The 71,617-nt window shown below is 48.0% G+C and overlaps 1 protein-coding gene across 1 annotated transcript; it reads left to right on the top strand.

Moving 5' to 3' along the window:
• Positions 1–36,700: 36,700 nt before the first annotated feature.
• Clrn1 (clarin 1) lies at positions 36,701–71,199 on the top strand. The gene is made up of 4 exons (XM_015487291.2): positions 36,701–37,382; positions 57,407–57,586; positions 67,437–67,730; positions 68,062–71,199. The coding sequence occupies exons 1-3, from the start codon at positions 37,130–37,132 to the stop codon at positions 67,700–67,702; spliced, it is 699 nt and encodes a 232-aa protein (XP_015342777.1). The 5' UTR covers positions 36,701–37,129; the 3' UTR covers positions 67,703–67,730; positions 68,062–71,199.
• Positions 71,200–71,617: the final 418 nt, after the last annotated feature.

Genomic DNA, 71,617 nt, shown 5'->3' with positions numbered 1-71,617 from the left:
TGCCCAGGTGAGCCTCTGACTATGATCCTTCTGCTTCAGCCTCCCCAGAAGCTGGACTCACTTCCCAAATGTCAATAGCCCGACACTTGTCATCAACTCATTAGCTATCATCCAAAAAATAATTTTTATTTATTTTATTTTATTTTATGCTTAAGCTAACTCAAAACTATTTCAATTGCTTGCAATCAAAAAGCCTTAGTGTAGGGACTGGGGTTGTGGCTCAGTGGTAGAGCTCTTGCCTAGCATGGGTGAGATCCTGGGTTCGATCCTCAGCACCACATAAAAATAAATAAGTAAATAAAGGCTGGGATAGTTACTCAGTGGTGGAGTGCTCGCCTAACATGCACGAGGCACTGAGTTCCATCCTCAGCACCACATAAATGTAAAATAAAGATACTGTGTGTCCACCTAAAACTAAAAAATAAATATTTAAAATAAATAAATAAAATAAAGGTATTGTGTCCAACTACACCTAAAAAATAATAAAAAAATATTTTTAAAAAAGCCTTAGTGTAGCCCTACATGCATGGCATATTCCTAAACTGGACCTGGAAATCACTCTGTTCTGACGTTTCTTTTTTGTGTTTTACCCCATGCCATGGACATCCCTCTACACCAAGATGTAAAAGACTCAACCTATCCTTTTTAGTGACTGTATAGCATTTTATATTTGGATATATTATAAGACACTTATCCCTCCTCATTTTTGTAGGTTTTCCTGTTTTCTTTCTTTTTTAAAAATTTATTTTGCCATGAAAGACAGTGCTGATTGCGCAGGGGCTCATGGGCAGCTGGGGAGGATGTGACTCCTTTCTTCTTCTCTTCTAGCTCCAATCTTTCTGGCTCTCCTGAGATAAAGTACTTCATGAGCCTCTAGACTCCAAAGAAGCTCCAGCAAGAGAATTTCATACCGTGTAGACAGAAGAAGACCGCAGAAGAATCCTCTAGCCATAGTACCCACCCCTGGGCTGTGCATGAAGCTAGGAATCCTGTGAAGACTTCACTCTCTAAGAGCTGTGGTCCTTGGGGGCCATGACCTCAGTCCACAGGAGTGTGCTACAGCTCCTGGCTCCCAGGAGAACTATGGGAAGCTGACATTATGGGCAGAGTCCTCTCTTCCCAAGGCAGGGAGAGTGCAGGCCCCTGGGGAGCAAGGACCCTTCCTGCATGTGACCAGAAGGGGCCTGGCAGGCTGACAGCTTCCTCCGTGCAGCCTCACGGAAGGAAAGATGGCTCCATCTTCCATTGCCTGTGGGTGCTCCCTGCAAGACCACTGCAGCAATCAGACACGCACCCTCAGGGTGGACAAGGGCAACAAGCTCATCGCAAGGTCACCTAGCGACCAGAAAGAGGAAGACCCCTTCGAAGAGTCAAGCTGGGGAGGTGGATGAAGAATCGATCAAAGAAAGCCCTGTTTCAGGAGGTACAAGGAACTCCCCTCTATCTCTCTTTCTCTTTTTCACACACATAATACTTTCTGAAGCTAAAACTGTGATTTTTCCACTTACACAATTTGGAAGAGAAATTGAAGGAGATTTACTAATGGTCCGGTAAATCACACTAAAGAATCCTCTCGGAAGAAAGATAAAAAAATTAGAGAGAGAGATCCTCAGGGAAAGGGTAAGAGACTTGGAGGGCACATCGAGGGTACCTAACTGGCAAATAACAGGAGTTACGGAGGAGCTAAAGGAACAGATGGAGGAGCGGCAGTAATTAAACAAATTAGGGGAACATTTCCCTGCGATGAGAAAAAGATCTGAGCCTGCAAATTGAAAGGGCTCACCAAGTTCCAGGAGTGATTGATGAGAACGCATATACATTAAGACATATCTTGCTAAAATTGCTGAATTCTGAGAAAAAAGAGAAAGTCTGACATGCTCCTTGAGTAGAGAAATAAAAAGATACTTGTAAGAGAAGGGCAAGAACAAGATTCTCATTGGCCACGTAGAAGACTGAGAAGGAACAGTGTCCCCAGAGCCTGTCCCTGCTAAGCTCTCTTCTCCCTGACTGAGCAGGAAAGGTGCCCAGATTCAGCTCCAGGGTGGAGGTCACAGACTGCATTTCAACAAGTCCCCAGGTGGTGCCTACACAGCTGGTGTTTGGATCACAAGCGTGGACTCCAGGGGGATCTAGGGGCTTGAATCCTGGTTCTGCTCCTTCCTGGCTTCACAAACTCCTTCTTTCACTACTCTGTGCTTCAGATTCTGCGTCTGTAAAGTGGGGACAACAGTAACTTCAGCTGTGCCTGGCACGTGGTAGGTACTCAGTCCATAGGAGTAAGTACTACTGTTGGGTAAATGCAAATATGTAAGGATGGCCTCGCTGGGAACATGCAGCGGGAGTGTTGGACAGAGGCTTTGAGACCAGAGCCAGCCTGCTGCAAAGGCCCGTTTATGACTGTAACTCAAGCTTTTAGCAAGTCCTGAAGATGGGGAGGCCTGGGGCCCAGTGTGGCTAGGGAGATGGCTAAAAAATGGCAGAGTGGAGCGGGAGGAAGCGACGGTGCTCAGAACTGCTTGAGAACCCATCTCGTGGGCAGGATTGCTAGTTTATTTTCAAATAGTGAAGAAATGATGTCTGAGGAGTGTGAGAGTAGAAAAGGTTATCTGTTGAGAGGAGGTTAAAGAAGCTTAGAATTTCCAAATTAACATCAGAAAATAAAATGGACTGACACAGAGAATTTGTCAAACTAGCAAGAAAAAAAGTAGAGAAGAAAAATCAAGTATTATTTGGATGAATCTTGCAAGAGAATCTAGGAAATTGAAGATAAAACCTTTTAAGGTCAGGGACACCTTGTTGACCAATCCTGCTAAACCAGCCCCTGCCCTCTCCTGTGGCCTCTCTGAAAAGATAAACTGGCAAATTTGGAAAAATATTAGTAAGTACATATGACGATGAGAGAGACTGGCTGGCTGTTCACAAACAAATATTCCTTTTCCTCTGGGATGTCCTTCTTTTCTTCCATCATATTTTTACAGCTCTATTGAGGTGTAATTGATACACAATAAACCACACATATTTAAGTCAATAATTCGGTGAGTCTTGACATGTGTATAGCACCAGTGAAGCCATCCCCACCACCTAGAAAAGGCGTAGCCACCATCCCCAAGATTTCTGGTGCTCCTTCATAACCCAGGCCTCTCCCACTCCACTCTGGTGGGTTCATACACAGACAATGCTCAACCTTCTGTAGGGGTGGCCTAGCACCGAGGTGCTGCCCACAGGGATCTGAGTGAAAGCAAGAGCTTTTTCCAGGCATGGCCCAAGAAACCGTGTCTAAGCCTTTCTTTCTTCCCCTATGTGCCAGCTGCCTAGTGACAGCCAAGGTGACCTAAGAAGCCATCGTGGAGAATGTTAGGGCCTTCCTCAGCCCGAGTCTCTGCATGACAGTAGGGCAGACTATCCCTACTACATTGCTCACAAACCACATTGCTCCTCTTTCTACACTGAGATCTGGATGCTTGTTGTGGCAACTTGGTGTTACCTTAGCAAATACAGTAATGTCCACCCAGCCCTTGAGCTGGCAAGAGGTGATCTAACAGCCCAGCAGAAAACAGCTAAGGAGAGTCCGTTAACAAATCCAAATTACATACAAAACACATGAAAAGATGTTCCCATCCCAATAAGTATGGAGAGTCACTAAAGGAACATAGGTTGGCTGCCACTGAAGAGATCCACCCTCGTTGGCCAAGGTAAAGGCGGGAGAACACTCAAGCGACTGATTCAAGTGTGAGTTGCTACAGGCTTTTTGGAAAATTAATCTGGTAACACCTACTAGAAAGAAAAACACAAATTCTCTTTGATTTAGGGTGAACCTAATCTAATTTAGGAAGGTGAGGGTATTTGTGTTGCTGGATGTGGAGGCCAGGAGGCCACGGGGTGGGATTCGGGGCAGGAATTCAAGCTGGGCAGCCGCAGTTCTCTTTGGGGCCTGTTTTGGAGGTTTTGGTGGAGATTTCACTGCTCAGTGATGACATCAGAGAAAGCTGGACGTAAGACAGTGCTCAGACTGTCCAGGAGGTGGCTCCTCTTTCTACAGCTGCTGCTCCCAAGTCCCTGGGTCTCCCACAGCCCTCAGGCCGAAGCCCACACTCGGCACAGCATCTGGGGGCTCTTACCTTTGACCCAGCCTGTCTGTGCAGAGTTCTAGCTCTTTCCATTGAAATCACAAAACCACACTCTGCCCTTAAAAGAGCTGTGAGTGTATAGATAGTGTACCAGTGGGCAGAGTGTCAACAGACGATGCACCAGTGGGCAGAGTCTTCTTTTGAAGAGGTCAAGGAACATGCACATTAAAATTCGATTAAATCTTTATATTTTAAAACATGGACTCCATAAAACCCTGTATCAATCTACAGTCTCCTTCACCCAGGGCATGAGAGAGCCTGTCTCCTCACATCTGACGTAATATCATACGTATTTATAACGCTGTTTATTATAAGCAGTAAAATAGAATACTTTTTGTTATACATAGATATAAAATGCTGTTCGATGTAAACATTTTACACTGTGGTCTATAAACCCATCAAGACGCGGGTTGAGCTCAGTTTTCAGTGTCCATCAGCCGTTTGTGTAATTTTTATGAGTTGCCTGTTCAGAGCCCTGAAGTCTGAAATGGTTACTGCCATATTCCAAGCAAACTGTCTTCAGCAGGACATTGCAATAGAAAAACTGTCCCCTTTCAGCTATACCACTGTGGCACAGTGAAGGACTGGGCATTGGTGCCATATCAACTCCGCTGCTACTCCGTCAAGTTGCTTTTGGGGAATGAAATAGTTAAGAGCATTCCTGTCCATGATGGTATGACATAACTCAACGTATCCTGAAAATCATTGTAAGAACAACTCCCGTCTAAGTGTATAAAAGTCAACAGGGGAATTTTTTTCAGGGGTCAGTACCATAATCTACACTAACTTAATGCCCTCTCTCTTATGAGGTTCTAAAAGCTTTGCCAAACTTATCTTAGTCACCTGCCTCGCTCCCCTAACTTGAAGAGGAACTGGAGCCACACTGTTGAAACAGTGTGGTACTATTTAGTTTTCTTTTTCTTTTTTCAGTACTGGGAATTGGACTCAGGGCCTCACACATGCTAGGCAAGTGCTCTACCACTGAGCTAGATTTCTGGCCACCCCTGCCCCTTTTATGAGACAGGGTCTCACTAAGTTGTTCAGGCTGGCCTTGAACTTGTGATCTTCCTGCCTCAACCTCTTGAGGAGCTGGGATTGCAGGTATGTACCATTGTGTCCGGTTACATTTATCTTTTTCTTAAATATTCCTGACTAGGCCAACAGGGATATCTCACTTCATTCATTCATTTTCTATTTAAAAAAAAAAAAAACAAAAAAAACTAAGCACTGATTGTACACTAGGCATCCTGCAGGACTGAGGCTACTATGATGACCGTAACCAACAAGCCTCCTGCCTTGATGCATTTACAGTTTAGAGAGGGAAGTCGGGTAAGTCAACAGACCATTATTACACAGAGCCATGCTGGAGGAAGTCTGTTAAAAGCAGCAGTACCACTAGGTATGGGCCTTGACTGGGTAGACGGTGATTATGCCACAGTGTTCAAACTGTCGTCTCCCCCAAGAATGGCCAATTTTTTGTGCTACACAGGAAGGGTCATGGAAACCAAATATCTACACAATGGGTCTTATTTTCAGAGCCCCCTCAAAAAAGGAAGTAATCTTTCCCACTGAAAGAAGTTTTATCCCTCTTTCCTCCCTCTGCCCCAATTACAGCTCCATATAATGCAGATCCCCTGGGGACACTGTATGTTCCAGGAGGTCCTGAGACAGCTCTGAGGCTGATGTTCAGAAACCAAGAACCACGTGCACAAGGAATAAAAACCAGAGGTCAAAAGTGAGGATCCCTGCTCTGTCTCCTTGGCATCTAATGATGAAAAGCACACAGAATAATGCTGGTCATTTCATAGATTCCTGATTCCAGAGCATGGCTGCAGTCACCATGCTTTCTGTGCTCATAACTTCCCCAGCCATAGAACTTCTCTGGGTATTGTTCTGCGTGTGGATGTCTGTGCTGAGAAAATAGGAGCCTCGTGTCCACACTGGGCAAAACCGGGCGACAAGGTTCCCAACCAGGTGCTGTCTCAGTGTTTACCCCCCTCCCCCTCCCAGTTAGCTTCTTGTTCTTTATCCTGCAGGCTACAAGTTCCTGACTCAGTACAGTGAACACCCTGCCCAGACACTGCCCTGCTCATATCCAGCAGGGCTACCCACATAGGACTTGGGGCAGTTACAGGTTGGGGGTGTTTGCTTTCAGCCACAAGCAACTGCTTCCATTTAGCCAATGCCTGAAAATATCACTATTTCCTCTGTGTGGGCAGGTAAAGAGACCGGGGGCACTCCTCCAGTGGGGGGTTGTAGTGGACCCTGGCCACTATTCCTCTATCACTCTGAAACATGGGCACCCCAACTCAAAGCTTTGGATGCCCCTCTGATGTGTCAAGGGAACACACTTGTGGGAGAGCAAACCTGGGCCCTCATGCTAGGATGTGAAGGAGGATTGGCAGGGAGGGCTGAGGAGGGAGAGGGGACGTCATCATTGAATTGCCCTTTCAGATGCAATTACAAGAAGAGAGTGAATAGCTGCCATCCATCTCCTCTTGGAAATGAAATACAACTGGGTTTAAACTGCAGCCTGAGCAACAATGTTAGATGAAGGGTGCCCCAGAGCCACTTGCATGCTCCCAAGGCACGAAGCTTCCAGGGGAAGAGGTCACTTCATATGTCTCAGCTTTGATCCTTGGAGTTAGTTACTGTGCATTCCTCGGCCACATTGATTCATGTTGGTGTCCTCAGTACCCAGGACAGCGCCTCACACTGAGAGGGCTCTTACCTGTTGGTTACATCGCATTAACTGTCAAGTGATGGTGATCAGCATGGACAGGCTGGTGTCCTTTGACAGTTATTAAATACAGGTCATCTCATTCAGAATATCTTAGGAACCACAGACCACGGTGCCACGATGTCCCCACAGACCACAGCACCACAATGTTCTTCCATTCTCCGGTTCATTTCTCATGCCCATGTCTTTCAAGTTCTAAACTGAAGATTTCCTGTTTCCTTCCATGGAAGTAGCCAACTTGATGGATTTTCAAACGTGAAATTTTATTGGTTATGTTCCTTGGGAGCTTATATCTATGCGATATCCTTTAATATAACTACATTCTATGGTTACGGATTTGCCATTCTGCCCGCTACTTGTTATGAATTCGTGATGTGGTTCCCGATCAGCCAGTTGGCAAGTTGTCCTCCATCTCCTGCTGTCCTGCCCCTCTGTCACCACACACCCTGCCTGAGTTCGACAAAGGATCAATTACTATGTAATTTTTCCTGCTCTATAAACCTTATTTTAAAAATCTTGAAGTAAGAAGGGAAAGAAAGGGAAAACATTATCTTTGCTACTTGCTTGAATTTAAACCTGAATCATTGGAGATGAATAAAACTCCAATCTGTACATTATGCCACAAGTCTTCAAACCCACTCTATCAGTCAGGTCCTGGCAAGGTACATATGATCCTCTCTAGTGATAATTGAGTTTAATGAGAGGATTATTTCCCCCAAATGGGGCAGAGTCAAGGGAACCAGCAAGAAGTAGCTAAGCACCAGGGGATGAGCCACACATGGGCTGTTACGAGCTGAGTCCTGAGAAGGGCACTGCGTGGCAGGAGCTGTGGTCTTAGGTAGAGGAACATCAGTCAAACCAAAGCCTGGCAGGGTGTGAGCCGCCCATTCCTCCCTCCTCCGCCCTCTGGTCTCCTGAGGGTGGCTCCCGCTGGCCAAACCCAACTGGCGGTGCATGTTCTGGGAGGCAGAGGAAGGGGGAACAGGGCAAAGGTATTTCCAGGGGGTCGAAGAACACACAGCTATGCACCTTATCAGTCAGGAATACGCCAATAGCCCATAGAATAGTTCACCAAGAGATCACGTACTCCGTGTCCATCTTACACCATCTCTGGCAGGGATCAGAGAAGTCTCAGGTAGTGCAGCAACTTGGAGTTGGCCCCAGTGGGCCCGTTACCATCCCAGCCCCAGAACCCAGAGGCTTGGCAGCAGAGGCTGCCTTAGGGGGGCCCAGAGCTATGGTCGGTCCGGAGCCCTTTAGGCCCAAACAAACCGGGGCCAGGAGGAAAGGGAGCCGTGTGGGTGTTCACAGAGCAGCGTCTCGAAGAGAGCAGGCAGAGAGTGAGCTGGCACGCCTGGGGTCACCAGCCTGTCACCAGCTCCTCCCCCTGCTCGGTGTTCCTCCCTCCTCTTTCTGCCTGCCTCCTTCTTCCTTCCCTCCCTGTCTCCCTGCCTCCTCCTCTCCTTTCTCCCTCCTTCCCACATAACTTTGTTCACGTCACACCAAGCCCCATGCTAGGTGCTTCCTTTTCCCTCAGGCTACGAACACGTGGTTTCCTCCACCTTCCAGGGTGCAGACCTCTCAGCAGTTTTCAACAAGACCTCTCTGGAACCCTGACAGGTGACCCTGACAAAGCAGCATTTATCGGAGAACATTTTAGCTGTGGAGTTCCGACAGTTTGCCATGTTGTGGGGTAACTGAGGAGAGCCACTCCAGCTGAATGGTGACGTTTGGACTCTGTTTTGTTGCCCTGCACTGGTGGTGGCAGTGGCACCACAGTGACAGCCGCCAATGTGAGCACCTGGGAGACATGCAGCTTGGATTTTCCCACCCCCCCCACCCACCCCCCACCCCGCCTCTCATGGTGCCTTCTTTTGTCATCAAGGTCTGACTGCTGCAGCATGTGACCTGCAACTGACAGCTTCTCTTCTCCAGTCACCTGTTCAGGAAATACCTCATCCCTCTGAAAAGTTGGCCTTTACGCCTCAGTTATCCAGTCCTTTGGAGAGGCTTAGCCCAGGAAGTGAAGGCTCTTGTTAAAAACACAGAGGTTTAGGAAGCTCGGACATGATTAACCACGGGGCATTCGGCCAAATGAGCAGTTAATAGCCAGGGCCAGGAAAACAAGTGCTGATTAGTAATCCCTGCTTACAAAAGGGGCTTAGGCCCAATCCTAAAAATCCACTGTGACAGACCAGAAAATTCCTAACCTATTGTAGCTGGAACCATGCTGCCTTTAAAAAAAAAAAAAAGTATTAGTCTAATCAAAATGTATTCATCGGTGCCTCTGTGTGTAAAGAAAAACACCCTTTTATATAAAATTATTTATATTTAAATTTAGCAGACTGGAAGTCTCCCAGGCATTCTCTATAAAACATAAAAATTAAACTTTAAACCTACTCGTGAGCTTTCTAATGGTTGATGTTTGCTTTAAAAATTGCTTTGATGTCAAATTTAGTCTCTCGTTCATTGATTCATTTAATAGATCTTGGAGAGCAGGTCCTGGGCGAGCCTCGGTGAGAAGTGGTAACAGTTTGGGAGGCATTTAGGAAGTACCAGAATATCAAACCCAGGCTGGCTCCAACCGTCCCTTACTTCTGTGCAGTTAATAGAGTCTAACGCGGGAGGCAGCATCTGCCTGGAGCTCAGGGCCTGACCACAAGGGCCATGTCTCTGCAGGGCACCTGGCCTTCCCTCCCACTCATCATTCGGGGTGACCAGATGGCTGGGAGGGCAGGAGGGACGTGAAGAGCGGGTTGGCGTGTTGGCAGGAGGAGTGACGGGTATGTAGAGCCGCACTTGGGACACATTGAGTCAGGGGTCTCAGTGTGCCACTGCATCCTGCAGACAACTAGAGATGCAGGACTGGACTTGAGGCCTGCAGTCAGGACCAAGGAGGGGGTCTATATCAAGAGCCCAGGGGACAAGGGTCTTCTCCTAATTGGGAGAAAAGCTCCCTGTGAGCAGGGTGGTCTGCAGGCTAAGTGACTGCAGGTGGAACAGGAGAGAGTGGTGCCTCACTCAGGAGCCACGCTGAGACCACAGTGTGGGCCTGAGGAAGCCTGGCTCTCCTGGCAGCCCCTCGCACCCAGAGCCACTCAGGCCTGCAAAGTGTGACGTCCCCACTGCGGCCGCTCAGGGACCAGGAGTGGAAACAGGATGGAGGTCTCGAGGGACACAGGCTACTGACGGCACGGGGCTCAGGGTCAGCAGTGCCTGCCATGACGAGGCAGAAGGGGCTGACCAGAATCCAGGCAAGCAAGGAGCATCAGGTGGTCAGCTCTCCAGGACCCCTAGGGCCACGTCTCAGGTTCTTTCCTCCTGGACCCCATTCCTTGAGGTCGCTCACCTCACAAGAAGTGCAAACCAACTCTGCTTGGCCCCAGGGGGAAGAGTGATGTGAGAGAAAGCAGGGACAATGGGAATCACAGCCACAAGGAAGTCACCCTGCTCCAGGTTGCAGCAGATTCCTTCACTCCCAGGTCAAGGATCACTTCTGAGGGGTTGTCTTTAAATTTGGCTGGACTGACACATTTGTTCTTATGGGCTCCCCAAACCTCTCTCCCCGATAGGACAGTATTAACTTAAAAGAGGGGGGGCTGGGCTGGAAGTGGAGCTCAGTGGGGGCCTTGCCCAGCACAAGGCCCTGATCTTGATCCCCAGCATCACAAACAACAACAAGAACCAGAAGGACGTGCGGAACGTACTTCAAGAATCCCACCTCTTACGTAGGTCCAGCCAGCAGAGGCACTACCGCGGGTGGTCCAGGACGGTCAGCACTTCTGTGACCTTCCAGAGTTCACCCCTGCCCCCACACCTACAGCACCTAGGGAAGCCACGGGGTGGGGGGACCCTGTGATCAGGCCTGGAGGACAGACGTTCTGGGGCAGATGGACATTGGAGTCCTGAGAAAGCTGGAGGGTATGAGTGCAGGACAGAGGGGACAGGATAGACCCAGGGTGGGTGCAGAGCTGCTGAGCCCCAGTCACCCTCCCTAGACCACCATGGCCGTGGGCTGCCAGCCTCTCCCAACACCCCAGGAATGGGCACTCCTCACCTGGTAAACCTGCTCCGCTTGTGGCTTTCTGGGTATTAGACAATTGTCCTTGATGTGAGATTGTCCTTTGTTCCCTGGAGCTTTGTTAATTGGTCCCTGGTGATCCTTTGAGGTCTCGTGCACAGACACTCTCACTTCCTGAAATAAGTGTCCTTCCCACATCTCCAAGCTCTGCTCAGGTGTCCACCGGGACTTCCTGTCTCTGGAGGTCGGACATCCCCAGCCCTCCACCTCTGCAGCGACATGGCTTTGGAACCCCTCGCTATGACGGTCTCCCTCTCTCAGTTGGTCATGAGACACCTTAGCTTGACGTGGTGTTCTGGCTATGGCTGAGTGGCCTGCAGAATAGGGGGACTCCCCTCCCCACTGCCCTTGCCCAAGACCACACCCCTCTCTAGCCTGGTGAGGCTGTGACCCTGTCTTCCGGGATTTTCATGTCCTACCACTTAGCTCTTTTTTATTCTTTTGTGGTTTTGCAACTGTAGATGCACATATTTGTCCTGGGTGCTCCTTCTCTGATGTCTTGGGGTAAATTCCGTATGTTCGTTTTAGTTTGGCAATACTTCCTGAGTCGTTACTACGTGCCAGGAACTGAGTTGTGTGGGGTGAGGAGGTTCAGATGAATGAGGGCGTGGTTCCTACTGCAGGGCGGCCTGCTTGCAGGAGGGAGAGGGCACCCAAAGAAACACAGTGAGGTTCAAGAAGACCCCTACCATAGAAGCATGGGGAGCACTAGGGCCCAGAGAAGGGACTCTTGGCCCAAACTAGAAGTGCAGGGAAGAGTGTTCAGAAAGACAAGTGTCTTGAACAGTAAGGAAGCATTAACTGGGAAGAGTGTGGGGAGACGGAGAATGAAAGAGCAAGGTCAAAGAAGCTAGAAGCTCGTGGTGTAGGTGGGAAACTGCAGGCTATTTGGGATTCAATACGATGCGCTGCGAGAAGGGCTGAAGTCACTGAGAACCTAACTCTCGAGCCAGGCTTCACTCAGTAGGCAAGGGGAGCTGTGGAATGTTTTGGGGTGTGTGTGGTGGGGGAGTAATCAAATATGCACCTATTACTCAGCCTCAGTAGAAAGAACAAATTCCAATGTGCTTGTCTGGAGGTGGGCAGACGAATTGGGAATACTCAGGAGTCTGATGTGTTAAGCTGAAGCAAGGGATGCTGAGGACCTTGGTTTACATGGGAGAGGATGGGCAGATCAAGCCCTGTACAGATGCAATCAGCTGACCTTGGTGGTAGACAGCCGTAGAGACAGAGAACACCACTGAAACAATCCAGAGATCTGGAGTGACTGGCCAAGAGCACGGGAGACAGCTAGCAGGGAAGGAAAAAGAGAGGTTTGGGGAAGCGTGAGGTCAAGTTTGGCCATGTGAGGTCAAGTTCAAACTGCATACTGAACCTCTAGGCATAACATTCAACAAGTAATTGGACTCATGAATCTGATTGTCACAGGAAAAACTAGAGGTGGGGTCTTCAGTTCCTCACTTGGAACTAAAATCTTAAGAAGAATATATGGAGAATATGTAAGAAAATAGCCATGGGGCCAGTTTATGGCCGGCCACGAGGTGCACCAGATTTAAGGCAGGTTTATAAACAAGCTCAGCATGTTTTTTTTGGTTGACAAAGACAGTATGATTTTGTGCCTGACATTTTTGGGAAATTTCACCTGAAAATTAGGATTTTCAGATTACCTTAGAATGAAGAGATCTGAACGCGTTGGCCTTGCCTTTTAACAAAGCAACATCCCACCAAACCTGAGTGTCATCTTTCCCTTATGATGGAACACATGCTCTCCAATCCTTTACTGCCTCCATTGTCTTTCAGACATCAAGGTCAATGTCAAAATGTCAACTCCTACTAGTCATTACTCTGGAGCTGCTATTTCTTATACCTGTGTCTGTCTGTCTATCTATCTATCTATCTATCTTACCTGGACTGGTAGAGAGAGTTTTTAACTTGATATCAAAAGTGAGTAAAGAAACAAGATTATTTTAGGAAGACCAAGAAACATGGACTGAGAAACGGGAAGGAATCAGGAGAGAGGCAATTTGATAGTTTCAATAAATTTTCTAGTAGTCAAAATGCTTATTGGATTTATCAATGTAAAGAACATAGAGGTCTTTAGCAGAGTCAATTCAATGGAGGAATTGAAGGTTGGAAGTGAGATCTCAGAGATGGGAGGTGAGCCAACAGAGACAAGTCCATTTCCCTCCTTCCAGAAGGCTGGCTGGGAAGGGAAGCAGGGTTCTGAGCAGGCACTGGAAAGTTGACAGGGCGGAAGACCTTGTTCCATTTCAGAAGGCAGCTTGGGTACAGACTGTACGTAAACAGCCAATAAATAAATAAATAAATAAGGGGGGACTGATTATGAACGCGATAAAGATGACAATTTAGAAATAGGTGCCAGAGATGGGAGGGAAGGAGATCAAGAGAGTAAGCGAACAGGCTGGGATTGAAAGGGAGGGGAATCCTTACCCCATGGATGGTGAGAGGAGAAAGCTAAGGGAAGCAGGAAGCTCCTGGGTCAAGGAGTCGCTTTCTGTAATGAAGTAGTGAGAAACTAATATGACTCCATTTTTAAAAATAAATAAATAACAGCAGCTTCTACCTCAAGGTCTGTCCTAAGGAAGGGGGCATGACCCTTGTCCTTGGAAAAACCCACAGAGCACTCCTAAGTACATACCCACCCTGCTGAGTTGTTTGTCTGTAAATAACAGGAGAGGTCTGCGGCACCAGGTGTCCCTGACTCAGTTAGGCTAGGTGAGGACCCATAGCAACCCCTAGCAACCTCCAATCAGCATGAGACAGGGAAATACCTGGGATGCCAGATGACCCTCCCAGTAGTTTATGGTGGTTGATAACATGTTGGGAAACCATGTAGTTTAGCACGTACACCCCTCGTGGCCTAAACCAATCAGTTCAAAGGAATCCCTCTCTTGTATTTACCAATCACCCCTACCCAAATTGTTCCAGCCACTGAATGTGCGAATCAATGTTAAGAGTTGTTGTTTGATTTCCCTGTGGTATGGAATGATTTGCTGTGTGATGTTGTGACGCACAGACTATCCCCCCAAAACCTATAAAATCTCACTGAACAAAGGACTGGGACTCACTCCCTGGGATCGCTGGGTCGGGAATGGTTGTGAGTCCAGGCTTGAGCTTGCAATAAAGACTCTTGTGTGATTGCATCGGATTCGGCTCCTGGAGGTCTATTGGGGTCCCACGAATCTGGCATAATAGTAGGAGGAGGGGCGGGCTTCCTGGGAGAACTGTGCGTTATAGCCCAAGATCCCCAGGAGAATGGTCGAGGGCTGTTAGGGTTCCTGGGCAAGAGGAGAAAATTGCTCACTGAGGACCATGGCAGGGTTGCTGAGTGACCCCAAGGGCCCCACCAAGGGTGGGGTGTGGGATCCTCAGTGATGCCAGTCCGTTGCAGTGCTGGGCCACGGAGGGCACCGTCAGTGATTTCCCGTAGCCCCAGGTGCCTAGGAGTGAGCTCAGGTAGGTGTATGCGAATACACCACAAGGGCATGAGGCCAAGGTGGAGTCCAGAATCTGGCGGAGTCTGGAAGTGACAAAGACCCAGCAAGAAGGAGGGAAGAATAAGGGACAAAGAAGCGGGTGGGTGGGAGTCAGGGATACAAGGAACAGAAGGGAGGAGCCCAGCTGGGAAAAGACCAGGAGAGAGGAAGAAAGGAGAGGAAGGGAGGAGCTTGAAGGGACAGAGACGTAAGGGCAGAGACTCATTCAGAGAGAAACATGAGACACAAGCTCAGGGGGATGGCAGGGTGCAGCCTGGGGTGGAGGCTCGCCCAGCCTCCTAAGGCCTGGGCTTCAGAGCAACAAGCACTGAAGGACGATCCCAACTCTGCGACCCACAGGCCAGCCTCTGGCTCCAGCCAGCGGGAAAAGAGCCCAGGTCAGCCCCTGCTCTCCACCCTGCCAACAGTCCAGAGCTTGGGTTTCAAAGGTTTGTGACAACTAAATGGAGAAGGGTGTCAAAAGAAGCCTCAGAACACAGTCTTGCTGGATTGCCTTCCTTCTATTGTTCAACCACTGTGTAAATGTCACCAGGCTCCACAGGCCTCCACATCGGGCCCATCCTGCTCTTAAAACCAGCAGAAAGACTTAGAGCTTCCTTCAACATTGACTGGTCATGTGACCAAGAGTCCACTCTAGAAGGAAGGTCAGTGGAGCAGAGTGGCAGAAGAGGTAGGGAGAGGCCGTGAGGGGCAGGGAAGGGAGGGGAGGGGAGGGAGGGGCGGGAGTGAAGTTGACCAGATGATGGTCCTAGCTCCACATGATGCTCCTAGCTCCGTGGGTGCAGACACCACAGTGCATTCCACGTGTATATATGATCATAAATGAACAGACCAGTAGAGTAGAGGAAGGGGGTCAGGGAGAGGGAGGGGTGTCCTGGGCACTGAAGTGGAGGAGACTGTGATATATGCATTTAGGAGTGTGTCAAACAAACCCACACTTACGTGTAACTCCAGTGCACTAATAAAATCTTTCAGAAAGCCCACCACCCCAGGCTCTGGGCACTGCAGCTTTGAAATCTGTAAGGAAGGATTTAGTTGATCCTTCTACAGAGTGACCTTCTCTTGGTATGAAGGTCCAAAGACCTCACAGCCCACTCCCTGTCCCTGAAGAGTTTACCAACTAGTAAAGAAGTTTGAGAGACCGTGATTTCCTTAGGTTTTCCTAATGCCAGCCTGGCCCTTATCTGGGGGGGGGTTGCTGGCTTCCTCTAAGTCTCCCCCACCAGAGGTATTGCCCCAGGGTGTTCTGGCCTTCTGTGTTTGTATAATAACAGCCTTGTTGAGACACACCCCTTTTCCTGTGGAACTCTAAGCTACCCCACCACCATCCTCCAGTTGGATGGCCACCTTAATCCCATGTTTCTAGAAATTCTGGAGTCTGCGACATGGGTCCCCGATGCCACCCCTAGGTTCCCTGATCACTAGAAGATATTGCTGGACCTAGCAAATGGGCATGTTCCTGTGACATGTTACCAGGAAAGACACCAAGCAAAGGTGGCAAAGGAGAAGGCCTGAGGGGTGAGCGGGGAGGCCAGGCCAGGCTTCCCAGGGTCCCCCAACAGGCTGGCACGCGGTGTGTGTCAGTCCTCCGGCCACGTGTGAAAGGCTGCCTATCAGGGCAGCTCCTGAGGGCCAGCGACCAAGGTCCTTACTGGGAGGGGTCACAGAGGCATCCCCACCTCACACACACCCCCATTCCAGACTCCCAGGAGGAACACAGGTGAGCACAGAACTAAAGGTTCTGCTCCTGCAAACTGTTCTCGTTGCCAATGGAGACCCTACATCAGCCCATTGCACCACTCGGCTTCCCAGACACTAGCCAGGGGTCAACCCTGAGACAGCCTCTGTGGTGCAGCATGCTGAGGCCCCCTCTCTGCATACCAACGTCTCTACCTGTCGGTCATGATGCACTTACCTGGCACTTACCATGCACTTACTGCCTCAGAGCATGATCCCTAACTATAGTTGTAGAACACACTGTGCGTCCACTTCCTGCCTCTCCCACTAGAATGCAGGCTAATGTACTCATAAGTACTCAACAAACACTGGTGGAAGGAATCGAAAAGTGACAGACGGCTCGGCCTGGTACAGATTGGGAAGGAGCATCCTTGGAATGTTCCGGAGTACAAGTCCCTCGAGGGTGGCCATGACTATTGGGATGGACAGGACCCTGAGCTGTGCTTTTCAAAGGCAACGTTGTCACCAAGGTTCCTGGCCTGGTGCACTTCCAGAGCCAGTCTCTGGAGGTATCACCTGCAGCGACCTATGAAGAACAAAACCATCGCTCTGTATCTGCCGTTTCCTTCCCTTTCTTTTATTAAAAATCAACATTGTGCTGTGAGATTTCCCTGGGTTCCTCCTGCTTTCAGAAACATTCCTAACGTCCAGATTAAGTATATCCTAAGGGGAGAAAAGGCGATATTCCTTTTGAAGAATAGCCATCTGTGCAGCCATGGAGAAACCCTAAAGGACTCGTGAATGGAAAGGGGTTTCCGGACCAAAAATCAGTTCTTGCTTAATGTCTTCTCTGGTGGTTGAATGGAGTAAGGTCTTCATCTTATGTAATATGAAGGGACAATTCCGTGTCCAATGAGTGTAGTGAGTTTCCCTGGAGCTACGCAGGACAGAGCCAAGTGGTTACATAAACACATATGGAAACATAAAAATTTTAAAGCGAGGCTAAACACTCTGAGGGACGTGTTACCCACAGGGAAATTCGCAGCTGGGTCAACAAGCAGAGCTCCCCTTGAAGTTACACATGGACCGGGCACCGTTCTATGACTATACTCCTGGGGAGGAAATGACTTCATGGACACATTTTTTGTGACGCATTCTGAGAAGGAAAAAGTAAGAAATATACTTTTATCTCAGAAAATCAGGAGATAGAAGAATAAATGTAGCCGAAACTGAGCGTGGGTGGACTGCATGGGGTGGGACTGACGATCCATCAGTCAGGAACCTGCAGGGAGCCCTGGGCTCAAAAGGATTTGCTGGAAGGGATTTAAATTAGCAACTAATTACAGAGGTGAGGACAGGAGAATGAAGGGTGGCCGGGGACCCAGAAATTAACAGTGGTGTGACGGGCCTTTCCTCCTTCATGTCCTGACGGAGCCAGCGTGGAAGTGGTGGGGCTAGGACCCACAGAATCTCTCCTCCCAGAAGAGCTTCGGTGGCTGTGGGCAGACAGGCCAGGGCGCTAGGAAAACGGAGGGGAAAGGTATGGGGAGCAGCTAGGATGAGTCTCCCAAGTCTCCTCCCTCATAGCTTCAGGGCACCTTCACCTGCAGACACAGCTCCAGGTCCTTTGAGAAGGGAACAATGACTTCACCTCATTGTGTGTTTGTGGATATTTCATACAGCCCAGGAGCACTTGCTTTAACAAATTAAGATCATTGTCTCTTTCCCTCCAGACTCCCTGCCTCCACGTTTTCCTTCCTGTCGGCTGACATCGAGGGCCTGGACAATATTTTGGTTATGGGTAGTCGGCTGTTGAGTTGGGATTACACTGAATTGAGTTTGGTGCCTTACGAATGGCCTCAAGGGCCTCCTTCTGTCCCCTGAGCAGATTCTTGTGACCACAGAGCTTCCCAGGGGCCAGGGTGGGATGAGAGTGGGCTGTAGAGCACTCCGCTAGGCAGGTGGCTGAGGGGACACAAGGTCGGTCAGCAATGGAGCCAGAAGCCAGTCTCTGGAAAGACCTTCGGATCACCCTGTGTGCCTAGAGGGCAGTGAGAGTTCTCTCTTGGCAAGGCACACACACACCCTATGAGAGTGGGCAAACAATGCAGCAGTGCACATTGCTCTCTCCTTCTTTGATGAGAATTATATAAGAAATTCCAGTGCAATAGTAGAATCTCTGTGCCTGTGGCCTATGACCCAGCACCAGCACTGCCTATGTGCAAACCATAACAAATTCTTTATTTTATTATGTACCTTGTAGGCCTTGACAGAAAAACAAAAAACTGACCTACGTAGAACATTCTAAAATATGTAGTAATCACGGATATTGAAGAGCATGTACTATACATATGGCCTTGCCCTGAGCTCTTTAGATATTGGCTTGTTTCATCTTCGTGAGAGATCTCCTCTTGGCTTTTATTCTCAAAAGCTTAAACAGATTGTAGAGACCAGAGGGGAAAGAGGAGTACTTTTTTGGGAAGTGTCGTCAAAGAGGATTTTGTTCAGAATACAGTCCCAGGGACTAGAGCCCCCCAGTGGCTGGACCCTGGTGCCATGGAGCGCCACCAAGCTCAAGCACCACCAAGGCTCAACTGGCGTGGAAGTAGCTGCATGCAGACTAGAAGAGAACACTTGGGCTGGGGCGGTGGGCAGTTGGCAGGTGTTATTAGAGTGTCCAGTCCTGGTCCCCCTCCTGGGGGCCTCACATTATAATGGAGTTGACTGATTTTTTTTTGCTCCTCTAAGATTCAGATATATATTTGCTATCTAAGTTTAACTCTGTAAAAACTGAATCAAAGGGATTAAACATCTTGGCTTCACCTCCTTCAAATTCTGGGATAATGGACAGAAAAAGCATTGGCTTTTGTAGTCAAAAATAACTGATTTTAGATCTTGGCTATTTATTCGCTATATGAACTTGAGAACATTTGTGAAAGCTCTCCTTGCCTCAGTTTCCTCAACTGTAAAATGCACTTGATATTGACTTCCCGGTGTCATTGTGGAAATTAACTTAGTGCATGTGAAACTCCTAGTCCCCTACTACATAGCAGGCCCTTAAATATCAGTTCTTTTTAAAAATGAAAATAAAATCTAAGCACATTTTCTGGAGGAAAGTGTTAAAGAAGCACAAACTACACTGTCCTATTTCAACACCACCTAGCTAATACATTTTATGAAAAATCCCAGCTGTAATTTAAAAAAATGTTTCGAACTCACCCAACATCCTCCCCCCACTTCTAAAACTGGAAACCAAGGAGGTAAAGTGCCCATCTGTGCACCCACACCCTTTCGAATATGAAATTTAAATAAAAGCCTTCCCAGTCTGTTTATACAGTGCTCCTTGGCTTAGAGGCAGATAGATCTGCTTCAATTAGAACCTAATCCTGCTCACCTCACACTTTCAATGTTCTTACTGAAACCAGCGAGAAAGAAAAACAATGGTCCATTTAATTAAATTATGCTAAAGACTGAATTCAACCCATGTGTGCATTAAGAAGTATGATTATGAATATTGATCACTGTTCTCTGCATAAAAATTCTACTCCCTGCTCCCCGTTCTCTCCTAAATCAGGAATGATGCTCCCTATCCCTAGTCCCAGTTTTGATTTTATCTTAAAAGAAATTATGCACTCTAGTTCAAAACAGACTATAATCGAATTGTTTGCCCTTCTGCCTTCCTTCAACCTCCTTCCTGGATTCTGGAACTTTCTTTGTCCTTACCCCACCCATCCCATCTCAGGTGGCCACAGTGGCTTTCCATATTGGGGCAGGACCTTGGACTACTCGTGCCTCTCTGTCTTTCCTCTCTGCCTACCATCTTCTTTCTGCAGTGCTACCCATCTCTTTCTGGAAGTCACACAGAAGGTGTATACCACAGTCAGTGCTAACCAGGGCCCTGCTCCAATCCATCTGGGCGCCTTTGGATGACCCATGCAGAATCTGAACTGCAATCCAGGTCTCCACGATGGAGCTCACCACCCTAACTCCCAACCACACTGTGCATAAGGGTCCAGACTGTCCCTTGGTACAGTTGCTATGGAGAAAGAACTAGACAGATAAATTAGATGCAGGATTGGGGATCGGGACAGCCACTCACATCCCTGATTGTGCCATAAAGTAATCCAGTTTTTAATAATAATGAAGCCTGGTCCCACCCCACTTAAGTTAGTTAATCTGGTGTTGGGCTCAGGCTGAGGGTCTTTTTTTTAAATTGTGGTAAAAAAACACATAACATAAAATTTATCATTTTAACCATTTTTAAGTGCTTGGTTCAGTAGTGTATATTTACATTTTGTGAAACTTTTCAGCTTGCAAATCTGAACTGTAGCAGGTAAGCCAGTCTTCCCTGTTTCTTCCTCCCTGCAGGTGCTAGCAATCACCATTTTACTTAATGTTTTTATGAAGCTGGCTAGTTTATATACCCACCTGAGTGGGATTTGGCAGCATTTATGTTTTGGACTGGCCTACTTCCCTTAGCACAATGTCCTCAAGATTCGCCCATGTTGTGGAGTATGACAGGAAGTCCTTCCTTTCTACAACCAAGTAACGCTCCTTCACCTACAAAGAGATTCCACACTTTGTTTAGTCCTCTCTTAATGGATATTTGAATTGTTGGCAACTCTTGGCCGTGGGAATATTGCTGCTATGAACATGGGTGTGGACCTTGCTAGACCACTAGGCCTTATTCCTAGGTTTTCTATTTTATTGGTCTACTCTGTTTTGATTACCTTCATAATATTTTTTTGAAATATAAAAGTATGAGCTCTTCCACTTTTTCAAAATTATTTTAGTTATTCAAGATTTCTTAAGATCTCATGTGAATTTCAGAACAATTTTTATATTTCTGAAAAAAATGCCATTAGAATTTTGAAGAGGGATGGCGTTGGCTCTGTGGACTGCGTTGGGTCATTTGGACATTTCAGTAGCAGTAAGTCTTGCAGTCCATGAACATGGTATATGTTTCAGCTTATTAGTGTCTTTTTTTTAATATTTATTTTTTAGGTGTAGATGGACACAACCCAATGTCTTTATTTTTTTATGTGGTGCTGAGGATCGAACCTGGGTCCTGCCCATGCTAGGCGAGCGCTCTACCGCTGAGCCACAATCCCAGCCCATTATTAGTGTCTTTTAAAAATTGTTTTTAATTATGTTTTATTGTTTTCATGTACAAGTTTTTCACATCCTTGGTGAGTATTTTATTCTTTTAGATGCTACTACAAGTGGAATTTTTCCTTAATTATTAATTTTCTTTTCAGATTGTACATTGCTAGTGTATAGAAATGTAACTTGCTTTTGTGTGTTGATTTTACACCCTGCAACTCTGCTGAACTCATTTATTAGTTCCAACAGATTTCTCTCCCTTTCTCCCTCTCTGTAATCTTTAGGATTGTCCATTTATAAAACCAAGTCTTCTGTGAACAGAAGTGATTTTTCTTCTTCCTTAACAACTCGGATGCCTCATTTTTTTTTCTTGTCTAATTTTTCTGCGTAGGACTTAAGTACTATGTTCAATGAAAAGGCAAAAGTGGTCATTCTTGCTTTATTCCTGATCTTAGAAAATTGGGTAAATTGAGAAAAGTTTCTTAAGTGATCCTATGTTGTAGCCAGGCTTGAGAACCATCGGGCTGGGGACTTATTTCCTTCAACTCAGAAATCTGGAGCCAGAGAAAATTCAGAAAGGCATCTTGGACCCCAGAGCAGAAGCTAAGAAGGTAGGCTTCCCCAGGGTGCTCTTACTAGATCTGATCGTCTTCCCACACCAGGGGGCCTGGGGTAGAGGAAGGTGTTTCTGATAACAGAATCTGAGCATTCTCTGAATTCAGAGGGCACTGGACAGGATGAGTCTGAGCCTTAGGAGTTAACTCTGATGGGTAGCTGGAGCTGGTGAGGGTGTGGAAAAGTCGAGACCAGTTTCTGAGAAACAAAGAGATACAAACCTTAGAAGAGGCAGTAGTGTTCTCCTCAGTATTCATTTACTTGGTTCTGATGATCAGTACTCATTCCTGTTTGGAATTCCCCATATTCTGTCCAGGTAGCTCCAGTGGAACTGGGTCCATAGCCAGCACCAGGCTTAGGAGTGGCTCATGGACTCTTATGTTCCCCTTGGTCACCATGGCTTCCTCAGGGATGGGGGCACGGCCTCTCCAGAACCAGTGAGACACAGGAAACTTCTTGAGTCTTCCGGAACAAAGGCAGGCTCTTTCTTTGCACCTTGAACCTTGAGACTGAAATTGTCACTCAAGCCATGCAATCTGAGATGGCTATCAGCACAGTAAGGGGCTGAGCCAGAGATGGTAAAAGACTGAACCTGCATGTCTTCCTTTGGGTCCTGAAGCTAGCACCACCCCTGATCTTTTCAGTCATATAAGCCAAAAAGCTTCCCTTTATGCCTGAGCCAGTTTGGGCTGGCATATCTGTCACTTGCAACCAGGAATCCTAGCTGCTCTAGAAAACAAGACAGGCAAAGGAGTGGACAGTTAGGCAGCCAGGACCCAGCTGCAGTCCTGACGGGAGTGTTCAGCACCCAGGGCATGGCCTCTTGATACTGCACAACGCTGCCCTTGAGCAGAACCGAACACCTGCTTGAAGTCAGTGTGAGTTCAAGAAGCTGGCTCACCTGCTGACTTTGCAGGAACTGACATCGTCCCCAATCCCAGCCCATCTGAGGGATCCTCTCAGGATGCCACTCCTTTCCTCCTCTTCCCCACCTCAGGTTTCCAGTGCCAATTCTCTTCCTTCCACCTAAACTGCTCTCAGGGAAAGATTTAGATAATTCATTCACTCCAGGGATTGCATGACTCATATGTTCCTACTCGCTAAAATATCTACAGAAAAGGGTACAAAGAATCCCAATAATAAATAAATTTATAGAGATGAAAAATTTTAGACACATGAAATTAGTTACATAAAATTTCAAATTGCCCTGATTCGTTGCATTTGTTCCCCCTCTCCTCTTTTTGAACTGGGGTTTGAGCACAGAAATGCTTTACCAGCTATATCCCCAAATGTTTTTATTTTTTATTTTGAAAAAAGGGCTTGCTAAGTTCTTAGGGCCTTGCTAAATTGCTGAGGCTGGCCTTGAACTTGTGAAGCCCCTGCCTCAGCCTCCCGAGTCCCTGCGATTACCACTGTGTGCCACTGTACTAGGCACATTGTAGTTTTTGAAACCTAATTCCTGACAGACAAATGAACTGGTCTGTGCCTATATCATAAAATGATACGATGTTTTACTAATCATTATAGTATGGAGCTATTCACAGTAGGTCCTATAGTTTATCCTCTTCCTATGCAGAAAAGTACCATCCAAAACATTAAGGAAGAGTTGTCACCATCATCAACACTTATTGAACTCTTACTGTCTGGTGTGGTAGGCATTGTTCTAAGCACTCTATAGACATCACCTAACGTCATCCTCAGTGACACTCTGCAACGTAGCCACATCATGAAATTTATATTGCAGCTGATGGGATTAAAGTGCAGAGAAGTTAAAAACCATGTTTAAGGTGGCAGGAACTAGGCTGAAGAAAACAAGGAACTAGAATCTGTGAGAAGCACTAGTGGGGAGCCAGCTCTTGGGGCTCCTCCTAGGAGTCAAGATCAGGAACTGACCAAATCACAAGTTGATATTTTCTTATTATAAAACCTTTGTCTGGTTTTGGAATCAGGGTGATATTAGCCTCATAGTATGAGTTTGGAAGGGTTCTCTCCTTTTCTATTTCATGGAATACTTTGAGGAGTATTGGTGTTAATTCTTCTTTGAAAGTCTTATAGATCTCGGCAGAAAATTCATCTGGTCCTGGGCTTTTTGATGATGTTTTTCTATTTCATTAAATTGAAAGCATTCCCGCTAAAAACTGGAATGAAACAAGGATGTCCTCTTTTACCACTTCTATTCAACATCATCCTTGAAACTCTAGCCAGAGCAATTAGACAGATGAAATAAATTAAAGGTATACAAATAAGTAAAGAAGAACTCAAACTATCACTATTTGCTGATGACATGATTTATATCTAGAAGATGCAAAAAATTCCACCAGAAAACTTCTAGAACTAATAAATTCAGCAAATTAGCAGGATATAAAATCAACACCCATAAATCAAATACATTCCTACACATCAGTGATTAATCCACTGAAATAGAAATTAGGAAAACTACTCCATTCACAATAGCCTCAAAAAAAAAATATAAGAATCAACCTAACAAAAGAGGTGAAAGATCTCTACAATGAAAACTATAGAACACTAAAGAAAGAAATTGGAGAAAACCTCAGAAGATGGAAAGATCTCCCATGCTCCTGGATAGGCAGAATTAAAATTGTCAAAATGGCCATACTACCAAAAGTATTATACAGATTTAATGCAATTCCTATTAAAATCCCAATGACATTCTTCATAGAGTTAGAAAAAGCAATCATGAAATTTATTTGGAAAAATAAGAGACCCAGAATAGCTAAAACAATCCTTAGCAAGAAAAGTGAAGCAGGGAACATCATAATACCAGAACTAAACTATACTACAGAGCTATAGTAACAAAAGCAGCATGGTATTGGCACCAAAACAGACTAGTAGACCTATGGTATAGAATAGAAGAAACAGAGACAAACCCACATAAATATGATTATCGCATACTAGACAAGGGTGCCAAAAACATTCACTGGAGAAAAGATAGCCTCTTCAACAAATGGTGCTGGCAAAACATGAAATCCATATGTAGCAAAATGAAATTAAACCTCTATCTCTCACCCTGCACAAAACCCAAATCAAAGTGAATCAAAGACTCAGGCATTGGAACAGAGAACCTATACCTAATAAAAGAAAAAAATAGGCCCAAATTTTCACCATGTTGGCCTAGGATCTGACTTCCTTAACAAGACTCCAAAAGCACAAGAATCAATGAATGGGATGGATTCAAATTAAAAAGTTTTTTTCTCAGCAAATGCAACAATAATGTGAGGAAAGAGCCTACAGATTGGGAGAAAATCTTTACCACAAGCACCTCTGATAAAGCATTAATCTCTAGGATATATAAAGAACTCAAAAAACTTAACACCAAAATAACAAATAACCTAGTCAATAAATGGGCTAAGGAACTGAATAGACTTCACAGAAGAAGAAATACAATTGATCAACAAATATATGAAAAAGTGTTCAGTATCTCTAGCAATCAGAAAAATGCAAATCAAAACTACTCTAAGACTTCATCTCACTCCTGTCAGAATGTCAATCATCAAGAATACAGGCAACGATAAATGTTGGCAAGGAAGTGGTGAAAACTGTATACTCATACATTGCTGGTGGGACTGCAAATTGGTGCAACCACTATGGAAAGCAGTATGGAGACTCCTCAGAAAACTGGGAATAGAACCACCATTTGACCCAGCTATCCCACTCCTCGGTTTATACCCAAAGGACTTAAAATCAGCTTACTACAATAAGGCAGCCAGGTCAATGTTTATAGCAAATCAATTCACAATAGCTAGACTATGGAACCAACCTAGGTGTCCCTCAATAGATGAATGGATAAAGAAAATATGGTATATTTACTCAATGGAATATTATTCAGCTTTAAAGAAGAGGGAAATTATGGCATTTGCCAGTAAATGGATGGAGTTGGAGAATATCATGCTAAGTGAAATAAGCCAATAAGCCTACAGAAACTTACTACATATTAAGTAGTTTCTATTTAATAGTTTCTATTAGGTTAAGGCTGTCATATCCCAGTCCACCCATCTTCTTTCATTGTCTCACACATGGGCTGTCTGGGGACCCTCACATCTAAACCATGCAGGCCTTCTGGGAGGAAGTCCAGCCACTGGGGGATGTCTTCGAAGACGATACTTTGGCCCCTTCCTGTCTGTCTTTCACTTCTTGGCTGCCTTCAGGTGAGCAGCCTCCTCTGCGAAGCGCTCGGGTGTGATGTTCTGGCTCACCATCAGCCCCAAGCAACCGGACCAACTGCCCCTAGATGATGACCTACAAAACTAAATCACGCAGTTCAACCTTTGCTCCTTGTAAGGTGCTTGTCTTGGGTATCTTGGCGCAGTGAGGGAAAGCTGGCTAATGTAGACAGGTGGGCAGGGTCAGGAGGATTTATTATGCCAGGCTGAGGAGTAATTCTTCCTTTGGATGAATGTTCTCCATCAGATTTTCAATTAGAAACAATCAAGTTTTAAACTCTGTGGTCTTAGAGCTGGATAGGAGTGTTGGGTGGGGACTTTTAAAAAGTAAACTGTTATTTTAGAGCACTTTTAGGTTCACAGAAAAATTGAGGGAGTGGTAGGGAGGTTTCCCATGTGCTCCCTCTCCCACCTTTGCATATACCCCCAGGTGGCTCTAGTCGGGGTAGGGTCAGGGTGGGGTCCCTCTGAGGAGGTGGGAGGGAGTGAATGCAGCTACAGGGACTCGGGTTCAGAGGCCTGTTGCATCATGAGGCGGGCTTGTCACCTGACAGGGCGCAGCTGTGGAGAGGGGGTGGGGTGCGTTTCAGAAGGACACATGTAGGGCTGGGCTACAGACCAGGTACGGGCATGGTGAGAAGGAAAGGTGAGTTCAGGCCGAGTGATGGCAAGCCCCTGCCTCTTCCTCAGGGCCACCTACAGGTCACCAACCAACACTTCAAGGACAGACATGCCCATGAGACGGTCAGTGGCCTGTCCGCTCTCCCTCCTACTTCTTCCCACTTCCCGTTGCATAGCCCCTACTCACATTTTGTAACAGTGTCCCCAATTTTGATATATTTCTCCAGATGTTCTTCATGCCTGGGCTGAACTCAGTTCAATTTTAAACCCAAAGAGCACCTGCCATGAAGACGTCTTGTTAAAACTCCAACCTCTGGAGAGGGTGTTTGCCATGGACCACACAGATCATATTGTTGGGCAGTTCTTGCTGCTGATTTTTGGAGGGATGCAGTTTTAGCAATGTCACTTCTTCCGAGAACCACCATCCTGGGGTCCTTTTTGAGCTACATCATAGATTCAGACCTTGTATAGCACAGTCATTCTTAAGACAAAAAGAGAAAAAAAAAGTTGCTACACCATGCTCAAGTGTAAAGCACCAGTAATTAAACTGATAAATCTTCTTTATTGCCAATCCTCCTAGAATATAGGTACGTCTATACCCCAAAGTTAAATATAAAATATATTCTCTTTGGTATTCAATGCCCTGGAAATGCCAACAGGCTTGTGTTCATACATACATCAGCATTTAGTTGGAGAATTAGCAACAGAAAACTGACTGTCTCTTGTGACCTGGATAATATGATTTGTACAAATTAAAAATAAGGCGAATGTCACAGGGATGTGAAGAGGTGACGCTGATGGCCTGTGAGGTTGCCATTGAATGGATCCTACGCACCACACATACACACCTGCCACAGAGGAAAGTCACTCAAATTTAGAGAGGAAAAATGTCCGCCTTCTTTATGGAACTAAAATAAATCTTACTGTTCACATGAAACTGTGCATATTCCTACAGACACCACGCTGCCTGGGAGCTGCCACCAAAGACTGAGATGGAACAAAATGGCCCCACTTGGGAATTCTAAGTCTTTCTAAAGCCACATTGGAGACTGAACCTATATCAAAATTGTATTAGGATGGTGGTTACGTTTTCAAGAACTTTGGGCAAGAAAGTGTTAAAATTTAAGTCTTAACATTTAATACCTTTTTAACTTGATGTAAACATAGAAACTATTTAATATGTAGCAAGTTTTAATCCTTGGTCCAGTAGTTTTATTTAACTGTTTCCAGTGAGGCATCTCCCCAGTTCAGAAAGGAACTATAGTGTGAATAAAGGAACTAAGTTGTGAACAACTTCTCATGTTGTTGAAGTCCATTTTATAAGGAATGCCTAACTATTTCAAAGTGCTCATACTATTCTTCCATTTCTCCTCACAACCCACGATTACCCTCCCCTCCCACATTTTAAACATGGCCATTCCCACCGCTACTGTAGAGCATTATGGATTCGAGAGATACCTGTCCAGGTTGCTGATTTGGGGTGACAGATGTTTGGGTGGTTTCATGACGTTTGTGCAAAGAGAGGTTCTGGGAAGACTGTAGGTAGGAAGCCTCAGAAGTCCTTCTTTCCCCCAGACAGCAGTTCCACTGGCAGACTCGTCTGCAATAAATTTTCTGGTGCTAGATCTTATGGAAGGTTTGCGTCTTTCAGGGGCAGGTTTGGACAATGAATCATGGTTAATTTGGTCGGTTTCAGGTATTAGCACAGCAGCAGCTCCCCATACCCACCCGGCTTGTCACAGGTAAGTGTGCACGTGTTCCCAGAGCAGCCTGCACTGAGCCTGCTGGTGTCAGGCTGGGCCAAAGGAGCCTCTGACCTCTGAGTAGTGGAGACCGTTGCTCTGATTGCTGATTGCTGCTTCTGATTACAGGCACAAGGTGGGCATTGTTATTGCACCAGCCCCATTGTTGCAAGCCTCTTCTCCTCCAGGGATTTCAAAGGGCTGGAACTACTGCCCTCCTTAATCTTCCCCTTCCCCCTTTTGAGGGCCAAACATTAAAGACTAGCAATTTAAAAGCAACTGCATTTGTGAGGAAAACTAGAAAGTGACTGCACGTGCCCAGGAAAAGGCACAGGCTCGGAAAAGAACTGAGAAGGCTTTAATTTCATACCTGAGGTGATCCTTGGCAGAGATGGTGGCAGCAATGAAATCAAAACAATGAGCAAAAACAACAGCAAACCCAGCCAACCCTGGGAAAGGGAGAGAACCTGATTTCCAGAACTACTGCCCTATTAGATGCAAATATCTAGTTTTCAACAACAACAACAAATCACAAGTCAAACAAAGACACTGAAAAGTGTGGCCTATTCAAAGGAAAAAATAAATAAATCACAAAATCCATCCCTGAGAATGATCTGATGATAGATCTTCCAGACAGAGATGTTGAAACAATCATTACAAAGATGCTCAAAGGACAAAAGGGAGAAGTGAAGGACATCAAGGAAATGACATCGAAACTTCGTGGGAATATTGATAGTGATAAAAATCTGAAAAGAAACCAAGAAGAAATTCTGGACCTGAAAAGCATAATAATCGAAATAAAAAATTCACTTGAAGAGATCAAAAGGCAAATTTGAGCAGGCTAAAGAAAGAATCAGTGAACCTAAGTCTCAGACAATGGAAATTGTCAAGTCTGAAAAACAGAAAGAAAGCTGAAGAAAATGAACACAGAGCATAAGGGACCTGTCAGACTCCTCAGCACACTGATTGTAGGAGTCCAGAAGAGAAGAGTGAGAAAAGGGCAGAAAGAAAATCTGAAGAAATAATGGCTGAAAACCTTCCAGAGTTGATGAAAAGTATTAATATAAACATCTAAGAAACTCCATGAACTTCAATGAGATCAACTTAAAAAGACCTACACCAAGTGAATTTAGGGTTAAACTTCCAAGACAGGAAATTTGATAGGAGCAGAAGAGAAGCAGCTTATCCCAGATGAGGGATTCTCAATAAGTTCATCATCAGTTTTCATCAGAAACTTTGGAGGCCAGAAGGCAGCAGATTAATAGATTTAAATGCTAAAAGAAAAAAAAAAAGTTTAGCCAAGAATCCTACATTCATCAAAACTGTTCTTCAAAAGTGGAGGAGAAAGTAAGAATCCCCAGATAAACAAAAGCTGAGGGAGTGGATTACCACTAAACCTATCTTGCAAGAAATGCTCCAGGGAGTCATGCAGCGAGAGACAAAAAGACACTAGAAAGTATCTCAAAGCCACAGAAAGGGTGATATATCTCAATAAAGGAAAACACACGGACAGTTGTAAAAACTGTTATTATGATCTCCATGGTTTGTGACTCTACTGTTTGCTACATAATTCAATACACTAAAAATTTTTTATTTGTTTTAATTAGTTACACATGACAGTACAATGATCTTGACATATCATACATTTGAATCAGACAATTTTTAAATTATTAATTTAAAAGCTAGTATTAGTTTAACTTTGGTTTGTAACTCCACGTTTTCATAAGAAAGTAATGCATTTAAAAGTATTATTAGTTCATATTTTGGGGCACATAATATCTAAAGATGGAATTTTGTGACATTAGCAATGAAAGGAGGTGGGGACAGAGCTGTGAAGGGCTGAGCCCTTCACATGTTGTTGAAGTCCAGCTGGTATGAGTTCTAAGATACCAAATGTAACCCCCATGGTCACAATGCAGGAAGTGAGGAGCCAACGAAGCCATGAGGAATATAGAAAATAAATAGCAAAATGACAGGACTTCTTCTTTATCAGCAGTTACTTCCAAGTAAATGGATTAAACTCTCCAGTCAAAAGACAGGTGATGGCAGGATGGATAACACATGATCCAACTATGATGCTCTCTAGAAGATACTCACTTTGGGTCCAAAGACTCAAAGAAAGCAAAAGGAGGGAAAAATATTTCATGCACATAGTAAGCAAGAGTGCAGGGTAACTAGATGGATATCAGACAACGTAGACTCTAATAAAAGGTTCACAAGAAACTAGGAAGGACATTTCATATCAATAAAAGTTTCAATGTGACAAGAAGATCTAACAATTATAAACATTCACACACCTAATATCATACTGACAAAACTGTAACGGAGATTTCACTATCCCATTCTCAATAATGGACAAAATGACCATTAGAAAATAAATAGGAGATAGAGGATTAAAACAACACAAAATACCATCTATATCTAACAGACATACACTGAGGACTGTTCCCCCACATGACTGCACAGAGACCTCCCAAGGGCACACAGCACCCTTCCCCGATACACTGAAGGTCAGGCCCCACACAAAGTCCCACTACCTTAAAGAGCTAGAGGGATAAGGCAGCTTCACTGAACTCCAGTGCGATGAAGTGGAAAGCAACAACAGAAAGCCCCAGAACTGTGGGGAACAACACTGCCACAACCCATGGATCCAAGGCCTAATCACGTGGCTGCATCACTCTAGTCCTTTGGGTATAAAGTGGGGAGTGGGATAGCTGGGTCCAATGGGGCAATCACATTTTTAATTTTAATTTTTTATCTTTAAAATATTGTATTTACTTTTTAAACAAACTGTTAATTGTGTTCTGTGTCTTCCTTACAGAATTTCGTGCCTGTTGCCTGACAACATTTTGCAGAAGTTCTGCAACAGGACCTTTAGGCAATTACAATTTAAAAATTGGAATGCACCTTGTTGCCTGGGTCCCACCTGATTACACTGCTGTGAATCTCTGTTGCTCATCCATTGTTTTTAACTGCCTCTGCTCCTAGTGCTCTGATAAAAGGTTGATACACAGCTAAAAGTTCAGGAGATATATATAGTCTGTTTTTACCCGAGTCACTGACGAAACACCAGGTGAATGAGACTAGAGACATCTAGCTGGGCTTGTCCCGTGAGTCAGCGCTCCTTGTCTCTGGGGATTTGACAAGTCACAGATCCACCTAACTGTGCTATGACCCATTCTGCACCACGAGAATAGTTTAGGAAACCCGTGATCTCACTGAGATTGAACTATCATCTTACCTGGAACATATTCTCAGAGAAGAGGAAGGAGATCAGTAATTGCCCCGTGAGCCTGTGAGAAAAGTGCTTAGAATACAGCTGCTCTGGGAGCCACCGCGGGTGACATTTCTGCTAAGAACACCACTTTTATTTTGGTGCAAGTCATTAAGGAAATTGTTAGTATGTTAAGTGCTATCTACCAATGAAAAGGAAACCGCCCCACAGTGACACTTGGCAATGCCAGAATCAAACTAATCCAAAGCTTACCACATCTACCCCAGATTACACCCTGGGGAAACTCTTACCTGCTTCTCTGCACTGGGAATCTGGTTTGAATATTATTCTTTTTTTTTTTTTTTTTACTTTTTTTTTTTTGGTAACAGGGATTGAACACAGAGGTACTTTAACACTGAGCCACTTCCCCAGCCCTTTTTTGTGTTTCATTTAAAGACAGGATCTCACTGAGTAGTTTAGGGACTCACTAAGTTGCTGAACTCACGATCCTCCTGTCTCAGCCTCCTGATAGCAAAGTTTACCATCTTACTACATCTACTCCAGATTATTTTTATATTTTTATTCATTTATTTTTACCAGGGATTGAACACAGGGGTGCTTAACTATTGAGCCACATCCCCAGCCCTTTTTTTTTTTTTTTTTTGAGACAGGGTCTCATTAAGGTGCTCAGGGCCTCGCTATTTGGCAACCTCCTGCCTCAGCCTCCTGAGTGGCTGGGATGACAGGCATGCGCCCCCATGCCCAACTGTCTATGATTTTTAAAGAAGGTGTCTCAGATGGTGGCTTTCTAGGTTAAGTAACTTAGCTCCTTTCTGTAAGAGCTAAGGTATTCTGCAGGGTTAAGGCTTTAAATTGTAGCACTCCCTTGGTGTATGGGACTAACAAGAAGCCAGACCTATCCGAGGTGGCACACAGCATCTCACTTGATAGGTCCCATGGCAGTGGCCTTACCTCCATCCCTGTGGCCTCTCTGCGGCCTCTCTGCAGTGGCTCTGCCACTCCCCCTTGTCCACGGTCTCTCAACATCCCCTCCACCAACAGCAGTCCTGAAACTCCCTGCCCTGAATTCTCCCTGCCGGTCCATCCACTGCTGGCTCATCTGTATTCCGAGAGAACTTTGTTTTCCTTTTCTTCCCTTCCCTCAATCCTTTTAATCCTCTAGTTCAAGCAATTAGCTCTACAAATATTAGCTGCAATCAAGGTCTAGCACATGTGGTAATTTTCCCTCTAATAAATCAATCAATTCTTTCTGTGGAGTGTTTTTCCCCCTTACAGTCATTAGAGAATTACAATACTACTTGAGGATCACCAGCAACTTGAATTAGTCAAGGAACGTCAATCAAATTTGCCAGATTTTGCTTTAAAGATGAGAAAAATGGGACAGATTCACAAAGGCCTCTTGTCTCAGAATAGGAAGCTTGATAGGCCCTTGTTGAATCTCTCTTAGGCCTTGAAGCATAATGATCCATTTGGAGAAAAATGAAAATCACCACTCCCAGTGACAAATCAGACAAAATGCAGAACCTCTCATTAAATAATCTAAAAATTAATAATTGGAATAATCCACTATGCAGTGTCCTTGGGCAGTGCAATAGTCCACACCAGCTAATAGGTTAGAACAGCAAAGGAAAAGACAAAGAATGCAGCACACAGACACATTTTAGTTCCATAACTTACAGAAAAAGTCTTTCTTTTAGTTTGAGGGAAACTAAAGATGCAAACCGAGCTTCTCAGTGCTGTGGGGCGGAGGAGGAGCTCTGGGGAGAAAGGCGCTAGGCTGAGGGAGGGCTCCCACACATCCCTCCCAGCATGGCCTCCTTCCCCACTCTTATCTGGCCCAGGAGTTCAGTGAAGGAAATGCCTTTTCTGCTCAGGGGTCATATGGAAGTCACCTGTGTGGTCCAGGCGCTATTTTCAAAAATATGTAAGATGAATCCCAGAGAAATTAAGGAATTCTTAGTGACAACCTGAAAACAGAGCCTGTTCCACTCCATGCCCTGTCCCGCAGTCTATTAGGCTGGGGAGCAAATCAAGTGAGAATTGATCTGGGTCTAATTTTGGTTTTTGTTTTCAAATGGCCCATAGAACCCCCACCCCTAATTGGCCGAATCAGCACAAGGAGAGGCCTGACCGCTGCCCTGGGAGCAAAGCCCGACTGCAACTGTGCTCCTTTCTCTGCGGTCTCTCTAGTTGCTCTGAAAAATCATATCATTATCCAGCTCCCGAAGGGGGCCCAGGGTAGCGGGAGGCCTAGTTCCACTTTCTGATGTCACCAACTGTATTCCTATTAAGACTGAAAGAAGTAAGGATTTCAGAAGGGTACGTACGTACGTGGTGAAAACTTGCTGACGCTAATGACTCAAAGGCTCAGAGAGACTGAGAGGAGAATGTGTCATCACTGTCATTCAAGCCATCTGAGATGAAATCTCAAAAGACGGCTGTCAGGCATGAGTGCCAGCTCCCTCTGTCATCCTCAGAGGGCGGATCACACACTACTATGCAGCCCGTGGGTGGCGGAGGCTGGCGTTTGAAAGGAAGCTTCACAGAGAAGAGGCAAGGTGGGTGTGGGACCCGAGGGGGCTGTGCACATGACCAGGACACATCACTCCCGACGTTCACTGGCTGATCTGGGGCAGATCATGATCCAGGGCCTGGTCGTCATTCTTGGATGTGCTGAAACCCGACCCATTAAACACGCTCCTAGTACGACATGCTCTTGGGGCTGAAAATCTTCAGAAAAGTTTGAACTGTAAATATTAGTGCCTAGCTGTTAAGTTACCATGGGACTATTCCTCTGTGGTCCGCAGGATATCCATGGCTGGGTATTTCTGCCTTGCGACACTGGCAGAGTCATGTTAGCGATCAGAAGGTGGCCATGTGGGATGGGTGGTAGGGCAGGAGCTCTCCACCTCAGTGTACCTTGCCACCACCTAGGGCCACACTCTAAAATCGAATAAATCTAATCTCAGTGGGGAGAACGCAGACATCAATATGCTTAAATTCTCTCTGAGTGATTCCAACGAGCAGCCACAGCTGAGAACCACGCAGTTAGAGCAAAGGGTGGGCTTCAGGCCATTTTTAATTTGTCAGGTAAGGACATTAAAAATTCAAGTACCATTATTTCATTAAAGAAAGGAAATTTTAACAAGCATCAGGAAGGACATACTTCAGGATACAAGATGAATGAGTCGTCTTCCTCTTCCCATCTCTACAGACCCGAGATCATTTCCCTCTGAGCAGATGCAAACTTCAGAACTTAAGAGACCCGCCTTCTCTGCGGTCCACACTCGGGCCTCTCAGTGGACAGCTGAGACACACGGGGTGGGTTTTGGTTAACCAAACTCTGTGCAGTGCTCACTCCGCCTCTCTGGACACATCCTGTCCCCGGCAGTATGAATACCATAGAGTGAATCACAGGTAAGTTCTGCACCCAAGTTTGGAAATGCTGTCTTTTACAGTGACCAAATGTGTTGATTTAACAAGCTTAGCTCTCCTCAGACATCTTCAGCTAAGGTTTCTGGGGTGGGTGGGGCACATAGACCCCAGGTAAGTACTTACTAGGGGCACTAGTGCCCTCTTCTTGTACTATGACGACCATTACTCTAAATCCAGTGGAGAATTTATTAGATAGTAAAAAATCTGTAATGAGTTGTTTATTTGATATCAAGTTTCACAAAATAGAAAGGCTTACTTACATTGTGAAGCCCCGTTTTGAGTGCTTCCTGAGAATCCCTACACCTGTCCCTTCCCGGCCGGCTGTGGATTATGTTTCTCTCCTCTGCCCTGAAGGCACTCAGGTCTACAGTTAGCGTCAGCCTCCAGGAATCAATAAGATGGGGGTAGCCCAGCTGACTTCACCTGTTCTCTGAGAGCACATCCCAAAGTTCCCTTCTGGGTGTGCTTAATGTAGACACTCATTTATGCCCGACAATGGTGACATAAATCTTCATTTATTAATTTCTTCTAAGCTGGCATGCTTAAAGGGGAATCAAGAGAATAGATACTAGAATTAATAAGTGCTCTGGGACAACCTCAAAAGTTCTGCCTGCAGACATCTGTGTTCTTCAGGAACCAGATGCATAACGGGCTACTCTGCCCTGGTTACGCCCAGCCGACTCAACTCCAAACAAAGAGCTTGACATCTCTGCAAGATTGGGGGCTTTGCTTAGGACAACCCTGAAACCCAGAGTTTCAAGAACTGGATTTGAGCCCCAACTCCACTACCCTCTTCCACAAGCTGATCTCTCTGGCCTCAGTTGCCTTACCTATAAAATGGGGATATCGTCATCATCTCCTTCATTTTATGTGATCATTGTGAAAATTAATTCACATAATTTAGGTGAAACACTTAGCAAAGAGCCAGGCACACTGCGTTCGTACTAAAAGTGAACTTCCTACATTGGCGCTCAGTGTTGTGACATGGCGTTTGATAGCACACCTGTATCTGTTGGTAGAGAGAGGACTTCCATGGGACATCAGAGTTAAGAAGCTGTCACTGTATCCCGAGCTTTAGTTCTTAGCCACAGGTCAGCCAAACCTGTTTTGCTACATGATCCTGTTTGTGACTTTGTCTCTTGGCTCACCTTCTCTGGGACCCCAGTTCTTGTGGTGGATTCCATCTGACCACAATCCCTTTCCATTAAAATGCCCTCACCTTGACAGAGTCTCATGGTCTTTGCACCTAGAACCACAGTCCCTTGCTATGATTCAGAAGCAGCCAAACGCTCTGAAGGAACGTGATAAAACAGACGCGTCTGCCCATAGGTCTCCACATATTCACATGCCAGGAGGAACAGGAATCAAATTCTCTACTGATACATGGCTTCTCAACCACGGATCTGGAAGAGATGGAGGTGAGGGGGACACACTCTGGGGTACCCGTCTGGCAGCCAGGCAGGACCCAAGGCAGTGTGAGGCTTTCATTCCACTACAATTAAATCCTTAAAAAAAAAAAAAAAATCAATGAACCACATTTACACATGCTCTCCGACCTCTGCCAAAGCACTCCGCCCCTCACCCGCCAAAACCAAAACCAAAACCGACAGAAAAACCCAGCAGCAAACAATCATCTTGAGTTGCTGAGCATCTGTGGGGACTCCAGCCACCCAGACGACAGCAGGCTGAGGCACAAGGTGCCTCTCAGGTTACAGGGAGGACTCCATCTGTTACCCTAGACCTTCTTGCTAAGTGACACACGAGGAGACACCCGCAGGCAGCTGGAAGGAGTTTTATTTTATAGATTTTTTTAGTCCGGAGATTTCAATTTAGAGAGAAGCAGTGGAAGGGGAGAGAAGGCAGGAATGAGTGACGAGGAAGCCTTTGTCCACTGACGTGCCACCTGGCAGGAGCCCCGTCCACAGTGGGGGTGCCCTGCAGCCAGCATCTGTCCCTTCATCGTCTATAATAGATGCAGCCAGAGGGGCAGGCCCTTCTCCGGGCGCACCAAGCTCTGCCTTTGAACGGCTCCTTCTGCAAGGCCGTCTCTCATCATGCCAAACCAACAGAAGAAAATCATTTTCTGCACGGCTGGTGTGTTAAGTTTCGTGTGTGCCCTCGGAGTTGTGACAGCCCTGGGAACACCATTGTGGATTAAAGCCACCATCCTCTGCAAAACCGGGGCTCTGCTTGTCAATGCCTCTGGGCAGGAGCTGGACAAGTTCACGGGTGAGATGCAGTATGGACTTTTCCACGGACAGGGCGTGAGGCAGTGTGGGTTAGGAGCAAGGCCCTTTCGCTTCTCATGTAAGTAAGCATGGCGCCTGAATCCTTTAGAACTTTAGGAGTGCTCTTCCAACTGTGGTGAGGAATGGTGTGGGAGTCTCATCCAGTCTACTCCAGGACTGTTTAAACCCGTGTGAACGGTTTGAAATACCCAGGACTCTGAACAATTTCTTCTTCCTAGTTTTGATTGTTTAATTTGTTTATTTTGTTAATTTTTTCATTCTGGCTATTTTTATTATGAGAACATGTAGTTAATTCATTGCTTTGTAATTAAGCTTTTTGAAAGTATAAGCAATTAAGATTCTTAAATATTACTTTTTGTGTAGGAAATTATGGGGTCTTTTAAAAAGGGGAACTTGGGGAAATAGGAAAGCCTTAAGAAATGATTTGAATAATTTTCATGCCTTTGATCTTTAAAAGGGCCAGTGTCTGGCTCCTTAACTAGTCCTACCTGCCCGGACCTCAGCCCATCCCTGCTGAGACCTTTGCTCCTGCTAGCTGTCTGCTCTCACCTTTAATCAATTTAAAATCACTTGGCTACAGAAATTCAAAGCGATCTGCTGGGATGACTGGGAGAGAAATAATGCCTATTTAGTATAGAAAATTTGCAACTGATTGACCTTCCAATCATGTAGCAAATATGAGACAGATTTTCCTGTCGTGTTTTTCTGCGAAATGGAAGTGTTATCCACAGTATTTATAACCTGTTTATCTTAAGAAGAGAATTTAAAAAAAATTACCATGTGAATAGGCAACTCATTAAATGAAAATTAATAAGAAGTCATTTGTTATATCTCTCACAACACACATTCAAAAGTTATTATTATTTCAAAAGGGCTGGTTTGGAACAATCTCAGGAAGACAGTCAGTAAATTACTGCATAAATCACTCTTCAGGAAAGGAGGTTACCAATTGAGGCATTTAAAATGAATTATTATTTTGCCTGGGTTTCTTTTCTCCTGCAATATAGGTAGAAGGTGAAATTAATTGAATTTATTATTAACATATGCAGTGTCTAATTAAATTTCACTGCTGCCTATTTATTTTTCTGTAACATTCCTCATATTTTAGTCATGGGGCACCAACCTTCAACTCACACAGGCCACAAAGTGATATGAATTTTCATATCCAGAAAATCCCTAAGAATTCGTCTCTAGCTTTTCAAGACATCATCATGAACTAGGTTTGAGGAAGTGGACCCCGACTCTTTCTCAACTCTTTCTCCCAGTGGTTTTAGTTCACTAAGGTAATGGGGCTGCAGGCGTTGACCAGCTTTCCTTAGGGGGCAGGGAGAACGAACGTTATGTGATTTGCAACTGTATTAAAAATGAAAAAGGAAAAAAGATGAGTGAGATGATTTAACCATGAGTCAGGGCTGCTAAAGCGTGATGCAGCTTCTCCAGATGACTTAGCCCACATCAGGGAGCGCACAGGATAGGTTCTGGAACCCTTGCACTTACTGAGCTGAGACAGAGATAAACTTTACTCAACATGATTCAAAACAAAAACGAGATGTTTTCTGGGCACTTACTGCGCATTAGGTTCTTGGCAGACTGCGTCTCCTTGAATCCTCTCACATTCTTGGGGCTAGATGGGTGACTTTAGTGGCCAGCCCTCCTGTGCTGATCCGTTTGCGAAGCTGTTCTAACCAGGTGCCCCTCTGCTTGCTTTCGGAGGACTAAAAGCCCCCAATCTGTCACAGAATTGCCTTAGTGTCCAGGATACCCTGAACCTCCTCCCCTTTCCAGAGATGTGCATCTGCATTGTGGTGGTGACCCTCTCTGTGTACCATAAACTGTGCCGTCCTCTGCATAAACCATGTGTAAGACATTTGTCAAAACGTCCCTCATTTTAGTGAGGCCCAGAGAAGGATACTAAAGTAACGTTTTTCTGTGGAAGCACAGAAGTTATCTTGTTCACTGGAAGGAAAAATAACATTGGGGAAACTGTAGAATAAACTGATCCAGAGAACTTCAAAGATCACGATGCTCACTTAAATAAGCATCCCTCTTAATACTTTCTGGTCAATGTACCTTTGGGGCATATTTCACCCTTGGAAGTTTATGCTCCCATTACAATTGGCTTTCTGGTTCTCATTGTTCCATTTGAAATGCCTGTCACTCACTACAGTGAGTGGCCCAGGCCTGTAATCCCAGGGACTCAGGAGGCTGAGGCAGGAGGATTGCAAGTTCAAGGCCAGCCTCAGCAATTTTGTGAAACGCTGTTTCAGAGTAAAAAATAAAATGGGTTGGGGATGTATCTCATTAATAAGAGTAATAAAGCAACCCTGGGTTCAATTCCTGGTTAAAAAAAAAAAAGAAAAAGAAAAAGAATGAATAAAATACCGTCACTCTGTCCACAATGTTTCACCAGGCCATCTTCTAAGCAGGCGAGTGCCCTGCTTCTTACTAACAGGAGCATCCACCCTGCTGATATAAAGAATGAGAGCCTTACCCTGTCTCCTTCAGCATGGCTTTCTCCAGCAAGTCCAGGGCCTGTAGAGAGCTCAGGTCAATGACTCTTTCCCATTTCTTCTTGAACTGAACTGATGAAGAGGGCACAGCACATTTCCCAGAACTCCCCCCTTTTCCCATTGTTCCTTTAGAAAGTTCTTCTGTAGAAGCTGCCTGGGGTAGGAGCAATGGAGAAGGCAGCTGATCTAAGTGGCAGGTCCTGTCCTTGCACTGTCATTGGTTAGTATGACTCTATCTGCTGCTGCTGTATGGCTGAACTTTGCTTTCCCAGACTACAGCTAGATCAGCAATGGCCCACAGAAATACAACCCGAGCTGTCAATTCCAGCCACGTGTGTAATGAGAACCGTTCTAGTGGCCATGTGAGGGCACAGCAAGAAGTTGGAGCTCAAGTGAGCTCAGTGGTGTGTTTCCTCTAACCCAAGATATCCAGGATGCCACCGATTTAACATATAATCACTATTAAAAAAAGACTACCAGGATATTTTATTCTCTTTTGTTTTTCTTGTGCTGAATCTTTGAGTCTGGTGTGCATTTCTGGTGTGCGCACCCAATTCACACTAGCCACACTTCAATTTTCATGGCCCTTGAATGAACAGTATAGATTTAGATGGCGATGACCTCTGAATAAATCGGCCATTGACGATGTGCATGTTCTGAGTGCTCTTATGATCTTATTTTGGTTTGGTTTGGCTTGGCTCTGCTATACAGGCCTATGCGTGTGATTTTCATGTGTGATGTTTGTGTCGCATTTAAACCCAGTATATGCCGTAAGGTGAGGATGTGGATTGGAGGAGACCAACAGGCTGGCGACATGGTCATATTTGTCCCTATTAGTGCTCCCTGCTGACCGCTCCATCTCTTTTAATTACAACAGGGCTCTGCCCTGCGATCGGGCGCAGCTATGCTGGGAGAGCTTCTGCCTCATTTACTCTGGCGGATTCTCATCCACTGTGGGTCAGTGGTTCATTTTCTAGAGGTCACAGCATTCGTACCTAGGACACAATTCCATTCATTATAATGAAGGAATGTTTTCCTTCCAAGGCGGCATGACCAGCGGACTTAATTTTTCCTGATATGTCACCTGTAAAATTTTAATGATGATGTTTAAACTCCAAATGTAGCCAACAAGACAAAAAAACTGCCAGTTTGGAGCTCAGAGTGTGTGGGTGGGTTTCTGTTTTGGTGATTTGAAACACGGTGGAACATCATCAAAATGCGATACCCAAGAATCATATGGTATCAATCATTCCTCGATATACGGATGGATCTGTTCATTGCCAAGACAGTTCAATGAGCTGGTGAAAACATATGGAATCTCTTGCTTTTGAAATGTGAAAATAAAATTTAACCAGTCATGTATCACAGCTTGCAAATTTAGTCATCCTTTGAAAAGCATTTTAATTTGGACTTTATGATTAAAATTTTGTGAGACTCTTAAGAGAGATTTGGAAAATCTTCCCAGTTTTGAAGAGCAGAGTTTCGTTACCAGAGGAAGAACAGGACCGAACTCTGGAGGGGATGTGGAAACCACTTTGGTACTGCTCATGTGGCTTCCCCAGTGTATTTGGAACAGAATCCTGGGGACTCAGGGTCTCTGTGACCATGGTTGAGAGTTGGTACTTCACCTCTGTGGTCCCCTGTAAGCTTGCCTTTTGTGACCCAACCTGCCCCTGGTGACCCACTGGTCACCATTTGGACACTCTGCCTCTCTCCTATTGCCCTGCCTGAGGCAGAAGAGGAAGGCTTACTTGCCAGCCTGGCCCATGTGGGCCGCCAGCCTGTTAGCCCAGGGGCCCTGTTGTCCAGTCTCCTTCATCTAGGAAAACAGTCCAACAAGTAGAGTTTTCTTTTTATTGAAACAAAAGCAACCCAATGGAATACTGAGCAGTAATGTGTGAAAACAAAGACCTTGAACGTCTTCAGCCTGACAATCCTCTAGCCTTCCTAGACCTTGACATTTGCACGATTACTTCAGAACACCTGCAAGTATTTGAGAATGAGTATTCCCTGCAGGAGACCCTAGTCCCCAATAAGGCAGGGTGTGTATTATTCACCCTGGCACTCTGCAAACCGGGGCCTGAAATGGTGGGTACACAAAGAGTCCCTTCACAAATGTGGAGTTAGCCCTCGTGACCAGAGTGAAGCAAACTGGATGTGTGTGAGTCTCTCCATTTCTGGGCATTAGACAATCTCAGCAGCTCGCTGATTTTTTTTTTCTTGCATCTATAAAAAGGAGGTGAAACTAGGTGATTTCTTAACATCTCTTCCAGTTCAAATGCTCTATGATCTATAAAATGAGAGGCTGGCTGTTCTAGACAAGGTCCTCCCGGCTTTAAAACTGTGTGACCCTTCCTGTGTCTCTTGAAGTCTCCCTCCGTGGACGGATTTCAGCCCCATCATTAGGGTGGTGAGCTCACGGCCTTCACGCGCTCCTCAAACTCATACAATGGCTACTGGTAATCGGCGCCCAGACAAGTTTCCTTATCAGAGTGAGGCTGCTTTTCTTCCCTGTCACTGTCTTTTACTTTCTGGGTGGGACATCACAGATCAAAGAAGGTGCTAGTGGATGGTGGATTCTGGGTGGACAGGTCAGTGGGTTCCGGAGGGCAGGGGAAGCCACAGACACCCCAAGACTGAGGCAGCATTGCTGAGAAGGAAGGAGGAGGAGAAGCAGAGATGCTGGTCCCCGTCTCCCACATTTTCCTCTGTCTGCTTTTCCTGGAGACTCCCCCTCACCCTCACTGGAAAGTCCCTCTTCCCCAGGTCTGAGTCCTTAAACTGATAATGGCAAGAAATTTAGAAATGATCAGTATGTTCTTTACCCCCAAAAAGGAACTACCCAGAACTGATCCTCCAACTGGGAAAACGCTTTTGAGGAAGGAGAAGCTGGTTCTCCCTGCCCAGCCCAGAGGAGGGACCTTTGTCTCCCTTTCCCTGTCAACGCCCCAGCATCCTTCCCCAGGGCACCAGCATTGAGAATGGCCCTTTGGGTGTGTGCTCTGGAGGGTGCGCCTCACCCCAGCCCTTCCCGACCCCATGCCCCCCCCCATACCTACTGGCATGCACAGCTGCACCCAGAGCCCATGACAGCCTGCTGCCTTTTTCTTTTTCTTTAAAGAAGTGTCTTAAAATTTAAATTTATTTTTAACTGATACACAAAACCTTAAAAGTTGTGCATGTGTACAGGGTACCCTGTGATGTTTTGATACATGTGTACACTGTGTATGACCTAGGTCAGGATCCACGTAGCTATGTCCCCAAACATTGATCATTTCTTATGGTGAAAACGCCCAAGATTCTTCTTTCAGCTTTTAGGAACACGCAGGATGTCACTGTCATCTCTAGTCACCTGCTGTCAGCAGCACACGGGGGACTTCTCACTCCCCTCTGGAGGCGGCTGAGCTCCCTCCATGACCTCTCCCCACCCGCCACTCTGTCGGCCGGCCAACCACCCTACCCCACCCTGGACCTCTGTGAAGGCAGCTTCCTGAAGTCCCACGGGGCACTGGTCCTCCTGGGTGGCATGTTTCACATAGCATGAGGATGGCCTAAGTGGGACCTGAGCCTCCTGCGTGAACTTCACCTGGGGAGGATGACCCCAGGTTGTTCTCATGGTTTGTTGCTCTGCTTTCTCTTCTAATTTCTAAGGGCGACTCTCAGACATCTCAGGAGAAAAGACAATGCGAGTTCAGCTGTTTCTTTCTTGGGGGCCTCTCTGGGGCCAGGCATTGTGCATATATTATCTCCCATCCATTCGTGGAGGTGTCAGGATATAATTCCTATTGCACAAAAATAGAAACTGGAAACACAGGCCACAACCGTTCCTAGGGTCACAGAGCCGCTGGGTAGCGGACTGGGATTCAAATTCAGGTGCATATGATAGATACACTGTGTGCCAGATTTTGCCTCCTTAGAATGTGCAGAGTGTACAAAGAGGGGAAGACAGTGTAAGTTAGCCACTGGCTTTGCCATATTTCTTTACTTGATTTCGAGGTGCCAGGGATTGAACCCATGGCCTCAGGTGTGCACACCATGGAACAATGTCCCAGGTCCTCACCTCTTTTTTAAAATTGCTGTCGGTGTTTCCCAAGAGCTCTTGTGTCCATGGGATGGTGTTTGGACCTAAGAATTGAATTCCTTCATGGCCTCTTTATGTTACACTTCACCGCCCGGCATCTGGACCCCAATGCCTGACCTTCAGTAGGTAGAACAGTCAAGCCCCCGCCTTCCTTAGTAATTGGTTGAGCATGTCGCAGGCTTCCATCTCAACTTAAGGTATGCGATTATAATGCCCTGATGTGGATTATCTGGATTTAAGGCACCTCTTTTCACTGACTGAAGATTCCTACCACCCAAAGTCTTCATGACATATCATCAAAGTGCGTAACTGTGACTACAGCAATGATTTCCCCAGCGCAATGGACACAATGGCAGGCTTCTCAGAGGTGACGTGAACAGTTCCAAAGCTAAGCCAGGGATCAAGTGAAAAGCAGGTCTGAGCAACCCAATTCACTTCCAACACTGGGTCCTATTAAGAGCCAGTGGGATAGATAATTGATTGTACTGATAGAATCAACTAAAATTTCACTTTTAAAGTGAAATAAAAAATTTATTTTTATGTCTGAACCATATTAGGGGTTTTATAAAGTTTCAGGCATATTTTTTAAAACAAAATGCATATACATGGACCAATGACAGGCCCACCTCCCATGTATCTACACAGCGGCATGCCCAGACCCAGTTTGGTGTGAGACTTTTCGGTACAGGTATGAGAGACCTGGCCAGCTGCAGATCTTGTATCTAGCAGACTAATTTATGCAAAGATCATATTTTGCTCCTCTCAGCGTGAGCCCCTGTGGACTAGGAGCAGTTAAATGGGTTCTGTTATCAGTGACACATACGTGCCAAAGCAGCTGCCGTCCCGAGCCAGCATGGGTGATGAAGACTCACCAATGGAGGCTCCAAATAGGCTCAAGTGAGGGGGATCCAATTCTGCCCAGAGCAAGTCAGGTGAGGTGCTGGGAACTCTGCGCTGCAAATGGCTCCATCACACCCCAGTTTCCCTCCCATTAAATGCTGGGGTGCACTGACCACATAGCCATTGGAAGCCAGGCTTGAGAACAGGTGCATGACCAGGGTGACATTAGGAAGATGGATGCATCAAGCTGACGTCAGGGGACGTCTGTCACTGGACTTCTGTAATGACTGGCTACAGTGGGCTGAGGGGAAAGTCAGATCAAGAGCATTTCTGTAAAAAGAAAGAAATCTTCCCGCTTACTGTCTTTCAAGAAAATGAATAGCTGAGCACCACGGAGCCAAGTACTTTTTTTAAAATACACCCTTTTATGTGAAGAAGGACAAGTTGAGAAGAAAAAGGGAGCCTCTGAGGTGACCCTGTGGCTTTAATCCGGGAAGAAGCTCTGAGCCCTGCTGACGTCATGATCCGGGCTGCCTAGCTCTGAGGCCTTCCCAGATGGCCTTGTCTGCCCTTCACATCTGGCCAGATGCAGGCAGGAAGGGTTATTGAGACCGGGACCATTAGACCAGCGGGCTGTGACCCCGGCTGCATTTAGAATCACCCGGGGAGTCTCACAACTGTGATGCCAAGGCTCTGATTGAATCTGGGCCTCTGGGTTGGGTCTGAGCCTGGAAAGGGCTCAACACCCCCCAGGTGATTCTAAGGCACAGCCAAGGTGACTGAGGGGAGGGTGGCAAAGACTGATGCCATCTAGGGGACCGCAGCCCACACCCTCAGGGATAAGGGAACCCCCCCAGAAGGAGGGTGGGGGTGAGCAGCAGGATATACCTGGCTCCCACAGTCGGGAGGTCTCCCTTCAAGCCCAGGCTGGGATCCTGGCTTCTGTTCCTGTAGCTGCCAAATTCTGGGAGGGCCTTTTCTTGGTCCACACTCACCTGACCTTGGAGGGAACGAGGAGGCCGGGATGCATCTGCTGCGGGAAGCTGGGCGTCCGGCCCTCCTCCCAGAAGCCTCTTTACCTGCCCAACCAGTTAGGGAGCCTGCCCACCAGCTGGTCGGCCTCACGGGGTCAACCCTGACAGCTCCACTCGTCCTTGACAGGGAGGCCAGCTGCCCAGCCCTGCCTGTCGGCATGCATGAAACTGCCCAGTTAGGAGGTGAGCTTGGTGGAAGAGCTAAGCCATGTTCTCTACTCACTTTATCAGGAATAAAGTTAACCTTTGACCTCCTCTGCCCATGTCTCATGGAAGGGCAGTGGCCACCTTTAGAGATTTATTATCCCCAAAGATCATTTTAGACAATCTGTCACAGAGAATTGTCCCAGAAATTGCACAAGGAAAATAGAAATGAGAGTGGGAACCCTATATCAGACAGTGAGGAAAGTGTGCAACAGGTATGAAGGAAGCATTTAGCTATAAATCCAACGTTCCAGGATTATTTATAGCAATAGTCACCAACCTGGTTGGGAAAAATAGTAAGTCTGAGCTTCAAGACAGAAAGTTTGCCAGAGCTCCACGCAACCCAGGACTCCTGCTGGGCTGTTTGGTCCGGATGACAGACACTACCTCACCACCTGTGGGCCCATAGCTGTCACTCACGCCGGTGGATCCTGAGGCTTGAGAATGCAGATGTTCTGGAGGCACTGATTCCCACATTCCCCCTCTTCTCAGAGCACAGCCCTCCTGCTGTTCTCATCAGGTTAAAAAATATTTAGGCAATTACTTCCATTTTAAAAAGCGCTTCCAATAAATGATCTCATTTGTATTTCTCCTAAGTCCTGAGACATTTCTCCTTCTTGGTTTTATTTTGAATTAACACATAATAATCATACATATTTTTAGGGCACGATGTGATATTTCAGTACATTGTGTATAATGATCAAATCAGGGTCATTAGCATATGGATCACCTCAGACATTTGTTATTTCTTTGAGGCAAAACACTCAGACCCTTTCCTCTGGGCATTCTGAATAGAGGATCTACTGTTGCTAACTGTGGTCCCCCGTGGCAGCTGGACGCCAGGCCGTGCTCCTCCTGTCTGACGCACCTGTTGTCCATTCTCCCTGCACCCAGCCCGTCTCTGCTCACCACTGTTCCACCCTCTGTGCTGGGCGCTCAGACCTTCTGCCACCCGAATTTGCTGGTGGGGGACAAGGTGCGCAAGGGCATGGTAGCTGCGGCACCATGCTCTGCCCTGGCGCGGGCAGCCAGCGCCTGGCTGTGTATTTCCTTCCTCCCAGCAACTCCACCCTATTGGCTTTGGAGATATGATATATTTCACTCACCCATTAATCCTGGTAAATGGGGTCAAGTGTTGGCTTGAATTGAATTCACCAGCTCCCTGGTTAAGACTCATAGGGTAAGAGACAGGCCTGCCAGACCAGAGTCAAGAATAGATAAAAGGCTAACAAGGTGTCCCGATAAAATAGGACGGAAGAACCCAGTGGGTAGAAAAAGTAAATAAATAAAGAAGCCATAAGTTTAGAGACATCAGCTGAAACGTGGACCAAAGGCAGCAATAGGGAGCAGACTAGCCTCAGCTCCACCGCGCGACCAGCACGCTGGTTTCATACAAGAGGTTCGTAGCACAGAAGTTAACTAGTGAGATCAAAATAAACACACAAGACTCAATTACCTTTTTCTTTGACCAGGTCCGAGACGGCCCTCCCTCTAGCTCTCACCTCGAACCACCCGGTGGGGCAGCAAGGCTTACTCAGGACTAGCAGGAGAGAGAGAGAGAGAGAGAGAGAGAGAGAGAGAGAGAGAGAGCGCATGCCAGGGAGTGGCCTTTTATTGGGAAACAAGAAATTCAGGGGGAAATTCCATCCAATGAAGGTCGAGGGGGGCAGTATTCCAAGGTCAGGGTCAGTGATTGGTCTCAGGGTCAATGGTCAGTCACACCTCCACACGGACAGGCTCTCGCACCTGGAGAGGGTGGGGATAGCTCCGACACAGTTTGGCCAGAACGCCTCACACCCAATCAGGGAGGTGCCCAATCACGTGTGAGAATGGCTCCCCACACTCAGCTAAACCAAGACCTCACTTTCCTCCTATAGTCCTTCATGATCTCTAGAAAGCAGCGCAGATTTGACATGGGCGACCCCAGTTATTTGCACCCAGAGGTAAGGGTGGGGGAGTAAAGGGGAAGACTGAGGTCAGGAGACCCTCATGGATCCCCCAGTCCAGGCTGGAGTGTGTGTGTGTGTGTGTGTGTGCACACGCACATCTGTGTGTGTGTCTGTGTGTGTGTCTGTGTGTGCCTGTGTGTGTCTTTATGTGTGTGTCCGTGTGTCTGTGTGTCTTTATGTGTGTGTCTGTGTGTGTGTCCGTGTGTGTCCGTGTGTCTGTGTGTGTGTCTCTGTATGTCTGTGTCTGTGTGTCTGTATCTGTGTCTCTGTGTATGTCCGTGGGTATGTGTGTCTGTGTATGTGTGTCTGTGTGTGTGTCTCTGTGTATGTGTCTCTGTGTGTGTGTCCGTGTGTATGTGTCTGTGTGTGTCTATGTATGTGTGTCTGTGTGTGTCTATGTATGTGTGTCTGTGTCTGTGTATGTGTGTGTCTGTAAGTGTGTGTCTGTGTGTCTGTGTATGTCCGTGTGTGTCTCTGTGTGTGTGTCTGTCTGTGTCTGTGTAAGTCCGTGTGTGTGTGTGTGTGTGTGTCTGTGTGCACATGCACAGTGGAAGCTCCCAGCATGCTTCTGCATGGAAAGTGGAGCTGGAGGGGAGAGAGGTGGGATGGAGTAGAGGGGCACAGCAGAGGCGGAGAGGGCAGGGTCTGAGTGTATCCCTTGGGAGGTCAGGCCTTGGACCGGAGAGAAAGTGTCCCTTTCACTAAGAAAGGGGAAGTTGGGCATGGCCCACGGAGAAGGGACGAAGGGACGGGTGAATGGCCAAGGGACTGGAGAAGCGGAGGGACTCTCCTGATCGCACCACATTCTCTGTCCAGTGAGAGTTTAGTTCACAGAGCTGTAGGAGCCCTTGGTGAGCCAGGTGCTAAGATGAGGGGAGACGTGAAGGGACTGAGGGGTGCTTAGGAGTTGGGGATTCTGGAATCTGTTGGGGACACAAAAGGCACTGACCGGAAAGGGCTTTACAAAAAGAGGACATGGATCAGAGGCCTGAGGGGTCAGCACTTGGGCAGGACAGTCTGTGAGAGGCCAGCAACAGAGCCCAGGTGCAGCCCCCACCAGGTGGCCACAGGAGAGCCGGCTCCACCTCAAGTCACACTGACGGCTTGAATGACTCAGGGTCGGGGTCAGACGAGGCTCCCTAGCTCCCGTGGGCTGAGGAGTCCCTGACGGAGGCTTCCTGTTCCGTCCTGTCCTGTGCCTCAGTCCTGCCGTGAGGAGAGGGGCCCTAGGTTCCTCTAGCTGTTCCCTGTGGACTTCTCTGCTTGCAGGCTTGAGGGGAGGGAATGGAGCTCTGAACCAGCAAGGGAAGAACAAGTAACACCTGTGTCACCAAACGTCACTCCTGGGTGGGCACCTTGTCCCTGTACCTAACCCACCCACACAATCCCTCCCCTGGGAATTCACCCCAAAAGCTTATTCCCACCTACCAGCCTCCCCAGAGTGAGAAAGAAAAAGGAGTGCACGGGGATGCTCACTGAGGCCCGAGCCGCCGTCCGGAGATGATGGAAGGTGACCTACTAGGCCACGCGGTGACTCAGGTGACTCAGTGTGAGGAGTGCCCCATATAGTTATGCAAAGGATAGGGAGGAACACGACATGAGCACCTAGGAAGCGCTCTCCTCCACGGGCAGGAAAGAGCCTCAGGACTGCACGGTGGCCCCGGGAATGCAGAATGTACAGCATGACAGGCAGAGGTGGGAAGGGAGCAGGACTGAAGGGAATCTTGCTCTCCGTGTCGATGGGCTTAGGAGGAGCGACTTGTCTCAGTTTTAATTTCATTGCTATAATGTTCTTCATCAAAATAAATAAATAAATAAATAGTACCCCAGTAAACAAAGTAACAGAAACGGGGTGAGGAACAAGACCGTCTTTGTCCCGTCCCCCCACCCTGCTAGCAAAAAGGGGCAGCCATGCTCAGGTTTAAGATAAACCCTTTTCCTAAACCCCAAACTGTGACCCTGGTCTAAGCAGCGGTCACTTTCCTCCAAATGGGCTGGATTAGGCTTTTCCCTTTTTATGGAAGGATTTGAAATTCCACTCCAGTTGCCACTCATCTTTCAGCTGTAAAACCAAAAGAAAAAGAATGCCACACGGGTCCTGGCCCCCTAGCCACCACTCCATGTGTCTCCATTGCCCTGGCTTCTTCCCAGTCTCCTTCCACCCCACGTGCCACACTGTCCCCAGAAGGTGCTCATACCCAGCTCAACTGTGGCTGCTCCACCTAAGGGCACGGTCTGGTCCTTAGCCAGAGACAGGCCTCGGACACTGCTGGCCCCCTGTTCCTGGCCCTGGGCCTCTAACCATCCACCTGTCCCTTCTTTCACATCGTCCTCTCACCAGTGCAGCTCCAACCCCCTTCAGCTTGGCATGTCGGCTTCTATCAAGAACCCCCAGACCTGCCAAGCCATCAGACGCCATCCCTGAGGCACAGGGAGCAGCAAGCACAGTGGACCCCTGGAGCTTATGAAAACAGCAAACAGACAGAAGCCAGCCTCGAGGATGGGTCCAAGGTCTGGCAAGGAGTCTGACCACAAGGCCTCGGGGGCCTTGCTGATTCTGGGTGAGGCGAAGGCACACCAGGAGTCCTAGCAGAGGACCGGCAGAAGGCAGCTTGGTTCTCAAAGGTCCCCCTGGCTGCTGGGTTGACAGTAGATGGTAGGACACTAGGGTGGAGGCAAGGAGGACAGCCAGGAGGCCCTGCAGACACCCAGTGTGAGCTGGCGGGGTTTGGGCCATGGGGAGCAGTGCAGAGAGGGTGGCTGGTCCTGAGAGCAATGCCTCTAGGTCTTCCTGGTGGGCAGGAGGCCAGGGTGATGGATGCCCAGGAGGGACAGACCACGCAGCCGCTGAAATGAAGAAGGCTAAAGGGGCAAGCGAGAGAGAGGAAAGGAAGGTGCCTCCTGGAGGCTCGGAATGTCTGTTCCACACGCCAGGGAAGGTGCCCACTAGGTAGCTGGAGGGCAAGCGGGAGCGGAACTCAGGCAGGCTGGAGCTGTCCACGGAGCTCTCCACCAGAGGCCAGAACCTGTCCAGAGTGCTGGGGAGCAAGTGAAGAGAGAAAGGAGGAGAGAGGGGACACCCCCAGAAGACCAGGAGATGGGGGCAGCCAGAGAGGCAGGAGTGAAAACAGGAGGGGGGAGGGTGCAGGCGGCTAAGGTGACCATAAAGAGCCCCGGGGGTGGCAGCTTGGAGCTCTCCAGTGCCTTGGGAGAGGCAGCATCCCAGGGCAAACAGGAAGGGGACGGGGACAGTGCGGGCAGCTCCTCAGGGTCCTGCTGCAGGGGAAGGGATGGGGCAGCAGCTAGAGGAAGACTTGAGGATAATTGTTCTCATGACAAAGACAGCGTGCTTGTGTGCTAGGGGACTGATGGGGGCGGTGACACGGCAGAGAGAGCAGAGGACCCCTGGGCGACACCTTCATGGAGGTGGTGGAATTGGCCGTGCAGAGGGACCATCACGATGGCACTCTGCAGAGCACCACTACAGCCAGGGACTCTCACACGGTCACCCAAGTCCAAGTTTCCAGATAAGGGAGTCAAGGCTTCAGGAGACCACGGTTGGAAAAGAATTGGCAATGCAAATGCCCCGGTGGAATTTCAAGTGCCTGGTCCTCCCAGGTGCCCAGGGGCATCCCCTCATCTCACAGAAAGGGAGACAGAACCTTTCCCTTTGGGTCAGCGTGGGGACCGGGACCTGGGCACTGGGCTCCGGCCAGCCACAGTGCACCTCTCCTTTTCCTTCCTCCTTTCTGCTCCAGGCCATACGGAAGCTTTCCTGGGTGCTCCTGCTCACTCCAGCTTGTTCCTCCCACCCCACTCTGGTTTTAGTCAGGGTTGCTAAGGGATGACTTATATACAATAAAATCCACCATTTAAAACATTCAGGTCTAAACATTTTGACTAATGCATTGAGTGTCACAGTCAAGATAGTCCATTTCCAACACCCTGAGAAGTGCCCAGATGCCCCTTGGTGGTCAGTCTCCTCCCCCAATCCCAGACCAGGCCACCACTGACCACTTTCCTGTCCTTATCATGTTGCTTTTTGCAGAATGTCATGTGAATGGGACCTCAGAATACCCAGTCTTTTGAATCCCATTTCTTGAAGTCAGCTTAATGCTTTCCAGATCTATCTCCAGGGTTGCAGAGGTGCTACTTTTTATTGCTGAGTGGCAGTTGATCCTGTGGACCCACCACACCTTTTTAACCCATTCATCTGTCGATGGGTATTAAACTGTTTCTAATTTTCAATGAATATGAATAAAGCTGTTGTAAATTTTTGCATGCAGATTTTTGTTTGGACATATGTTTTTTCAATTCTCTTAGGTAAATACCTAGGAATGGGATTGCTAGGTCATTTTCCAAATTCTGGAACAATTAGATATCCATATGCAAAAAAAAAAAAAATTAAACTCGACCTCAAATAGTACTCCACACAAAAAATAACTCAGATTCACACATAAACCCAGAACTAAAAAGTTCAGGAAGAAAAACACAGCAGAAAATATCTGTGACCTTGCATTAGTCAAAGACAGCTTAGATTTGACATCTAAAGCATGATACACAAAAGGCAAAAATTGATAAATTGGACTTCATAAAAATGAGAACTGTTCTTCAAAAGACACTGATAAGGAAATGAAAAGACCGACTTGGAGAAAATATTTGTGAATTTCCTATCTGATCAAGGGCTTGTACCCGGCATGCATAAAGACTTCTCAGAACTCAGTAATAATGAACAATCCAATGAAAATCACACAAAAGATATGACCAGACACAGCACCAGACATGTATACGTAACTCAAATAAGCCCACAAAAGAGGCTCAGCTTCATTCGTCATTTGGGAAATGCAAATTAAAGCTGTAGTGAGATAAACGACTCAGCCACTAGAAGGCCACCATTTGTAGCAACCTGCCAAGTGCCGAGAGCCGAGAGTCAGGTGGGACAACTGGGATCCTCCTGTGCCTCTGGTGGGAAGGTGAATGGCACAATGGCTTTGGGATGCACACAGACATTCTTTCAGTTACACGCGCAGAAGTGGGACTGGGGCAAGTCTTTGGAGTGGGGGTTGTTCTATATCTTGATTGTGGTGATGGTTACACAACTTTGTGCATTGTTTAAAACCTACAGAACTAATAAGGAAGAATTTTTTTTCATTGTGTTAACTTTAATCTTAAAAATGAGGTGGGTGGGAGGAATAAAAGCAAAGGCAGCAATATCACTGTGTGACTTCAGGCAAGTTACTTAAGTTTTCTGTGCCTTGATTTTAAAAAATCTATAGATTGAAGATAAAAATAATACCTTACTCATCCTGGAGGAGTTGAATGTGTCCATTCATGCAATACGTGTAAAGGACCTGGAGTAGAACAAGTGCTCTGTGGTTATTGGTGGTCATTTTATTCTTCGTGTAATTATTCATATATGGCTCTTTGAAGATGTTTTGTGAGAATGAAGAGAGGGGTGACTGGGGTGGTTGGAGGAGGAGGAGACCAGGGTACGGAGAGTGTGGGACACCAGTGATAAGGGAACAGAAGAGAGTGTCAGAACACACAGGCTAGAGCCATGTTCCCCACAGGCCACCGGCTGCCTGTTCCAGCAAATAGCTCCCTTTCACAAGTCATATCTGGAGGTCAGAAGTGACCTGCGGGTTAGGGACACTCTGCCACAGACCCAGGAGTCCATGTCCTTCTGTGTTGTAATATGAACCCTGAAGGGGCAGAAGGCCAAGCAGGGCCGCCTCCTCCACAAGTTGGAGCCTGTCCCCTCCCAGGGCAGCCTCCCATGTGGCTCTGAACTGTCTGCTCTGGGCTTCAATCAGGGAGGGCCACCCTAGTGTCCCAGAGTCCTGGTTTATCATCATGGGCAGGGACTTCTGGTTTCAAGAAGAGGAGGAGGAGGAGGAACCTGACCCAAGGTGAGGGGGATAGTGGGGCTCAGTGTCCCGCTGGGTGATCTCCTGACCCGAGTGGGAATCCCAAAGGCCTCACAGGGGTTAAAGGCTCTGGACTGGTGTCTGCCCCGGCTCCCCTGCACAGGACACTGACAGAGCCACCTGTACCCACATGTTTCCATTCATAACCCCTCATTCCTAGAGAGGCCTCTCCTCGCACCCTTTCTGCTAGGGCTCAGATGTGCTCACGTGTCAACAATTGGAGAGGGTTCTGGGGGAAATGACTGAGTTTGGGGAGCCTTGAGCTGATCAGCTAACTAATCCCTGACGGTGACTGAGGTAACTGAGGTGGCAGGTGTGGATGGGGGGAGGCTTTGGGGTGCAGCTGTGTATCGGGCAGTGGAGACCCTTTCTGTCTCCCTCCGCCTCCCTTCCCTCTCTCTCTCCCCCTTTTTCCTTCTCTCCCCTCCCTCCCTCTTTCCTTCCCCCTCTCTCCCTTCCCCCTCTCCCCTCCCCTTCTCTCCCTCCTTCTCTCCTTCTCTCATCCCCCTCTCCCTCTCTCTCCCTCCCCTCCCTCTCTCCCTCCCCCTCTCTCCTCTCTCCTGTCTCTGCTCCTCTTTCCTTTTCTCCCTCACTCTCTCTCCCTCCCCCTCTTTTCCTCCCTCTCCCTCCCCCTTTCCTTCTCTCCATCTCCCTCTCCCTCTCTCTCCCTCCCTTCCCCTTTCTCTCCCCTCCTTCCCCTGTCTCTCCCCTCCCCTCTCTCCCCTCTTTCCTTCTCTCCCCCACTCTCTCTCCCCCCCTCCTCTCTTGCTGCCTCCCTCTGCCACACTCTCGCACCATGACGTCTGCTTCACCTTGAGCCCCAGGAATGGAGCCTGCTGTCCATGGACTAAGACTCTGAAACCATGGCCATCAAATAGACTTTTCTTCCCTAAAATTGTTCTGGAGGGTCATTTATTCACTGCAGCGAAGCAGCTGACTGAAACACTGTCACAGGGAGGTCACCACATTTTCCACAGGTGGGGAGATGGAGGTGAGCGGTTTTGAACAACTGCTGGTAAAAATGAAGTCTGTAGCTGGCCAACTGTGAGGACCAGCTGTGAGGGTCACAGCTGGGTTGGTTGCACTGAGTCAGTAGTGGGCAGTGCCAGAGCACAGGGTTCTGGGCACAAGACCAGCTGCACCTGGAAATTCACGCCTGCGATGCCCAGGGCAGTGTGACTCCGTGGCTTGCCTGGCACAGGGCCACACAGGGTCCTGAGGTCAGTCCCAGAACAGGAAGGAAGGAAGGGAGGAAAGAGAAAAAGTCACAGTTAGAAAAGACTGTGATGCCCTGGAAAGAGGCAGCGTGCACCATGGCGGCCACAGCCACCAGCAGCTCAGCACCTGAACTTCAGCCTCCACGTTGCACTGCCCCAGCCTCCAGGTAGAGCCGAGGACGCGCTTGATTTTATCTCCATCCATCCATCCATCCATCCAACCATCCGTCCATCCATCCATCATCTAACCCATTTCTAACATAAGAACTTTAGAAAAACCACAACTACAAACCATTAATAGCATCAATAAAATCAACGTTAACTATGAAATATCATCTAATACCCAGTCCCCATTCAGTTGTCCATAGTTGTATCAAAATTGTCTCTTTATATGTGTCTGGTTCGAGTCACAAACCACAGCCACCATCTGCACACATGGTATTTGGTCAACATGCCTCTTAAGTTTCTTTTAATCTATGACAGTCACAGGTTTTAAAAATTTTAATTATTAAAAAAGTATGAATAGATAATGTTTGCAGCAATGTCAACCCTTTCCTCCCCCAAACAGCACAAGACAGGTACATAGTGAAATGCCCCTTGTCTCTCTTCCCAGAAGCCAGGTTATCAGTGTGGGGAGTGGCTTCTGGAAATCCTGAGGTTCAGTACACACAACAGCCCCTGAGGCTGATGTAGTGGGGGCAGGAGGGAGGAGGTGAGTTCAAACCCTGCTCTGAACTTACTGAGCATAAGTCTTGGGCACAGAACATAATTCCTGTGCCTTGGGTTGACGACAGTACCTGTCTCATGGGGTCGTTGGGAGAACTAAATCAGATGACTGCTTGAATACTTATTTGTCACCATGTACGTTCCCCCGGGGGTTTTCTCCAAATGGCGGAGTGATGTACATTTTCTTTTATTTGTTTGGTCTGTTTTTCCGTCTAACACCACATTTTGATGATAATCCCAATCTGTTCTTACGGATGTGCTTCACTCATGGTGACGGACTAAGAATCCTTTGCTGGTCACGTGAAGTATTTCCAAAATTTTGTTATTACAAAAAATGCTGCAATGATTACCTTTGTAATACTTCATTGGATTCACATGCAAAAATGTTCGTAGGATAGACTCCTGGAAGTGAATTTGCTGTGTATGCATTTTCATGCTCTATAGATATCACCTGCACATTTGTTTGCTTGCTAACTCTCACTAGGTAATAAGCTCTGTGAGACAACAGGGACCTTGTCTATCTTGTTCTAAGCCTCCACTTCCAAGACCTAGAACAGTGCCTGGCATTTAGTAGGTGCTCAATAAATTAACCATTTAATGAATGGTTGTAAAACCAAAATAAACTGACCTTCCCCAGATTATCTGCCAGTTTTGCTGATGGCAAGCATACCGATCCCTCACCCGATAAAGGAAGTCGTACATTTATAAGATATTTCATTTCCTCTGCAGACAAGAAAAACTTGCCCTGAACACAAAGTCTAGAAACAGATTTGGCGTGGTTTCTAAATGGAAAATATTTCTTGTAGCACCAGAAATTATTTTCCCACAGCTTTGTGCTACATCAAAATATTGAAGTTGACTGAAAATACCCCATTCTTTAATCTTGGTGTGGGCTAGGAACCAATTTTTTAATTTTTTCATAACAAAGAAAATATACAAACCTCCTGATAATTTGAATTCCCCCAAATATCCTCAAACATAAAATGTCATTACAAGTTAAGGGAGATTTTAAAAAATTATTACTGAGGAATGTCATTAAAAGTTTGGTCATCAAACGATATGGTTTTGATTTATAAAGCCAGCACTTAATTTCTTTAAGCAATTACATATGACCAAGCACAGAAAAAAAGACTCCCTCAAATCTCCCCTTTGCCAGTTTTTACAGGTGAATTCAATACAATGGTGCTGTCTTTAAATCTTCTTGTAAACTCCTCATAAATTAGTAAGAACATACTCATTAACAAGATTTTAGTGATATTAGAAATGCTCAAAAAATTTATAAAAAAGAAGAGGGATTTAATTTAATTATTATTATTATTGTTATTTTTTGTAGCAGGGATTGAACCTCAGGGCACTAACCATTGAGTAACATCCCCAGCCGTATTTTGTATTTTATGTAGAGACAGGGTCTCACTGAGCTGCTTAGTACCTCACTTTTGCTGAGGCTGGCTTCGAGCTCGCGATCCTCCTGCCTCAGCCTCCCAAGGTACCAGGATGACAGGCGTGTGCCACCGCGCCTGGAAAGGGATTTAACTTCTAAGCTTACACTTGCAGAATACCAATCATGGAATTCTAATTCTTGGTTTGCCTTCAGTTTTCCCAGACTTGCTCAAAGCCATCCCAGTGAGCATCCATGTCAATGTCATTCTCTTCTCCACGATCCTGACGGTTGTGACCATGGCGGGGACTGCCCTCTTCATGTACAATGCTTTTGGCAAACCCTTTGAGACCCTGCATGGGCCCCTTGGGTTGTATCTTCTGAGTTTCATTTCAGGTAAGTAAAAAATCCTACCTCCAAATGCAAATATGCTTTTCAATGTGTCAAAAGGTATAAAGTTATATACATGTGGATGTTCACTGTCGTGTGATCCATGACAGCAAATGTGGTAGAAGCATGTGTTATGGTCGGCTATGAGGCATCCCTCAGTCTCCTGTTAATGCCTGACTATTCAGAAGCAAAATAATTAGAGGATAAGACTGTGACCTAATTGGTCCATCCTGATTTGAAGGGCAGATTGGGCAGTAACTGTAGGCAGGGCTGGAGGAGGGAGGGTCCCTGAGGCCTGAGGGGGAATCTTCCCTCCGGCCCCTTCCCCCACCTCTACTTCCTGACCCTCCAGGAGCTGGCAGCTGTCCTCCCTGGGCCCTGCCACCAGACGCTCTGCCTCATGCAGGCCCAGAGCAGTGGATGGAGACCCGGAAACCTGAGCCCCAGCGCTGTTCTTCTTGGGTGTTCTGTTCACAAAAGGTCAACTAAAACATTGTCCAACACTGTGGAGTTCAGTGGAGACATTGCAGAAGTCTGTATGAATGACTGTGATGCCGTCATCATAAGTTTGAACATATGATCAAGAGAATAAATGCTAGTATTAAAATGTTAAGTAAGGGCTGGGCTGGGGCTCAATGGTGGAGCGTTGCCTCACACATACCAGGCACCGGTTCCATCCTCAGCTCCACATGAAAATAAATAAATAAAATAAAGTCATTTTAAATGTTAAGTAAAAAAAAAACCAGAAAGATTTTATAAACATATAAACATTGTAAGCCCAGTTTGACTGTGTATATATAATTGAGAGATGAACATATAAAAAATGCACACTGAACTTCATATACGTCTGTGTGTATTGCCCATCTCTCGCTATGTTCATGGGGCCTCCTTGTGTATGCCCGGGTGGGAGGGGGCAGTCTAATTGATTGGTGTGGTTTTTATTTTTGCTCACAGTTGTCACTATTTCTAACTATTCCATGATGTGCTTTTATTTATTCAAAATCAGAAGAATGAATAAATACCATCTAAAAGGGTAAGGGGCTGGTGTCTCCCCGCACATGCGTTGCCACAGCCTGATGTCAGGGGCACCTGGGCAGGGAGGAACTCCAGACCCAGAAATTCGCTCCCTGATAAACATGTGCTACTACATCTCCAGAGCTGGTGAATAGAAGGTGCAGGCCGCGCCACAGCATGCTTACGGCATATTAGTGAGGAGGAGAAGGAGATGAGAAAACGGAAATAAGATACCTAGTTCATATGTGGCTGTTCTTCCACAGGAGAGCTCTGATTTTACCCCAGTCTAAACTTGCAAAATGGTTCAGCACTTGACCATATTCTCCAGAAGGAACTAATTTCATTGCTGATGTCATACAGCGATGACCACTCACATCAGCCAACAATCCCTGGTGGACGAGTCCTTCCTCCCTGAGGTTGCCCTTGACTGCCAGTCACTAGTCAGCGGGCACGAGGCCCCTGCTCATCCTGACGCTTCTCCCTTTGCCCAGGGTGCAACCCCAGCTACAGACCTGCATGGGTCCCATCTAGGAGGCCAAGCTCTGCAGTCCCCAGGGCTGGTTCACCTTAGCATGCAGTGTCACCTCTTAGCCTCACCCATTCATATTCACCTATTCAAAGCAGAGTCTCTCCAGGGGGAGTCTGCACAGGTTTCTCATGTCTGTCACAAGCACAGAGCAGTGTGAAGAGGTACAGTTGGCGATTTCCCGATGAGGGCAGAGTCTAAGGCCTGCTCATCTTTCTGTCTATGGCAGACGCCCCCAGCATGAAGCTCTCACAGAGAACAATTTGATGTTTGTTGACTTGAAAAGCTAAGTCCAGAAGGAGAGGTTCCCTGAGCCACTAGACAGTGCAGGTCCCAGAGGCAGTGGGACCAGGAACGTGATGCCGTATCTCCAAGGACATCCAGGGTTTGCAGCCAGGGCAGAAGAGGCGTGGACCCCAGGTGTGGCCAGGAGGCAAATCCAGGTGGGAGCATTGGGCTACTCCCCAGGGTTGGAGGCCAGGGACGGTCCTGTTCCTGGGGCACCATGCAGAACTGTGAGCAGATGGAGGGGGCTCTCCTTTCCTCTCCGTCTCCCCTCTCCCTGGTGCTCACGTCACCCAGAGTCTAACTGGAAGCAGCTGACAGGTGGGACTGGTCTGGGGAGGGTGGATCTGGTGTCCAGAGAAGAGCAGAGCCAAGCCGGCTGAAGCAGAGAGGCCACAGCTTGTCCACGGCACAGCCACGCAGCGCTCCAGCATCTGGGTGAACCGCTCAACCGCCCCTGGGAGACAGGCTACTGGACAGTTCTGGTGGTTGATCAGAACCGACTAGCAGCACTGAGCAGCAAGATGCCTTGGAGATGCACAATTTTAGGTCTTTGCTTTTGGCAAAGTCTGATGCCAGGAGAACTGGGTGCAGGGGTGCAGGCGGGAACCACCAGCCCTGTGCTCACCCTGTCTCATCATCTGGAGCTGGAAAGGCAAAGCAGGTGCTCAGTAGGAGTGGGAGTCACGGTGGGAGACAGGAGAGCCCAGAGGGAGGAGCCGTCTCAGCTCTGCTACCTGCCGAGGGTGAAGCCTGGGGTTTCAGGCTGCAGGGCTCTTCCAGCCTTCCCAACTTATTTCTAAATACCGAAGTTTCCAGTACGTTTGGAAAGACTGTGCATGGCCACCAAATGTGCCTGAGGGTCAGGTGGACCAACGGCTTGTGACTCCTGGGGCACAGAGCACCTCCTTCCCCTTAAGTCCATATACAGCCCCCAGAAGCCCGGTGCTGGGAAGTGTTCACCTGAAGTCATGATGTCACACGTCCCAGCTTCACACCTCACTGCAGAAGGGCGGAACTTCACAGCACTCACCTGACCTCCAGTTGTGAGTGGACGGTCACACCCTGCAGGCCAGGACATTAGGGGCCTTATCTGAGGTGTGAATACGGCTGTGTTCAATGGGGCTTCCTCCTTGCTTTCATCAGTGTTTCTGGTTGTTGTGACCAAAAGACCTGACAAGAACAATTTTGGAGGAGGAAAAGATTATTTGGGGTTCATGGTTTCAGAAATCTCAGTCCATGGCCAGCTGACCGCATGGCTTTGGGCCCCAGAGAAAGGCCAACATCATGGCCAAAGGGTGTGGTGGAGAAAAGCAGGTCAGGAAGCAAGAGAGAGAGAGCTCTGCTCACCAAGAACAAAATAGATGCCACCGAGTCACCCCCAGGACCCACCTCCTCCAGCCACATCCTACCTGCCTATAGTCACCACCCAGGTGATCCCTATAGAGGATAAATGCACTCATGAGGTTAAGGCTTCAGAGCCAGTCATTCCACTCTAAGCTTCCTGCATGCCCACATGGGAGCTTTGGGGACACCTCACTTCTAGACTGTAGCACTCCCTCTTTGTCTCATCAGGATGGCCCAGGTGGCCTTGCTCAGCCAGCAGAAGAAAGCTGCTGCCTTCTCTCTTCCTCCTCCCACTCTCCCCGCCCCCCATGTTCCCTAAGCTCCCCCTTTCTTTGTGCCAAAGTCACGCTAGGACCATGCCTTCAGATGTCCACTTCCCTGCTGGACAGGGCCCTGACATCCTGAGGCATGACGAAGATATGTGATAGGTGACTTGTCTCTTCAAACAATGTCTGGTAGAAGCCGATGCTACTGTGTCAGAAATGGAGAAAGATGAAGGGATTCTAAAAACATCCTGAAAGTGGACCTAAAAGAGTTTTCAGGTAGCTGGCTCAGTAGATAGTGGTGGCACTGACCAGGATGGATGGGACAAGGGAGGAACAGGCTCAGCATAAGCACAGTGCAGAGACATGAGCTTCAATAGAAATCAGATGTTCTCCCTGGGACATGCAGAGCCTGAGATGCCGTGAGATGGCCAAGGGCAGCTGTTGAGAAGACGGTCAGCTCTGAGTCCAGAGCCCAGAGAAGAGGTCAAGATGAAAGACAAAAACCAGGCGTTGTCGGGAGGTAGATGTCATGTGGAGCGGTGGGAACGGGTGCCACCACATAGGGAGGGTGAACCTCTAGCAGAACGGCCTGGGCAGAGCCAGAGGGATGTGGTTCAGAAGTACTGGTCACCAGTGGGTTTGGTCAAATGTGGTCACCTTTGAGAGTAGACAGGGTGGGTGGCTGGGGAAAGCAGCATGGGGCGGGGACTGAGTGTGCGCCTTTTGTCTGCACCTCCTCAAAGCTTCCCAGTTGGTTGGTGTCAAAGTCTCGGCTGGACCTGCAGTGGGGAGTCTTCCATGGGTTGGTGGCAGAACATGGTAGTTCAATGAGTATTCTCCAAGGATGGCGTGAGATGGCTCAGGCCTTCAGGGGACAGTGAAAACCACGAAAATCTGGACAAATTCTGGCCTCCTGTTATGAGTTCTATCAAGCAAGGCAAACACATAAAATTGCTGCCTGTCTTTAGAGGGGGTGCCCTTGGTACGGCCTGATTTTGGTCAGTACAGCTACGGCACAGTCATATATGTAGCACAAAGACAGGAAAATGAAAAACAGTCCCAAAACAGACGGATGTTCCTATCCTGTGTCAGTTTTAGAATCCACCATACCCTGTCCTCTGTGGTGTGCCCAACTCACCCAAGGGACATTGTCCTGCAATTGGTAGTGGGAAAAGCCTACATCTTACTTCCACTTCAGTCCTTAGGAAGGAGCTGTTGTTCAGGAGTCTGAGAGGGATGGTCAGGGATGTCCAGGCACGGAAAAGCCAGCAACGAGAGTGTCCTACCTGTCGCAGCACAGACCTTTGAAAAGAGGCTCAGAAGGAATGGAGGGGTAATGTCAGCCATGAGCCAGGGCAAGGAGTCCCCTTCCACACCCGTGGCCACCGTGAAGCTGCAGTGTCAAGAGAGCACTGTGGTTCCGGTCACTCAGGCTGAGCTGCAATGGCAGTGCCGGGTTTGTGTGGCTTTGCCCAGGGCCCAGCCACGATCTTGTGCAAGGAGATGCCCGGTCTCTGTCTGCCATGGTTGCGAGAGGCTTGCCCTGTTCCAAAAGCTGCCTTCCCCTTTGTGTCACTAGGAGTCCACCCCAGGTCTTCACTGCATCCTCCAAAGAAACCTTTGACACTGCCCTGCTCCTGGGAACAATGGACATTCTTCTTTTCTAAAAATCCATTCAAATTAGATGGAGATTTGAAACCATTTCTTCTTTGTTAGTTGCCCTTCTCCTTAACAAGGCTTTCGGAAATTTTAGGTCAGTGTGGGCTCTTGGACAGTCTAGAGCAGGGGACCAGGAGGAAGAGTGCCCCTCAGCGAGGCTCCTCCTCTCCCCGCTCTGTACTGTGGAAGTACGTGGCCAAAGCACTCGCCTCCTGGTCAGTACTGACTGGCTTAACTGCCCGCCACTACCTGCCCTTTCTGGATGGACCAATGCTCTCTGAAGGCAGGCGGAGCTGGACCCACTTCCCCTGGGAAGGCTACTTCACCCTGCTCACCTATGATTACAGGCTTTCTAGAGAGATTGTGTAATTTTCCAGAAAATCAGCACTTATACCTGCAGAGCTGTACCCTTTCTGTCATCTCTTGGGGGTCCTTAAAGAAGCCGATGATCAGCTTACCACATTGTCTTGGAAATGGAATGCCTCTTAGTCTGTCATCTGTCAGAGTTGAAAGGTGACGTCTTCTCACTCTGGAAATATTGGTCATGACTTTAAGAGGAATTGGAATGCTAATGATTTTCCAAATATGAGTTTAGTGATGATAGGATAGAATCTCAGAGGCCCCCAGAGGGCCTGGGCCACAGCATCCCAGGACCCCAGTGAGCCTGGCAGACTGTCCCCACCCAGAAAGCCCAGTCACACTCAGGGATCAAGGAGCAGCTGTCTCACTGTTGGGACCCAGTACCTGTGTGCAAGGGCTGCAAGGGCAGGCGCCCGGTACCATGGACCCAGGCAGCTGCCAGGGGCCTTCCGGGTGCAGTGCCTAGCAGACCTCCAGTGTTTGGTAATTGCCTGGGCACTCACAGTGTGACAGCCCTGTGACTCAGCAGTCCCATTAGTCAGGAATTAACTCAGTAATCAGCGCCATTCGAGGGGGCTGGGAGGACCAGCTACAAGCACCAGCCAGATGGTGGAGAAACCAGAGGATGGGGAAACGCTGCGGGTCGTTGGGTGCGACTCTGGGCAGTGTACGTGGCCTTGTAATCTGGTCTGCTCCCAGCTCTAGCTGAAGCAAGGCCCAGTAGCCTTCCCAAAATGCTGGTTTGGGAAGCTGAGTCGGGCTCCTGACATACACAGATAACAAGGGAAGGGAGAGAAGCACAGGCCAGTCCTGACATTCGAGAGGCTGCAGGAAACAGTGCAAAAGAAGACCCACGTCCCGAGTGTCTAAGCTTTTAAAGGTTTCAAGCTAACCAACTGTAAAGGGTTCTCTCTCCTTCTACCTTGAGAAACACCCCTCCAGAAGGAGACGGAAGGCTAGATGCAAGGAATTCTCAAGCCTGGGAATGCTGAGCTGAGCCGGCCTCGGCACTGTCCACGCTCACCCCTGCCTGGCCTGTCCAGGTGAAGGGCCTGGAGCCCATGTGCGGACATTCCACGGCTCAGCCAAGCCCCAGGCACTCACTCCCTTCCAACAGCGACTCCTTGGCCACCTGAGTCCTTAGCCAAGTGCAGCACCTTCCCCTGCCCTCGGGAGGGAGGGCTTGACCCAGGGGAGGCTCCATGCCAGCCCTGGAATGGGCTCGGGGCTCTGGGGGAACCGAGCCCAGGGTCCCAGGAGCGTGGTCTGTGCAGCTCAAGCTCTCCAGAGGGCCATGTCCTACCGACCTGGAGGAGTTCTCACCCTGTGGGGGCAGGGGAGACCTCTCTAGCAGAGGAGCAGAGCAGCCCCCCGAGTGTGGGACCCACGCAGGAGCCCTCTTGCCAAGTCTGAGGGCTGGAAATGTGCAAAGCCCTGTTCTCGCCGTCACCCACCACCCATGTCCCCTGCAGCGGGCACTCAGAGTCTCCATGTGCATCTTTTCATCTGCAAGTCACAGTTTTCCTTGATCCCATGGTCCTTTTATGGAGTGGACAGAGAAGAGGGAAAATATCCCAAATCCGCACGGAGCTCGCTTTCCCTCGGGTCTCTGGGCAGTCATGGACAGGGCGTCAGAGGCCTGCCCTGCTTGCCCTCCTCTGCCTCTGAGGCAACAAGAGTGACCTCAGGGTTGACCCGGGTCCAGAGCGGAGTCCCAGCCCATCTCGGATCTCCTGGACCAGTGCTCCGTCTTGGGCCTCCTCACCTCACAGGCCGGTCACAGCCAAAGGCTCTGAGTCCCAGACGTGACCAGTGACTTCCACCTGAGGACTTTGAAATGCAGGCTCACAACGCTGTCTCCTTAACAAAGTAGAACCTTTAAAATATTTAACAACGTGAAAAGGAAACCGAGCCTGAATTTCCCTTTCAGACACTAGGGAAACAGTGCTGGCTGCGTCTGAAATCCCCATCTCCGCAGACAAAGGGAGCTCTTAGGGTAAAAGCAGCGGCTTTTCACCACAATTTTCAAATAAAAGATAAAGAGAGCACAGCGCGGTGGCCTTTCTGTTGGGATCTGACAATAAAGGAAGAGTATGGTTCTGCAAGGGAGAGCTTTGGTTTGAAGCCTGGAATACAAAAATAGTTAGGCTGACAAATCTTACTGAGGAAAAGGGAGGTTTTAAGGACATCGCATCATTTGACTGCTGGGGTGTTGCAGGGCGGTGACCAAGTTGATGCACTGGTCCCAGATGCGGTCCCAGATGGAACCCTAAGGAAAAAGAAAGTAAGATCAGCTTTTCTGTCCATCCTCACACAACCCTGACCTTGAGGAAAGACATGGGGCCAACCCTGGCATGAGCACTACTGTGCCTGCCCTGTCCTGTCCTGCGCTGCCCTGCCCTGCCCTGTCCTCCATGGGGCCATCTCTCTCTGCAAGGCCAACTCCTGTGGCTCCTTCTGGTCACCTCTCAGGCAGCATCCTGGTGCTAGTGCTGGTGCTGCCCGCCTCTTGGTAATGGCACCAACCCCTGCACCATACCGTGTGGCTAGTTTTCCAGGTGTTTTGCGTTCCTGGCTTGGCCACTGTTTTTTGGTCAACTTTTTCACTGCTGCGACTGAAAGACCCGACCAGAATTGTAGAGGAGGAAAAGATTATTTAGGGCTTCTGGTTTCAGAGGTCTTGGTCCACAAGTGGCTGGCTCCATTCCCTGGGCTCGAGGGGGAGGCTGAACATTATGGTAGGAGAGTATGGCAGAGGGAAGCGGTTCCCATAGTGACCAGGCAGCAGAGAGGGGTCTCCGCTTGCTGGATACAAATATGGGCCCTGCAGCCAGGTGCCCCGTGAGCCTCTTCCTCCAGCCACACCCACCTACCTTCATACCAGGATTGACTCTCTGATTAGGCTAAGGGCACGGCCCAGGCTTTCTCCTCCAGACCTTGCAGCTGAGCTCTGGGGACACCATAGCTGCCCTTGACAATCATCTTCTGCAAGCACAGAAACCAAGAGTCTCTTCTTGAATGTTCTAAGTCTCCACCACCCTCCTGACCTTGGCCTGTGATGGAAGAAATGAATGAGTGAATTAACGGTTGGGAGCTGCAGCCACACGCCCTGCTCCCAGGGTGGTGGCATCAGCTATAGTTGAAAAAGGCAAAGCGTCTGCCTTTCTCACAGAATGTGAGCTGAAGGGCAGGGTACCTGGGGCCCGAGGCACTGGGTACACAGTGGGAGTCCACCTTGGCAGACTCAAGTGCTCCTGGAGTGGGCGGGGTGGGTGAGGGGTCATGGTGAGCACTCCCGCACCAGGGCCACACGCCAGTCACGCGCACTGTGCTAACCACCTGGAATGGACCAGGAAACTGACACTCGGGGTTCAAATTGCCCACTTTACACAGTAAATGGAAGTTGGCTTAACCTGAGTCAGAAACCCATCTCGGCCAGTGTCCTATAGTCTGCACTCTCTTCCCGGCAACCCGGGGTACAGCAGTACCCGTGGAAGCCCTGTGGGCCTGGCCATCCACCCTGCTCCCACCTGCTTCTGCCCCTGGAGAAGACCAGCCATCGAGGGTCTCCTGTCCTTCCCACTCAGGGGAGACCACCCCTCCAGGTTTCCAGGCTCTACACAGTGTGGGACACCCCACCCTACAGAGATCTTACCCAGATCACACTTGCATTGAGGTTGGATTAGGCTACCAATGAGTGACAGGGAGATAATAACAATGAACTAAACGACATTAATGTTTATTTTCCTCCCACATGGAAGCCTAGAGGTTAAGGTCAGGGGTGATCTGGTAGCTTTAGATGTCTGGGGTCCATATTCTTCCTTTCTTATTTTTCCATTCTGAGGCCACCTGGTCCAAAATGTCTGCTGGTGCTCCAACTGTTGCGTCCATATTTCAATTACAGGGAAGAGCAAGTGGGGAAGACAGAGTAGGTCCCTTATATCTTACGCTTCAAGAAAACTTTCCAGCCCTACATCTCAGTCACCCTCATCTCAACCACATAAGATTTTAATTCAAGACAGCCATGAGCCCAGATAAAACCTGGAATCCAGCAACAAACAAAAGAAGATGTGCCCTGCCAACCGAATCTCACCCACAGCTACCAATGAGTGACAGGGAAGTGACAGGCAGGTGCTCCTCTGGCTGCTGTGGCCAGTTTGGAGCTGGAGGGGTCATGGTAACCTTTCTAAGGGGAAGCCCGGGCCTGTCACCAGCACCACCACCTGTGGGCTAGAGAATCAGGCTGCTGATCTCAGATTTGCAATGATCCAGATGCTTGTGGAAGGAAGAGGGTGAGGATGATGGTGGAAAGTGTCCCTGCTTGGCTCATTGACCCTCTTCTCTGTCCCCTGCATGCAGGGGCTCTCTGTCCAACGTGTGTCTGTCCCTTCTGTCGCAGGCTCCTGTGGCTGTCTTGTCATGATCTTATTTGCCTCTGAAGTGAAAATCCACCACCTCTCTGAAAAAATTGCAAATTATGCCGAAGGGACATACGCCTACAGAACGCAGCGGGAGAGCTACACCACCTCCTTCTGGGTGGTTTTCACCTGCTGCTTGGTTCACTTTCTCAACGGGCTCCTAATACGACTCGCCGGATTCCAGTTTCCTTTTGCAAAATCCAAAGATACAGGGACAACCAACGTCGCCGCGGATTTGATGTACTGAAAAGCCACAATCTCTGTGGTTTTCCCAGGTAAGGAAGTGGACTTGCTTTGGTCACTTTTAGAGACCGTTGATTGTGACAACAATCCCTCCTTTGACAACATAAAGCAGCAGACCCCTCATGGTGGTGTTTACACACTGCGTTGCGGATGCGGGTGGAAGGTGAGGGAAGCAGAGGAATGGGTGGCATGTGTTTCCCGGGAGAGGGGAAAGGTGCTTGACCCAGCTGGGCCAAGGCCGGGGAGAGGACGGGCAGAAGCGCAGGTCGCTGGTTCCATCAGCGAGCCATCAACAGGCACGAGGGATATATTTTCATAAAAACAAATACTATTTCTGATACAGTCACATCTTTGTTGCCCCAGATACCAGAAAGCAGAGCTGCGACTGCCTTCCTAAAATGAAAGTGCATCAAATGAACAGCTCCAAAATGTACCAAGGCACTTTTTTTTTTTTTTTAAGTTTGCTTAAAGCACAGTCTTATGAACCACGCCAGAATCGATAAACCTCAAAAAGACAAAAAAGGAGAAACAGTGACTTGAGCAATGTCCTCCCGGTGCTGGGCCCTGCCCACACCCACAGCAGCATTTTCAATGGACATAAATGCTGGGACCACCAAAGGACGAATCAGGAAAAGTGACTTCTGTTGACAAACAGGATGCAAAACGACTGGCCCAGTAGCATCTAAGCAGCACTAAGGCCTGACTGTGAAGCAGATTTACCCCGGGATTACCATGCTACCACTGTGTCACCATGGTCCTTCACTGTGACAACACATGACCCAGGTCACTTTCCCCTGAAATACCTATGAAATTGACCTGCAGCTGACCAAAGGCCAACGGCTGAGCTTGAAACAGACCCTTCCTTCTGCTCAATCTCTTGAGCTCAAGAAACGGCTCATGCCAGGTGCAACGTTGCACGCCAGTCCTCCCAGGGACTCCAGAGGCTGAGGCAGGAGGATCGCAAGTTTAAGGTCGAATCGGGCAACTTAATGGGACCCTGTAAAAAATTTTTTAAAAGGCTGGAGGTATAGCTCAGTGGTAGAGCACCCTTGGGTTCAACTCCCCAGTGCCAAAAAGTAAAGTGTTCTGGAAAAAAAAAAAAAAAAAAAACAGAGAGCAGAGAACATGCCCTAGCCCCCCTGGCCCCCGGCCCCCGGCCACAGGTGCTCTGTACTCAAAAAGCCCCACAGGAGGTTATTCTGGGTGTTATTTCGTCTTCTTCCTCCTGGAACAGTTTACAAGGAGGAAGCACCTGCTGGGATCCTGAGAGCCACTCCTGGGTGATCTGCCACTCACAGGTGGACAACGCTCCCTGAGTCTCCAGTAGAACTGCGATCTTCAGTCCTCCTGGGTCTCCCTGGAAGCCCAGGGTCAGTTCAGCTGCAAGGCCCGTAGGCCTGCTAGGTCCAGCTGAAGTGAATGTGACACTCTAGCCACAGGGGTGGCGGGAAGGGTGCCTGAGGCCCGGCTCTGCGCGGCCTCTTTCTCCTCTCAGGGGCTTGAGACGTCCTCCAACACCAAGCTTTCTTCTTTAGAAAACAAGTCTCCAGTTGTTCTCTGTTCTGTAAAAAGAGAAAGAGACTTTGGAGTGGCCGCTCGGCATCTAATGAGGGCCTCAGAGACTGACCAGCAATGTGTCTCAGCAGGAAGTAGAGGCAGGGCTGTCTCAGTCCCCGAACGTCCTTGCAAACTGAACCAGACGTCTGGTCACTCGCAGCAGCAGTGCACGACACCGCGCTCTTCTCGTCCTGCCTGCGGTCACCCTTAGAGGTGGCTCTGGCCAGCCCTCACCCGCCCCTCTCTGCAGGGACTGGGGACCAAAGGCCCAGGGACTGACATTCATTTTGCTGTGACCGCCTCTTCCCCTAAAGTGGCAGCCAGCATTCTCATGAGGAAGTGGGGCCCCCTGCTGGCTCAGGGGCATCCTGCAGGGTGCCTTGGCTGGCCTTCCACTCTCACCAGTCACCTGAACACCAGCACTTATGATGTCGCCAGGAAGAAGTGGCAGGGGAGTCCATGAGAGCCGGCCTGAGTCCTTCCAGGTGGACCCTGCTGCTGCCTGGGGTGGGAGGGCCCAGAACTCAGCAGGCACAGGTGCAGGTGGTGCGTCCTGGACCTCGGGCTCCTGGTCCCACCTGCTCTCCAGCTCCTAGAGTCTCGAAAGCAAACGGAGTTATATTTTGATTTACAGACTTTGCTGCCCCTGCCCCCAGCTGGACATACCTGTAGAGGTGACACCCAGAGCTGGTTATCTGGTAAGTCTGAAGACCCACAGAGGAACCAGCCAGTCCCCCGCCAGAGCTAACGGCAGATTCAGCAGTGGCCGCAGGCCCTGGGCTGGGGTTTGGAGGCTGGAGGCTGGGGGCAGTGGGTGGCTATGGTGCTATGACAGCCACCGGCAATGAGTAGACGAGTGTCCCCAGGGACTGGGCTTCTTGGCTAGGACGTTGGTCCAAGGGCCTCGGCCCCACTCCAAAGACGATGGACAGTGGGTTGCAAGGTAGGTGGTCCTCCCTTGAGGGAAGGAGAGGGAAGCATCCCCCCACCACCACAGTTGGCTGTGGATCCCACTGTGCAGAGAGAGCCAGGGCCTTTGTCCCTCCCTTCCCCGTCTGGTAGGTGAGAGGGCTGTGGAGGAGGCCGTGCCCTGCAGGAGCTCAAGCTGGTGCCCTTCCAGAGGCATGAGCTTCAGCACACACAGGACCGCTGGCCCTGTTCTGGAGACCCTTCAGATGCCCATTTATCATGGACGTGACATATGCAAAAAGAGTGTCTCAGCTGACTCAGGGGCACGTGTGCTGGTGCTGCCATGGTTGGCTCTGGACTTACCACCATCTTTCCACTTGCCACCGATGACCAGCAGGACTGTCCACACCCAGCCGCAGGCCCTGGGGACCCGGTGTGAACTTGCCTTTGCTGGTGCTAGTTCCCCTTGTGCCACCTCCCCACTCCCCGGATGCCACAGGGCCACCTGTTCTCCACACTTCCTCCTGGGCATGAGCTCGGCTGCCCTCCCAGTCTCCCAGCCTCCAGGGAGGTGGGCCTCCTGAGAGCCTGTGCCCACAGGGTGTAGGCTGGAGAGGCCACTCTCAGACGTGTCCCTGAGAACTGACCCATGTAACAGTCCACTTGCTCTGGCCCTGGTGCTGCAGCCTGGGCAGTTGGGAGGTCCTCTGTGGGCTGCAGAGGGGAGGTGGCTTCCCAGGGGATGGCCTAGTGGTGGCACTGGGGGATGACAAGGGCGAGAAATGGATTCCTGTAGAGTCGCCGGGCTCAGATGGTTGCTTGTTGCCCTGGCCCAGCCTGTCCTGACCCGGCCAGCAAGGTGCTGCTCTCCAGGAAGGCTCCACTCCCGCCAGCCAGTGGCTTCTCCAGGGCTCTGGGGACAGCCTGAGGCCAGGTGCATCCTCCGCCTCCCCACCCTCCGTGGTGCTGTGTGGCCCTCTGGCCTCTGCCATCACCTGCTGAGATGAAGCCAGAAGAATGGATTTTCTGCAAAAATATCTAAGGAGTAAATAAATATTTTTTGCTTATGCTGCTGGCCTCTTTAGGATTCTTTCCAAATGTGGATTAATGTGTCTCCTCTCATTATTCCAAAAAGATTTTATCTTGCATCTGCTACTGATGTGCCAGGTACCAGGCCCTGAAGATGAGGGAAGCCGTATAGAAGAACTGGAGAAAAATAGTCTTCTTGATCTTTGGTTGACTGCAAAGAAAAATATCCTTCAAGACTCCTTAACTTTATTTTCTTTTTAAAATCTTAATTTATTATTAAAGAAAGAGTTTTTAAATTTTTTGTCAGGAAAAAAAATCAGGTGAAATTCCTGAACAGTTTAAGTCATATCAAAAAAATCAACAATTATCCCAGAGTTTCAATTTTCACAAATTCTCTAAGAAGCTACTTAATCCAGTAATGTGA

This window comes from Marmota marmota, unplaced genomic scaffold (genome assembly GCF_001458135.2).
Source record: "Marmota marmota marmota unplaced genomic scaffold, marMar, whole genome shotgun sequence".
NCBI classification, from domain to species: domain Eukaryota; kingdom Metazoa; phylum Chordata; class Mammalia; order Rodentia; family Sciuridae; genus Marmota; species Marmota marmota.
Note: the sequence above shows the minus strand (reverse complement) of the source record. Positions and strands in the feature narration are given on the sequence as shown.

Coding starts and splice junctions, on each gene's coding strand:
- Clrn1 (XM_015487291.2), top strand. CDS start 37,130: ATGCCAAACCAACAGAAGAAAATCATTTTCTGCACGGCTGGTGTGTTA. Junction 37,383..57,406: donor AAGGCCCTTTCGCTTCTCAT/GTAAGTAAGCAT, acceptor GTTTGCCTTCAG/TTTTCCCAGACTTGCTCAAA. Junction 57,587..67,436: donor TCTTCTGAGTTTCATTTCAG/GTAAGTAAAAAA, acceptor CTTCTGTCGCAG/GCTCCTGTGGCTGTCTTGTC.